The sequence below is a fragment of the Antechinus flavipes genome, chromosome 1 (assembly GCF_016432865.1).
Source record: "Antechinus flavipes isolate AdamAnt ecotype Samford, QLD, Australia chromosome 1, AdamAnt_v2, whole genome shotgun sequence".
Taxonomy (NCBI): domain Eukaryota; kingdom Metazoa; phylum Chordata; class Mammalia; order Dasyuromorphia; family Dasyuridae; genus Antechinus; species Antechinus flavipes.
Genome location: NC_067398.1, coordinates 271,805,420 through 271,877,508, shown reverse-complemented (window position 1 = coordinate 271,877,508; position 72,089 = coordinate 271,805,420). Strand labels below are relative to the sequence as shown.

Sequence of the window (72,089 nt, the reverse complement as noted above, 5' to 3'; positions counted from 1 at the left end):
CAGAAGAAAGGAAATGTTCCATGAGGTGGAAGAAAGACATAGTCTGGCAGGTTAGACTGACCAGAGTAGCTAGACTAAGGAGAATGGTGCCATTAGAGGAAAGGCATTATAAGGGAAATGGAGAACCTCACAGTGGGCTTAGTCGAGAAGAGAATTTAGCAAAGATCATCATAAGCCATTCTTTTATAGGGGAAATGTAGCCTTGGGGATTGCAAAGGTGCAAAATGAAGAGAGAGAAAGCCAGGTGGCAGACCAAGTCTCAGACCTGCCTAAAGATATACCAATCAAGATAGTTTGGATATCAAAGAAGAATTAAGGATTGGCTTTTGTAATCAAGGGTAGTAGCCAGAGATTTGTTCTTTGACTCTAGCTCTCCTTATTTATCTTACCACTTGTAGAATGTCCTTGGGGGCAGGGACTGGCTATGTAATGAGGGATGGAATAATTTCTGTAACATCCAATTAATGAGAATCACGGGAGGAACTTGTCCTTCAGGATAGAAAATAAAATACTGCCTTTGGAATTTCAAAGGTGTGTCTACTACTAATTTAGGCACCCATTCTTGCAAGAATGTAAAAAAAATCTTTTCTGAATTCATCAGTGAGTCAGTGGAGTTCTTGGTAAGATATTTTGTTTCTTACAGTTCCCATTAAGGTGATGCTACCTAGACAATCTTGGAAACCTAAGTTCCCAGGATGAATGTTTTAACGTTTCTTGCAAAAGGGAGTAAGCTGGTTTCAGAATTCACATCGAGGAGACTGCTAGCCACTCTACTTTGTGTCATAGTCTTTTGCCACTTCATGTTATTAGTGTTGGCTGTGGGGAGATCCTTAGAGAAAGAACAGGTTCAGTAGTAACAGAAAGAGGGGAAGATTTCTTTCCTGGAACCTACCTGTCTTTTCTCCAGTTCCCATGGAGCAGAGGTGAACTCTTTGAGGAATGGGTTATTCCCCAAAACAAAAACAACTAAATTTGTCCTAGGGCTAAGATTTCTAATTACAATTCTGGACCTACGTTATATCTCTCAGAGCTCATGATACATAAGCATCTTATTCACATCCCTTATAGAGATGCCATGTTTATGTTGTCCTAACATAACTAAACATTCTTTGGTGGGGGAGAGAGGGGGAAGATAACCTGAGGAGAGGAAGGGCAAAGTCCAGAGGACTCCTATTCAAATCTGAAACCCCCACCCCTAAAAAATTGAGGTCCTTGTGGGTTTCAACTTTCTACTTTGTTTCATTTCTCCAATTTAATTTTCACAATTGTAAAAATCAAATAAATGCCCATCCATTTCTTTCTCTTTTTAAATTTTTTTTCTAGTTATAAATGTACTTTGATTTTTTTAAATACACATTTCTTTATGAATCATTGTTGAGCTTGGGAAGGGATCCCAAAAGGTTGGGGGGGGTCACAGACCCGGTGCTGCAAAGTGTCTCAAAAGAATTTGCAGGCTTGAACCCATACCTAAGTCAAGGGACAAAGTTTATTGTAATTATAATGCCAATTGAAGTGGTTTAAATTCCAAGAAAATTTAGCAAGGAGAAAGGAGACATCTTAAATATTTATTTATTTGTTCATGTCATTGATATGCTAATTTTATGGCCTAGAACCAAGGGGTGATCTCAAGAATTTGGTTATCATTGACCAATAGATAGTAATGTTTGTAGGACTATTCTAAGGCCAGAAGACTTGAAATCATTGACAGATTGTTAGGAAGAAATATTATTACATTCCTAGGCCAAAGAACTTTTATCGTCATTGACAGAACAATAGCATTCTTAGATCAGAGGGCCTCAGGATCATAGCTTCCAAAGCCAGAAGATTTAGAATCACTGAAGATTGATAGAATAGAAGCTCCCTAAGGTCAGGGGACCTTAAAATTATTGCTGACTCCCCCTAGAAGCTATATTACATCATTTCCCCATTTAAGCAGTTTGCACCCCAAATTCTTTTGGGACAAAGGGACAGAGATCTCATTTTCTGGAGCTGCTTTATGCTGATAAGGGATATAGAGCTGTTCCTGCCTAGTGGGATCCAGACTAAAGAGGGAGAGGCACATGGGTTAAAGATAGTGGAAGCAGCATTCAGAGGGCTGCTGAGTGTCAGAATTAGTTACCCGATGATATTCAGGGTGAAAAAATAGAAAGTTCATAGCTTGGAATATGGAGGAAACAAATCTACCAAGAGAAATGTTAGTTCTCAGAAGGTTATGAAGAAGTTTCAAGGAAGTTGGTGTAGAAGCATCATGAGTGAGTTTGCCAGAATAATTTTAAAATACATATACCATAATTATTATGTGAGTAAGAGATCCTTTCCAGCAAGAAAATAGGGGACAGTCAGACTTAAGTTATTCCCCTACAGAGGTAGCTAGTACAAATGGAGTGGCATCCATTTTGGATGGGTGGGGATGGTGACATTTGGGAATGGGGCCTTGGCAAATAAGGCATCAAGTCGAATATGTGGACTGTCTTGAGAATGCTGAGGGCACACCCAACAATCCTGAATGATAACAAAAAAGGAAGAAAGCTAGAGTGAGGGAGAGGACAGACAATTTCACCCTTCTTTATACAGTATTTCCAGGAATCCTGCGGAAGAGTAGTTTCAGGTCCTTTATGAGTTCACAGGAATTTTCAGTAATGTCTGAAGAAGTAATAGGAGTAGCATTTTTAAATCCAGAAACATAAGTCTAGCTGGGAAACTCTCAAATTTGACTGAAGTTGGTGTAGTTAGAATGATCTTATGTTATCCTTCCTAATGGAAAATTCTTTACCCAATTCTCTGGAGCTTCCAGGCTTAGTTTATTAAGGATGCACGTGAAGATATTATTCATTTCCTTCACCTTTCTAATAGACTGAGGCTGCCAGACAGGGTGGATGGAGATGATAAGTCATATTAATACTTCTGCTATCTTTAGAATTATTTAAGAAATGAAGTATGGGCCATTGTCACTCTGCAACTGGGTGGGCCAAAGCGAGATATGATTTCTTTTAGCCAACACTTTGATACCTCCTGAGCTTTCTCAGTTTTGCAAGGGAAGGCTTCTATCCAATTAGTAAAGTTGTCAACAGAAACCAAAAGCAGTTTGAAGCCCCTAAGAGGGGAAATATGTGTAAAATCTATTTGCCTTTCCTCCTCAAATATGTACCCTTCCTCCAGATAGGCTTCAGGAGAGGGGGGATTCAGCAGCCCTTTCAGAATTTACTTGGGCACAAACTGGGCAGATCTGACAGATCAGTTTAATTGTTTCTCCTAGCTCATGAACAATGAAAATAGGTTTCACAAGGGACTGGAGAACATTTTTCCCCAAGTGGGTCGCTTGGTATAGGCCAAAAAGAAGTTTCCACTGACTTGCCTCTGGGATTAAAAGCTGGCCTAAAGATATTTGAAACCACCCAGAGGGACAAAGGATGTATTCCCTTTCTTCTACAAGGGCTTGTTTTTGCTGTGTGAAGGGAGCTGAAGAATTAAAGGTGCTATGGTCAGGGGCAATTGAGCAGCAGCACAGGCAGCTGGATCTGAAAGCCTGTTCCCCTTGGCCTGAAGTGAATCTCCCTTCTGGTGTCCTTTACAAAACATAACAGAAACCTCTCTAGGTTCATGGACAACTTGCAATAATTATAGAATTTCCCTTGCATATTTAATAAGATAATTTTTTGCTGTCAAAAGACCCCCTTCTTTCCATATAGCCCCATGAGCATTCAAAATATGAAAAGCATATCTGGAGTCTGTATAGGTGTTCACTCTCATTCGCTTCCCCAGTTCCAAAGCTCTACTAAGGGTAATGGGTTCAGCTTTCTGGGCAGAAGTCCCAGGGGATGTGTGGCTTAGCCTCCAAAGGGCTATTGAGGGCACTATAGAATAACCTGCCTTCATTTCTCCATTTTCAAAAAACTGGACCCATCTGTAAACCATTCACCCACCATCTGGGTTGTCAAGAGGGATGTCCCTCAAGTCAGATGGACTGGAGTAGATAGAATCAAGCTTTCTCACATTTATGAATCACCTAAGTGTTTTCAGGAAGTAGAGTAGCAGGTTTAAATACACTTAAAGTCAAGTGGAAGGTATCTAGAAAAAGAGCCTGATATCTTGTAAGCTTCCCTCCAGCAAGCCACTGATGACCTTTGGCTTCCATAAAGCTCTAAACACAATGGGGAGTTAGACCCTCCAATAGTTGGCTTAGGGTGAGTTTGGAGGTATCCTCAATTAAAAAGATTGTAGCAGCCATTGCTCTAAGGCAGGAGGACCACCCTAAGGACACTGAATCAAGTGTCTTTGAGAAGTAAGCAAGGGTTCTAGGATTGAGTCCAAGAGCCTGAGTCAAGACCCCTAGGGACTGGCCTCGCTTTCCATCAATGTATCCCACTTTCAGCAGAGGCTAAGATTGTCTTCCCAACTCTTACCCAGATAAGACGTCCACCTAGACATTTCAGGAAGGCATTCCTCTGAGTAATTTATGCCATTCTCTCAAATGGTGGATTACTGACTTAATGATCAAGCGATCAAATTCAAAACTCACAAGAATATCAGTTACAGTGCCAGATATTTTATCTCTAATAGCAAATTCTACTAATTGCAGCTTAGCGCTAGATACTTTATTTTAAAGTTTACTAGGACTTAATCACATGAGATTTCTGTTTAACATGTTTTATATGTTTATAACTTATCCTGGTGCAAAGGATCAAACAAACAAGCTTATAGACTCTTAGTAAACTGATTTCTTATTTAGAAATTAATTATACATCCTAAATAGGTTCATTTCTCAGGACTGATGACCTTGCTTATCCTGATGGTTTCAAGAAAACTGGCAAGCTTGCAAATTAAGGGACGTTGACAGAGACCCCAGAGTAGGGGCTGAATTCAAATCTGGCCTCTGACATTTAATAGTGGTGTGATCCTGGGCAAGTCACTTAATTCTATTGGCCTCAGTTTTCTCATCTGTAAAATGAATTGGAGAAGTCAATAGCATGTCACTCTAATATCTCTATTAAGAAAACCTCAAATATAGTCACAGAATCATACATGACTGAAAATGACTAAACAACAAAAAAGCATCTATTCTGCAGCAAACTGGGGACACAAATACAAAAGTGAGATAGGACCTGCCAGAAAGGAGATACAATTTGTAAGCATATAAGCTAGGCAGCACAGTGGATAGACTACTATCTCTGGAGTCAGGAAGACCTGAGTTCAAATACTTAGCTAACCCTACAAGTTACTTAACCCTGTTTGCCTTGGTTTTCTCTTCTGTAAAATGAGCTGGAGAAGATAAAGGCAAACCATTCCAATATCTTTCCCAAGAAAATTCCAAAAGGAGTCAAAAAGAGTTGGACACAACTAAACAGCAATAACAATAAGAGTTGAATATCAGACTAGATCTTGTTTTAAGGCCTGAGTTCAATATACCAGTCTCAGATACTTGCTAGCTATCTGATCCCAGGCAGGTCACTTAACCTTTGTTTTGCTCAGTCTATTCATCTGAAAAATGGGAGTAAAAGCAGCATCTATCTTATTGAGTTGTTGTGATGCTACATGTGTATGATCTGACTTGAAAAAACAAAACTATCTAGAAAAAAATAAAAAATAGTAATTATGTTATACAAATGAGGTGTAGAGGAAGAACTTTCACAGAGCCAGAGAGGAGAACTGATAGCCTGAAAATCTATTCACATCAGGAATGTGTTAAAAAGGAAACAATACACATACATACATATATATACACATACATACTAGATGGGTATAGCATTCTCCAAAATCTATGAAGAAATAAAGGGGGACACTAGCTCTGAAGTCAGTAGGACCGTAGTTCAAATCCAGCTTTAGACACTTAACACATACTAGCTGTGTGACCATGGGCAAGTCAACCCCAATTGACTCACCAAAAAAAGAAAGAAATAGAAGAGAGGGAATAGTGAGACAGAGAGTTCAGAGAGAGAAAGTGTATAGATTAATGGGAAAGCAATAAAGTGAAAGGGAAAGGGGAGGGGGAGAAGGTAAAGGAGAGATCCCTGAGTAGAGATAGTTAAGGAAAAGCAAAGCAAGTCAAGGAGTAGAATTAAAGTAGAAAAGTTAACAGGGATAGGACAGAAGAGATATACACAAACACTACAACAAGGATCAGGCTTAGAACTTATTAAAAATAAAAAGGAAGGTTAGTAATCATTGATCTCAGACAAAATGAAACTTAAAGATTCAATGAAAAAAGAAATATACATTATGTCGGCCACACTAATATTGTTTTAAATGCATGTTTACATATGAATATATGCATGTATGTGTATAGGTATAGATATAGGTATATGTGTGTATATAAACATGTTTATATACATACATATATATCCATGCTTAATTGTAACCTGCTTGGGGGATGTGAGGGGAATAAAAGGGGAAAAATGAATAAAGTAAAAAGTACACAGCAGAGAACAGAAGAATATAAGGAAGTGAAGAAAAGATGGACAATCACCAATATAATCTTTTCTATTACTATATATGTTTTCTTGAAATGGAAATTTATTTTTTATTTTTTGAATTTTCCCTGATATTCTGCTGGGCACATGACAATGTTTTATTTTCCTTATTTTCCTTTTCTGTCTTTCTTTTTCTATTTGTAAATTTTAGTTTAATAAAAATCTTATAAACTTATAAAAAAGAGAAAGGTCTCATATTCCACAAAAAAAAATAATAGTTTTAAATTACTTTACTATAATTCTACCAAAGTTTTGAATGGAATAGTTCCATTACTATGGAAAAGTTTGAGAACCACTGTCTAAAGTGAACACAGACATCTATCTCTACACTCTTGATGCCCTAAGTGAGCCTAACCATATGGATCTCCCCACTCTTGTGGCCCACTGCTAGATTTCTGTAAGTTTATCTTCTGCACAAGTACTATGTGTATTAGGGAGAAAGTATGAAACAATTTTATAGAGGCACTGTTATATTTTGATTATTCCTTCCATTTGCCTTCTACTTAGCAAATGTCATATAAATACTATTCTTGGGTTTTAGTTCTTTTTTTAAGAGTTAATGAGTTCCATCAATTAAGAAATGACTAAATAAGCTGTGGTATATGATGGTAATGGAATATTATCATGCTATAAGAAATGACAAGCAGAATAATTTCAGAAAGACTTGGAAGGCCTTATGTGAATTGATGCAAAGTGAAGTGAATAGAACTAGGAGAATATTGTCCACAGTAACAGCGATATTGTTTGATGAAGAACTGTGAATGATTTAGCTATTCTCAGCAACATGATACAAAACAATCCTAAAGGACTAATGATGAAACATACTATTCACCTCCAGAGAATAAATTGATATTATTTGAATACAGACTGAAGCATGCTATTTTTCATGTTCATCTTTTATTTGAGTCTTTTTATGCAATATTACTAATGTTTTCCATGATTCCACATGCATAACCTATATCTAATTGCTAACTATCTTAGGAAGGAGAGAGGAAACAAAGGAAAGAACAGAATTTGGAACTCAAAGCTTTTTTTAAAGTTAAAAAGTTGTTTTACTGTAGGGGAAAGGTCATGGCTGCTGTTGGGGCAGGACAAGAGTTGAGAGGTTGAAAAAAAAAGAGTGAGAGGTTGGAGTGGAGGCAGACAAAAAAAGACAAAGGAAGAGTAGGAACCAATAAATCTTTGAAAAACCTGAGAGCTTGAGCATGTGCCTGGTGTCCACAGACCATCTGTTGGACACAGTAAAGGTAAGGCTGAAAACTCAGCTAAAGAGCCACCCAGGACAACCTTTCTTCTACTAGAGGAATTTTGTTTCAGACAGACATTTGTTAAAGAAGTATTTGAAAACTATTTCAAGGAATGGTCATTCTAATTCCTAGGTTTGTTGTGTGCTTCTTGGGTTTTGATTTGGGGTGATGGGGAGGAACTACATCAGAAGAACCTAAATAATGCCTTGAATTATCCCTAGCTGTTTCCAACTGGGATTTCATATGGTGAATTCACAATAAATGATAATCACTGGAGAAAGAATCAAGTGTCTATTACAGGTTTAAGCTTCTTCAGGAGAAACAAAATACATCAGTGCTTTGGGGGGAAAAAAATTGCATCAGGAAGCTGAAAATAAAAGAAGGTATCACATCCTTATAGAAAGGTTTTACATCTGTAATGATCCATGCCTTCCAGCAAAGGTGGCTTGTTTCCTTGGCTTTGCAGCTATTATTTATTTCACTCCTTGGCTTTGACCTTAATTAGGTCTCACCAAATTTTTGAAACTCAGAAATCTAAAGCCTTCCAGACAATAGAGGAGTACAATAACTAGGAAAGGGACAGGACTGAACACAACTTAGCAAGAGGCTGGGTGGGGTAGGGTTTGTTAGGATGAAAAAATCAGAGCACTCAATGGACTTTGTATAACTTTTATCTTAAAAAACATTCTTTTGTTGGTACAGTGTATACCATTTGAAATGAATTCTTTTCTTAAGGAAATTTCATAAGACTTTGGAGATAAAAGTCAGTAGCTACTTTTGGACCTATACCATCGCTATCCAAATCTTATAAGTCTGTCATGGAAGACATTTTCTTCGGTTCCATAGAGGCCATGAGTCTTACTAACAGTACCAGAAACATATTTTTAATCGCAACAAACTGAAGTGGACAAATAGCTCTTCTGTCCACCTCGGGCCAGCAGAAGAAAATTTGCTCAGCTAGATTGGGGGATTTCTTCTGCATTCCAAAAGGCCAGCTCAACAATACCCTTGAGGATATCTGTTCCGGGAGGGTGGTACCGAGAGGGTGGTACCCGAAACCATCTATCTATGTTAATGCCCTGGTGGGATTTCTCCTCTTATCCTGTAAAACCCCCTATCTTCCTGTTGTAAAATGTGAATCACAGATTAAAATGTAACAAACTGAACAGAAATGCTTATAAGGCTGTCTTTAGTTCTGTAAGGTACGGAATTCAATCAGAATTCCGTCCCAAGCTCAGTACCAAATAAATACTAAATCTTCCTCATTGCGGCTGTCTTGAATTTTATTGCCTGGGCTATTTCATTTGGAGGTCCCCCAAGATAAGCCTTTGGCTCAGTCTGACGGTCAATCCCTCTCCCTGGAGGGCGAAGGGGATTACGGATTCTAGGGAGTGGTCACCGAGAGATCTTCCTCGGCCCCTGGTGTCCAGTAATCTCTCTTCTGCGAACCAGGAGAGTGAGACCCAAATTTCGAATTCGGTCCAAAATTGGCATAAAGCATTCTAAAAGCCAGTTCTGGTTGTTCTGTGGGGCCCCTGCAGCTGCAGCTGATCCTGCAAGCCGCCTGTCCATTGAGTACTCCTGATTCGGTGCAGGTGGGGCCCAGCTGGATGCAGTGTTTACGGTACCCCCTGCTGGCTCTTCACGGGACGCCATCGTAAGAGTCCTGACCTGGTTCTGGAAGACTAGTCTGTATGTTCTGTATGTTCTGTATGTGATTTGTCTGGTGTTCTGTGTGTTCTGTATGATTTGTCTGTCTAAAGGCTTTGTTAGTTTCAACATTTGGGAGAGTAACTGTGTAGTCTGTGTGATGTGTGTTCTATGTTCTGTGTGATTTGTTTGTTTATTATGTTGTTGGTTGGAAAAAAATTTTTAAGAACAATGTTGCAACTGTGCTTAGTAAATTGGAGCTCCAAGTGTGTCTGTGTTAAAAGTTAGCAATCTTGTAAGAGATAAGAATTCAGTCTCTGTGTTGCAGACTTAGAAAATATCCAGAAGTTTGCAAAATCTTTCTCTCTCCCTCCTGTCTCTGGCTGACTGCAGCAGCCTGTGGGAAAAAGGGAGAAAAGGGAGAGAAAGGAAGAAAAAAAAAGGAAATGAATAAAAAAAAATAGATTGAAAGGGATTTGAAAGTTCGGAAAGTTTATATATATATAGAAGAGCAGTGTGCTAACATTTTAAAGGAAAGAAGTTTGAATGGAATATCTAGGCATTCTCTGTGAAAGCAGAGAAAAGCACTAAATGGGTTTGGAAGTTCACAGAAACTCCTTTGGATTCTGGAATGGGAAAAGGGAATTCAAAGTGAAACAAACTTCTCTCTGGGGATGGAGGTCTTGGAAACAGCCCCTAGTCTGTTTGCTGATTTAAGAGTTTTGTTAAGTTTTAAGAACAATGATTAAGGAAAATTTGCTTGTGATTTTAAATTTTTTTTAAGGAAAAGCCTACTAGAGTAAAGAGCAATAAAATTCAAGCTTAGCCTGGCCTGGGCAATAAAAAGCTCTGGAGATAAGATGCTAATAGCTGTTAGAAGAAATGTGTGGAAAAGAAAGAAAAGAAAAAAGAAAATAAAACAACTTTTAAAAACAGCTGTAATTCGTTTGATTCAGTTTGTTACCTTCTGAAATATGAGTTATTTGTTAACACAAGTTATACTTTAAATCCAGCTCTGCTGGACATGTGTGGGTTTTGTGGAGGTTTGGGTTATTCACTATGGTGTGAATCTTACAGGTTTTTGAAGGAATGCAGGTGATTTGTAGGGGCAATTAGAGGTTTGCATGGTTTTAGGAAGGTGAAAGACTTTTGGGAGTAGGTAAAGAGGTGGGGGAGGGAGCCACCCACTCTCACTGTCTTCTGTTACTATACTAAAGGAGCATCTGGGTAGGAAAGTTCTTTAAGGAGATTGTTCAAGTATATGGCTAGAGAGAAGGAGAAAGTTGGAAAGGGGTGGATTTGGGAAGTAACCTGATGTTAGGAAACTGATGGGCTAAATCTTGAAAAGGATCCCCATGTGGAAATTTGAGTGGGGAACCTGAGGGAAGTTTTTTTTTCCCCCTAAGGGGCAGGAGTGGGGGAAGGGTGGCCACGTGGAATCCTCTCCTCCCCTCCCCTCTCCTCTCTAAGTATGTTCCTGCCGCTTTTTTTCTTAACTGATTGCGGCAGTGCAGCAAACTGTGGTTTTTAAGGACATGCTTACTTTTAGGTTAAATTGATTGAATACTTGTTCTTTTTTTTGATAGATAAAAGTTTTCTTGGTTGAGGAATATGGTCATAAATGTGATCCATACTTTGGTCCGAGTATTTCTAAAAGTTTAATTGCTATGTTAAAAAAACCTTCTTGAATTCTTCTATGTGGAATTGAGTCTTTTGTATAAGTTTAAATTGATTGTATTGGGTCATCCTGAGGATATTGAAAGGGCCTCTGAACATAATAGTTCTTTTCTTTGTCCTTTTGAAAATGTTTTTGTTATGGACAATATGCAATTTGGGATATTTTTTTATGCATTGGGTATTTTAAAAGCAAAATGATTTGTATGTATAATGTTCACTTATGTAACATCTACCTAGATATGATAATTGGTCTAAGTTGTGAACTTACTGAGACGAAATTTCTTTCTGTTATTACTGTAAAATTATGATAAATCTTTAAGATTTATCAGAAATTTGATTAATGACATCTGTTATTGGAGATAAAAGTTTTTGGGCTTAGAGTTAATTAGTTAATGCTATTTGGGAGTTTTAAACTCCACCCTCTGACAGTTACTGGGACAATTGATAAGCAGTTAGAATTCAACTGCTTATGTTATTATGTTCTTGCATTTTTCCTTCTGTAACTGATCTCTCTGATCAGAGCAATGGTCAATAGAAGCTGTTAATGCAATTCAGTTATGTCATGCCTTGCTATTTTCAGTCTGGTCATATGTAATCATTGTATCCTAAATGCTTGGGCAACTAAGTATTTCGCCTGGTCATCCATATATTACTGGATATTTGTGTTTTGTAACTTTAAGATTTCTACATGATAAGTGGACAATTAACAGAGGTCTGTAACACTGCAGGTGTTTGCTTGGCCTGTAAAGCAAACTCGTCTTGTCACATAGGAAACTGCTGGCCAATTTATTTTGGCCTCCTCATATTTTGCAACAGTTTGGTGAACTGTGTCTTTCTATCTGAGACTGATCTAATCTTTAGGTGTTAGATTTGTGTTTTTGTTCTAGATTTTGGTCAAATTACAGATACTGGTTTGCTTTTGGGACCTGGATCAGCTTTGATCAGCTTTGATTGTCAGCATGACACACCCACTCTGCATGGAATGAGAGCCTCCTATCACTTCATAGTCTGAAGCAGCAGTTTTAAAATGAGACCATGGACTGGACCCTGTATCTAGTGTACTTTGGACTGATATGAGGGACTTTGGGAATGGTTGATGACTGACTGTTAAACTTTGCCTGGATCATCTATTACTGTGTGTTTAAGATTTGGGATGGGATTTGTTAAAATTGTGTAATTGTTGCTGTTATGTTTGAGGGATTTTAAGAAATGCTACTGTATTAGTCTGTTATATATAGGGATTTTGATTCACTCTTGGGATTTATATGAGGAATGGTCATTTGATAATTCCTTTCCGTGAGAAAAAAAGGGGAAAAAGAGATAGAACATTGGGGAAACTGGTGTGGTGTGTGTGTGTGTGTGTGTGTGTGTGTGTGTGTGTGTATTTGTTCAAAATACCTATTAGTATTTGTAGATACTTTCTCAGGGTAGACAGAAGCCTTCTGAAAGGCTCTCACAGCCGAAATGAAACAGCTCTCACAGTGGTTAGGAAGATACTAAATGAGTTAATGCCCTGCTTTGGTCTTCCAATAGCCATAGGGTCTGATAACAAGCCTGCTTTTGTTGCCAAAATATCAGAAGGCATCAGCAAGGCCCTGGGCATTGATTGGAAACTCCACTGCGCATACAGACCGTAGAGCTCTGGGCAAGTGGAAAGGATGAATAGAACACTTAAGGAGTTCCTTTCAAAGCTTGTCTTGGAGACCCAGAACTCCTGGGTCTCGCTCCTGCCATTAGCATTACTGAGGAGTAGATGCAGCCTAACAAATTAGAGTTAACTCCCTTTGAAATTCTGTTCGGGAGACCACCTCCAATTCTGCCCTTGGTCAGGGAAGACTTGATGGCTGAAATTTCTAACTCTTCCCTTATCAAGTTTTTACAGGCCTTACAGAAAACTCAGAAAGACCATCTCACACCTTGTCCGTGAGGTCCTTCCCGTCCCTCTCACTGACCCCGTGCATCGGTATACTGTGATCCTCACCACGCCCACTGCTGTAAGAGTTGAATCAATCCCTGCCTGGATTCATCACAGCAGAGTGAAACCAGTTGTCACCACTGAATGGAAAGCAGAGATCCATAAAGATCCCCTGAAACACTGATTCATTCCTCTAGTCCTTGATTTCCCCTAAAAGACACTGGGTGGGAAAATCCTGGAAAGTTCAATCCTTGTATTTACTTTGTTACTGTTTGAGATTACCCTAATCTGTTTGCATAAGCTCCTATAAAGGCCCCTTCCCCCTTTCGCAGTTTCTCCTACTGTATTGTCATGGGGTTTTTTCTTAGTCCTCCTCCTCCCTATGCAGGAAGGAAGTGGAAGCAGTCCCAAGCTTTCACCCTTTGGTAGCGGTCTTCAATTCAGCCACTACCTCATAGTTCAGTGTAAAGATCCCCTCTCCAAGCCCGTGGAACCTCTGACTGCTTTACTAGTCCCACCTAGACCACCAGTCCTGGCTGATCCTATCCTGCCACCATCATCCCTGGCACCGCAGGACCTTGTCATGACCCAAAGTTCCCCTATTCTTCCTGACCCGTTAGTGCCAATTGACAGCCCCTCTGAATCTTCTGTTTCTGCCGAGATTGCTGGCTCTGCTTTAACTCTGAACTCCCTTATTTTGTTAAAATTGCCCTGCTAGACTCAGTTTTGGGAATTATTATTTTTATTTATTTATTTATTTTTTTAGAAAAGTTTTAGAACTCAGACACCTGTCCTGGGACTGGCAGTCTCTCTGATCTATTTTTCTTCAGTCCTGTAACCCCAGTTCATTAAATATTTCAGCATTTCAAAGGACCTTGAAGTTTGGCATGAGGCACCTAAAAGTTCGGGGTTTGCCTGCCATGATGTGCATAATCTGCTCAGAAATCTGTATTCTAGTAGCAGCCCTGCCTATTTCTCTGGGTGGGGACTGGTGGAGCTACTACAGCCTCACCCTTCTCCCCTGGAGAGATCTGCCCCTCTGAATGGGCTTGAGCCTTTGGCCCTGCTGCTCTGTAAGCAGACTGAGTTAAGTGCACAAATGACCACAGATCAAACTGTCCATCTCAAACTGGATTCTCTGGCTGAGGTGGTGCTCCAGAACTGTAGAGGACCTGACATGCTTGCAACAAGGGAGCCTTTGTACAGCTGTTAACTCTGGGGTTATCAGGGAGAGACTTGCTCTTGCCATATGAGTCCTTACATTTTTCTAGTTTTATTTTGGCCCATTTGCTTTACATAAAGTGGGTCAAAGACCTCCTGGGTACCTAGAGGAAGGTGCTAAGATTAAAAGGTTTGAATATTTAGGAGAGAGAGTGCTAGGCCACATTTCTCCTTAACTGTCCTGACTCAGTTTCCCTGTATGAGTTTCTTTTTGTCTCAGTTTCCTTAACTGTTCTGTCTCAATCTCTTTAATTGTAAATCCCCCCTCTGACCCAGTAAGACTGAGGACTATTTCTTCGAACGTTATAAATTAGCAAGATAAACAAGAGAGTAGACCTCCTGACTCTTTTGTGTCCTCAAGAATTTACAATATCCCTCTAAAATGTTCCAAGATATCTCATTGATATCTTTATTCAGACATCCTGCCTCTGGGTTCTTAAAATTTGTGGCCTCCCCCATCTTGATAGAGATTTTCCCTCACTTCTTACCCCTTCTTTTGTTTAGAGAAAAGGTATTTAAGAAGTTGGGGTTCCTCCATTCATTGCTGGACTCCTCCAGCCCTGGGACCAACATGGATTCCTTAGTCCCAGTATATCTTTATCTCTGTCTGACTGGATAATTTGAGACAAGAGTCCTGTCCAGTCAATCAGACTCTGCCGTTGATAGAATGTTGGGAGCTCTCTGGTCTCTGTCTTGCCTCAGTCTCTCCGGCATTACATTTGCCTTGTTAGCTCTTAGATCGGTGCAGACATTAGGACCCTGGAGGGTCTCCTTACTCATCTAGGAAGGTCAGTGGGCTCCCTGGCAGAAGTTGTGTTACAGACCCGTCGTGGGTTAGATCCATTGTTCATGAAGCAAGGGGTCTGTGCATGGCACTGCATTGGCCTCAGATGGGTCACAATTATGAACGTGAAAAGGGGAAGAGTGAAATGGACAAATAGCCCTTCTGTCCACCTCGGGCCAGCAGAAGAAAGTTTGCTCAGCTAGATTTGGGGATTGCTTCTGCATTCCAAAAGGCCAGCTCAACAATACCCTTAAGGATATCTGTTCCGGGAGGGTGGTACCGAGAGGGTGGTACCCAAAACCATCTATCTATGTTAATGCCCTGGTGGGATTTCTCCTCTTATCCTGTAAAACCCCCTATCTTCCTGTTGTAAAATGCGAATCATAGATTAAAATGTAACAAACTGAACAGAAATGCTTATAAGGCTGTCTTTAGTTCTGTAAGGTACGGAATTCGATTAGAATTCCACCCGAGCTCGGTACCAAATAAATTCTAAATCTTCCTCATTACGGCTGTCTTGAATTTTATTGCCTGGGCTATTTCACAAACCTTTAGTTGCAAAATTGTTCAAGTGCCAGTCAATAAACACTTAATTCTCAGGATATCTTTTAACCTTTGCTTATACAGGTTGAAATGTGACAATTTACTGTCTCCATTTCTGCTATCTTTGGTATGGATGCATAAGAATATATCATTAATCACAAAGTGGACTAAAATAGCATAATCCTAGTAGAATTGTATGGATGAATAACTTGTTCCCCATCCAAATCCTACCCTATGAATAGGACAATTTTGAATTGAGTTAATTAAATTGAGTCAGGGAATAAGCATGGTTAAATCAGGTGATTGGGGGAATCTGTTCCGCTTATACTTTTTGTGCTGAAAGGATCTTCTTTTATCAGAAAAAATCAATACCATTTTTACCTCTGTGGGGAAAAAAAAAAAAGAGTTAACAATGTCATTGTGACTAGTCTGTAAAGTCAGCAAATCAGGTTTCAGGAGCTACAGTCATGAATAGATGTGGTTTTCAGATGTTGAGAGGGTGTTGTAGCCACGTGGCCACCCATGACTTCCTCTCCCCCTCTCCCCAACCTAGGAAAATCCAGAGTGAATCCAAATTGGTGTGCATGAACCAATCCATAGAGAGAGAGAGAGTGAAAGAGAGAGAGAGAGAGAGAGAGAGAGAGAGAGAGAGAGAGAGAGAGAGAGATAACGAGAATTTTGGGTTCCATGTTGGCATGGAACCCAAAGCCCTCTCTCTTTTTTTACTTTTACAATCATATTAGGCTACAGTAGTGTAGTATAGTAACATACTATAGTAGAATAGAACCCAAAGCTCTCTCTCTTTTTTAACTTTTACAATCATGTTAGACTACAGTAGTGTTTACTATGTAGTGTTATAAAGGGGCTTGAGAAGTAAGAGTTCTGATATACTCTGCACTTACCAGATTATATCTGAAGTACATGCATACCACATTTAATGAAAGATACTGATAAATGAGACAATGTCTAGAGCATTCAGAATGATGACAGAACAAAAGATCATGCCATATAACAATGAATTTCAGGAATTTGGGATCCTTAGCCAGAAAAAGAGAAGACATTTCAGGAAGGGTAGACAAATTAATTGTCTTCAATTACTTGATGGGCTATTTCAGGTGAAAGAAATTATATTTTTTTCTATTTGGGTCCAGGTGATATAACTAGAAACAATAGGTAAAAGTTACAAAGAGACACATTTAGGTTTGATGTGATGAAAAAACTTGCTAATAATTAGAGATAAAGGTAGAACTGGGTGAAACACCTATCTTTGACACTTCTTGTTACCCCCAAACAACTTTCTAAGATGATTAGTTATAAAACAGTTGGCCATTGTTTTGATAAAGGGACTTTCCTTCATTTTGGACCCAAAATTAAATACAAAACAGAAATTAAATTATATCATCCTCTCCCTAGCACCTTGTACAAGAATAACCACAACAACTTTACAGGACATAGTAACCTAAGCTACAATATTTGTAAAAATTCCCATTTGGTTTTTTTTTTTTTAAATGACATTTTGTATAAGAGATTCTTGTTCAGATATGGGTGGAATTATGAATTCCCTTCCAATGATATTAACATGATGTTAGAGGGATAATATGAGTTCATATCTTATTGAAAAAAAATTCATCAACATAGGAACTAAGGTTTTCTAATCTACTTTAACTTTGTTAACAAATAATTAATCTTATGAAACTGTATAGAACTCAAAAGAAGGATTCGGGAAAGAATTATCAACCTTTACCTGGGCACACAACTGTAACTTGTTGTACCTTTAAAAAAAAATGACTTCTCATCTAGATTTGTTCTCCCCAAGCAAAGGTGATACTATGGAACTAAACTCCAAATTGGTCTCTACCTAGACAGATGTATGTATTAAAATATAAAAAATGATAAATTTGTACAATATCAAAGAGAAATATTATAACTAAGCCATGGAACAAAAAGTACTGAAGTAAGCATTTCAGCGTAACAGTATTCTAGTGAGTAGATTAGAATTCTCAGTTAGATCTTGAACTCTGATCTGATAAATGTATAGCCTGGTTTGCTGCCACAATACTCTTTTCTGTGCCATTTTAGTACATTAGATTTTTGACTGAGAAAGGGAGTATAACTGCCAGCAATACCACTTCCTTCATTCCAGCAAGAAATTTCTCTATCACAATTTTTTCCACCTCCTTGAACTTTCCTGTAGGGTGATGGAAATGGAAATGGAAATTAGGACAAGGTCCAGAAGAAGCCCCACCCTCTTCATAACTGAGTATAAATACATAGTGCTGTGGTGTAGTCTGCAGAATTGTTCTTGCTGATTCTTTCTCTGGATTGCTTAATCTGTGAAGTGGTAAGTAAACATTTAAAAAATTATTTTAGAGATTTATACTAGAGACACAGCCTCTTGTTCCTGGTCCAGAGATAGGATTTCTAGATTCTTTGTATAGATCTCTAATTTGACATATTGAAATAATTGAGATCCAGAACTCTAGATATTGGAGTATTAGACAACCTCCAAAACTAAGTCTCAGTCTTGGTTTTTCTGCATAAGAGAATTGTGATAAAGACTGTAGTTTAGGTTGCTAGTCCCTGTAACATTGTTGTAATTAATTAAATGCTAGAGGATTGTGTTATTTAATTTCTGACTGTATATTTTGTATTTAATTGGCATAGGCATCCTAGAGGAATGTCATTCAAATTGCCAACTGTTCTACAGCTAGTTGTCTTAAAAAGATGTCTGAGGACAATGAGAAGTTAGAGGATTTAGCCAAAGGTACAGAGCTAGCATGTGTCAGAGGCAGGAGTTTAACCCAGCTCTTACAGTCTTTGAGGACAATTCCAATACTGATGATACTCTGAGCTTCTCTTATTATTTAATGTTTACATCTTAAGTCACTGACTTAGCAGAAAAACAGATGAAATGAATGGTGAGGCTATTATCAAGTAGTTTGTAATTCTCTTGAGGGTATAAGTTAGCCTTTTACATCTGTCAGGGGCATGAAAAGTTAAAGACAGAAGAGATTGCATGTATTAACCACATTGCCATGATTGCCAAGAATCTTTGAAGGAAAAGAACACTAATTTGGCTAAAATAGAAACCAGGACTTTTTCAATACTATTGAAAGTCCTCCTTCATGTGTGAGTTTCTTTGAAATATAAATGAACTGTGAGAATTCCTTTATTTAATTGATTTGCTACTTTTTGGTTTGGTTTCTGAACTAATATGATTTTTATTAAAACAAACAGAAAATCACTGATTGCACTTGGAGAAACAAATAAGAAGAAGCACATTGCAGTGACATGCACAATGAAAAGTTTTAGTAATAGTAATAATTCAATTTTGGTGTTCTGAAAAGCTCTTTTTTGGTCACTTCCTTGAAATCAATTATTTGTTAGTTTTCTTTCGTAATGCCTTGTGCTAAAGCACAACCTCTCTATGACTCAGTAGGTGAAATTTTAGCTATACAATAAGGATATACATCAAAAACTAGTCCAGAAGTATGAAGATAAATAACTTGTGGTAATACAACATGTGGCAACACTATTACCCAAGTTACCCTGTTCTTCTACACACACATACACACACACACACATCCAGATACAGTATATTATACAGAACTCGCTGTTAATACTTTTTATTAGCCCTCACTTCATACTGATATAAACTATATGGAGAAGCATACTAGTTATCAGCTTAACTTCCTACTAATTAATATTCCTAATAGCTAATATTGACATAATGCTTTAAAATTTACAAAAATACTTTATAAAATACTATTTAATTTTATCTTCAAAATAATCTTGAAAGGAAGGTGCTATAGTTATTAGTGGATTCTGGTGAGACATATATTGGTTACATGACTTGTCTGTGGTCACATAGCTAGTAAATGTCTGAGGCATTATTTCAACTCAGTGTTTCCTGATTCCCAATCTATCACTTCCACTAGGTTGCAGCTATGTATAGAGCCCTACTTTTCTGTTAAAAATTACAAACCAATATACTGACCAATGAAGTTAGGCTAAATGATTTGCCTACAGTCACAGAAGTAATAAACAGCAAAGTCTAGATTTGATTCCAAATCTGATTCCAGATTCAGAGCTCATCTCACTATATGGTGCTGTGGTATCTGCAGGTAATAGAATTTAATTGTGTCCTACAAAATTTACCAATATAAAAAATATGAAGAAATGCAGAGAAATTTATGAGAAATCATTCAGAGAGAAAAAAGATAGAGTCAAAACACCTAACTGATTACACTTACCTCTAAAATGATAGAAGAAAAATATCAGGAAAATACACAAGGGAATTACTATTTCAGAGGGAGAAAAATGAAAATGAAAAGGGTACATTTGTTATTATCTTGTTAATATATGTCGTGGGGTTTTTTTAACTTAACATTGAAGTTTATGGTTTCAAGTAAAATAATTTTCTACTCTCATTTCTCTTGGATATTCTTTTTACATTTTTTAAAAATGGAAATAAACCAAGAATCTAAAAGAAATAAGCTTGAATTTTTTCCTGTTTTAAATGGGAGAAATACTATGAACCAAGAAAATAAAAAACGTAAGATTTTTTTTTTTTTACCCTTAGAATTTATGGAAGAGAAATAATAATAATAATAAAAAAAGTTAAATGGTTATGAATTGAAGGTTTACAGTGCCATCTTGTGGTTAATTGATATTAACATGATTTTTTTTTTCCACAGAAGTCAGGGTTTCTTCTTAAAGGGAGAGAGTTATGGTATGCCAAGATTAATTTGACCACATTAATTTGATTGAGCATAAGGAAGCAAAAAAAAAAAAAATTAGCAGTATCTTCATGCTCACAAAGCAATATCGTCAGGCAATGTTCAAAAAATTAAGTTTTGGAAAAATAAAGTTACCCAACATAATGTATTCAATCAGTGATAGAGCTGAGCTTTTCTTTCTTTCTTTTTTTGAAGCAGTTTGTGTTAAGTGACTTGCCCAAGATCACCCAGGTAGTCCAAGGTCAGATTTGAACTCAGGACCTCCTGACTCCAGGGCCAGTACTCTATCTGCTATGCCACCTCACTGCCTCAAAACTGGCATTCTAACATAGATCCTCTGACTCCAAACCTACAATTCTCTGGGCCATGCCACAGTTGCTTCTTCATTGCTGCAAAATAATAGCAAACATAGTAACATCTGTTCATTACATCCTAGATAAGAAGTGTCCATTATATCCTAGAAAAGTAACAAAAGATTTATGCAAAATAAATACACAGTGATGAGGAAAGTAACAAGTTGGGAAGTCAGGAAAGGAATCTTAAAGATAATGTCAGTCTAGTTAAGTCTTGAAGAGAGACAGGAGTTTCAAGAGGCAGAATCAAAGCATAAGGTCACTACAGGCATGGGAGAAGATGGAATCATATGTGTAAGAATCAGCAAGTAAGTCAGTTAGCTGGAATATGGGCCATTTAAGGTAAAAAGGACCAAACCAAAGGGCCAGTCATATTAAAAAGTGGAATTCTAGAGTGTGAAAAGTGAACAAGACCTTTAAAATTACAATTTTCCCCTCTCATTTTAGAGAGGAAGCAACTAGAGCCCAGGGAAATAGAACAATTTCCCCCACATTTCAATGGTTAGTAAATGGCAAAGTAAGAACTCAAATCCAAATCCTCTGAAGCTAAATCCAGAGTGGGATTTCCTCACTTTTGATAAAGGGTAAGTAACTATGGGAAGTTAATTGCTAGATTATATTTGATGATATGTTTCTATCTCCATTCCAGAAGCTTCAAGATGGTTTATGCTAAGTGCTGGACATTGAAGAAGCACTTTGAAGGTCCACCAACCAGAAGTGACTTTGAGCTAAAAGAGGTTGAGTTACCAGCCTTAAAAAATGGAGGTAAGTCATGTTTAATTTCTGGAAAGTTTAGCCAATTAGCACTTATTAAGAATCTACTATGTTTCAGGGACAGTCTTAAGTATACAAGAAAGGCACAAAACAAACCCTTCTCGCAAGAAGCTCTAACAGTCTAAGGAGGAGACAACATGCAAACAACTATGTAAAAACAAGATATATAGAGAATAAACTGGAAATAATCCCAGAGAGAAAGCACTAAGATTGAGGAGGATAAGAAAAGGCTTCTTGTAAACGAGGGACTTTATCTGAAACTTGGAGGATGCCAAAGAAGCCAGAAGTCAGGAGACAGAGATGAGAAGGGAGAGAATTCCAAGTATAGTGTAAATGCTCAGATTCAGGACATGGAATTATATTATTCACAGAACAAGGAAGCCAAAGTCTTTGCCTCATAGTGTAAGACAATTGGAAAAGTAGAAAGGGAGCAAATTATGAAGTGCTCTACAAGCCAGAGGGTTTTCTATGTTTGATATTGGAATTAATAGGTAGCCATTGGCATTTTTTAAAGGAGGAAAGATGTGATATGATCAGAATGGCACTTTTCTAAGACGATCAATAAGGCACCAGAGAGTATGTCATTATTTTGTTTTTCTTCATGATGGCAGCCTGCTCCTTTATTAAGAAGTTTACTACCTAATTGGGAAAGGTGAGAAGAAAAATAGGTGAGAAGGGCAACATGAAACAACAAACATTTTGCAATAAAAAGACTTAGGTTTTAAGTTCTAGTTCTAACAACTTATTAGCCCTATGATCTTGGTCAAGTCACCTAATACCTCTATGTTTTTGTTTCTTCATCTATAAAACTAAGATATTAATATCATGCTATAGTGGAAAGAATGTTGGACTTAAAATCAATTTAGTTCAATTAAATCAACTTTATTTAGGTGCCTCTTCCGTAAAAAACAAAACAGAAGAAAAAACTTTGTGGACACTAGGAAAAAAAGATACAAATAATAATCAATATTCTTTTCCTCAAGGAATATATTTTGAGTTGGAGTCCTCACTCTGGCCCTTTTAAGTGACTGGGACCAATCACTGAATCCCTCTTACCTCTTTTTTTTCTCATTTGTAAAAATATTTATAGGCCAGTGTATAAAGTTGTACCCTTAAAAAGTGGTAGCAGACGACTGACATGGTTAATTTTTTATCAAAAACAATTTTGTAACTATGTGGAAATTGGATTAGAGAAGGGAAAAAATGAAAATAGGAGAGTGGTATATATACATATATGTTTGTGTGTATATATACATACATATAGAGACATATATACATATATACACATAGACAGGTAACTGAACTGTAATAATGGTTTTGTGAATGAAGAAAAGGGGATAAATTTTCAAAATGTTTAGAAAATTTACAAAACTTTACATTTGGTTGATTGGGGGGGAGTGGAAAGAGAAGAGAAAAAGAAAGGAAAGTGAAAAGTGAAAGAAATAAAGCTGAAGTTTTAAAATTGGAAGGATGATGATATCCTCAGGACTAATTGAAGATCAGTGACTTGGGAATCAGGGGGCTTGTATTTCATATCCTACAGCTGAACTTACTACTCAAGTGATTTTGGGCAAGTCATTTGTTTTAATCTCACTAGACCTCAGTTTACTCATTTTTAAAATATGGGGATTGGGCTAGTTGACCTCTTTAAATCTGTCCCTCTCAGCTCCAAATCTATAAATCACTCTATAAATGGGAGTTAGTATTGTCATTACCTACTTGATAGAATTCACATGAATAATAAGGGAAATAATATGTATGAAAGTGTTTTGTCACAGTAAAGTACTGTAAAATGATAAGTATTGTTATTCAGAAATTTTGGGAAACCCCTGCTTAAAAAAATTTCCATTGCATATGGCATATCATATGCATATTATGGCATATCCTTCATGGTGAAAAGCAATGATACAATCAAGTATTTGTGATTATGTATAGCTCCAGGTATACATTATTTCTGCTCTTTTCTTCCTGATTCTTCATCCGGACTTTAGATGGCTTTTTTTTTTCCTTTTCCTTTTTTGCTTCTCCTTTATGATCGCTCCAGATTACTATTATAATAACTGTCTAGATCAGTTCACTTTTTTCCAAGGCAAGAGCCTAATTTGTGATAGGAAAATTCTTAATACCATTTCTACCAGGAAAGATACATGGGTTTGGCTGGAGAAGGTTACTAGATAAGTCAAGAGGGAATTTGGCATCACAAATCTTGAATTCTGAAATGTTCTTGAGTTCTGAATTGTTAGTTACAGTTCTCTGAAATGTAACTATCTTCACATATAATTGGAAAAATAAAATATTATTGAATTTTTAAAAAGACTATATCCCAATATAAATCTAAACAAGAATCTTCTTTACAACACTGCCAATAAGTTGTTTCTTGAAAACTTCCTATGAAGGAAAAAACACTATTTTCCCAAATAGCCCCCCAATGCAGTTATTTTTTCTTTTCAGTTTTTATTAACATCTTCTGTTTCTTACATTGTCATAATTATCTTAAGTAATCCTTACCCTCCCAGAAAACCATGTAACAAATACTTTTTGAAGAGGAAAATCAGCATTAATACGTTGAAAAAATTACACATAGAACATGTAACATTGTAGACCTCTCACTTCCACAAAAGTGTGGGATTGGGATGTCCCTTCATATCTCTGCATTTGAGTCCTGTTTGAGCTTTGTAATTTTGTTATATCTACTTTGATTTTTTTGCTGCATAGTATTTCTTTCCATTTACATTGTTGTAGTTCTGTGTATATTGTTTTCTTGGCTCTTCTTACTTCACTCTGTATCAGTTCACATAGATCTTTCCATGCTAAAATGTATTGACACACATCATTTTATAGTACAATAATACTTCACATACTATCACAATTTAACTATTCCCCAGTTGATGGGAATTAATTTCCTCCCCTCCCCCCCAATTCTTGGCTAACAAAAAAAGTGCTGCTATATATATATATATATATATATATATATATATATATTTTTTTTTTTTTTTTTTGCAGAGGCAATTGGTGGTTAGAAGTGTTTGGAAGTGTTAAGTGTCTGAGATCAAATTTGAACTCAGTTCCTTCTGATTTCAGGGCTGGTGCTCTATCCACTACACCAACTACCTGTCTCTTGTTATAAATATTTTGTAGCACATGGCGATTGTCTTCTTATCAATGACTTCCTTTGAGTATTAACCCAGTAATGGTTGAAATAATATAAACAATTTCATCACTTTATTTGCATAATTTCAAGTTGCTTTTGAGAATAGTTGTACTTTTTCATAGCTCTATCAAAAATATATTAGTATGCCTGTTATTCCATAATCCTCCAAGATTTATTATTGTCATTTTTGATAATTTTTGCCTGTTATTAGGGTGTGAAATTAAGCTTCCAAATTATTTTGATTTGTATTTCTCTTATTAGTGATATAGAATGTTCTTTCATGTGGTTGTGACACTTTGCAATTCTTTTTTTGAGAATTATTTATGTTTTTTGATCATTTATTTATTGAGGAATGGCTATCAGTCACATTTATATAAATCATTTATATCTCATGAATACCAGATCCTTATTAAAGAAATTTGATACAAAGTTTTTTTTTTCCCATTAGACCATTTTCATTCTTATCTTATACACATTAATTTTTTTGTGTGTGTATAAGTTTTTCAGTTTCATGTAATCAAAGTTATCTATTTTACCTTTTTGTAAAATTGTTTTTATCTGTTTTGGTTAAGATTCCTATCTATGTTTCATTTTTCACCTGTGAACCTCATTAGAAAGGTAACAACCCTCTAATGGTAGGCTACTGCAATAATCAATGAGCATGTGTATTTAATCATCTAAGTCAGGAGTTTATGGCTGTGTTTGTGAACTTTAAAAACAAAAACAAAAACTGTTTTTATAAATGTATTTCAATAGAGTTAATTTCTTTGTAATTTTGTGTGTTTTATTTCATGCATTTAAAAAAATATTCTGAGAAAATGTTCATGAGTTTTACCAGATAACAAAAGAGGGCCAGGATATGCAAATAGATTAAGAATACCTGTTGTTAAGCATACTGTTTAAAAAGTAATTTTGTTTTTTAGTTAATAAGTTCTGAAATTTTGTTTTGCAGAGGTCTTGCTTGAAGCTTTGTTCCTCAGCCTTGACCCCTACATGAGGTATTATTCTTTTTTAAGTATAAGATTCTTTAAAATGACTGTGGGCATAAAAAGGTTCCCATAATAGTCTGTTTGCTTTTTCCATTATAACCTGTGGCTCAGAGTGCTCAAAGCTCTAGTTTCATATGGATTAGGTTTGTCCTTGGGGATTCTCTCAAAAATGTCATTTTCCTCAGCATAAGATATCCCATTCAAATATTAACTATTTAGGATAATATTTTAATATAATTTGTGTCCAGCTGATGGACACAAATTGTTGTTATTGTTCAGTCACGTCTGATTCTTCCTGACCCCATTTGGGGTTTTACTGCTTGAAATAGTTTGCTGTTTCCTTCTCATGTCACAGTTGAGGAAACTGAGGCAAACAGGGTTAAGTGACCTGCCCAGGATCACATATCTAGTAAGTATCTGAGATTTGAACTCTGATATTACTGACTCTAGTCCTAGTTCTCTATTCATGATGATACCTACTTGCCCCAGATGATGTGTAGGCTTCCACAAATATGGGTAACTATGTCCCTAGTTTCTTAACAAGCACTCAACACAAAAAAGATACATATATGCATACATATTTGTTGGGATACAGGAGCCACCTAAAGGTGGTTGCTGAGGTCTAACTCAGACCTGTAGAATGGATCTCTTCAAGTTAGAGGCAATTGCTGTTCTCTGACCTCTCCACTGAGAGGCAGTTGAGTTGTCTGACCTCTCTCCTCTTCCCTCTGCCTCCGATTCATTTCATTCCCAGTCCACAAGCAACACCTGTGTCAGTAAAGGCTGCTTTGCAACTCCTTTAAATGTTATGATTCACAGCTGTGGAGGCTCTTGGAGAATTGATCTGCCCATTTACTTAGGCATAGTCCTTAACACATATTTTATACATACATACATACATACATACATATATACATACACACACATATATATACAAATTGGTGAAGTATGATATAATATGACATAACATGATATGATAAAAAGCAGCCTTTATTTAACTCCATAGAACTGTTTGGTTTCAAGACTCTCAAAAATTACTGTTTTTTTTTATTTATATGGGATATATATTGCCATATTAGAAATTAAAAATCTTATTATTATTATGAAAATAGTTTTAACCTCAGAGACACCCAGAGGTCACTAAACCATACTTTGAGAATAACTGCCATAGAGAATGAAGTATATGAAAAAAAAAAATGCATTCACAAGAGCCTATAATCAAACACGGGAATCATAAACTATCCACAATAGTTCATAAATAATCAGCACAATTCTCTTCCTTCTTTTGTGAATGCCACTTCCTACACAGTCCCTCCTACAACTTTTAGTGCCACCCTATTGTTTGGACTCTTCCCAGGAAGATAGACACACACACTAGAGCTACTGAAGTGTATGAATCACTTACAGTAATAACAAGGAACAAAATACAGATCTCCTCCCCTCCCCTGTTCTCCCCTCTGCTGCCATATCATGGCTTTCTGAAAAGAGTGAGGGAAGGAGACGAGGCAACCTCCAAAAGTAGCTCTGCCTAAGAAATCTCCTTTTACTGGAAGGCCTCCTAGCAAATCAAAATTCCCCAACCCCTCATCATTCCCATCATAGGGGTTCAGAAACATGGTCCATATTCTCCCTTCTCAGACCCAGAATGCAAGCACAAGCTATCTTATGTTAGGCATTTGTGCAAGAATTCTTGATATTCTACCATCACCCAAACTGCTTCCATCTTTGGGGATAGAAAAAAAATTAGCTCCATTTTCCAGTCTTTGAACTATATTCTGAAGATAAAACAAGAGTCAGAAGGTATCAGGAAGCCTTTTCAAGCTTTGCCATCAGGAACATGCAGCTTGCAATGAGTTTCTGCTGAAAAACAAATTTAGTGATCCCTAGTAAGGAAAGAAGAGGGAGAAATCCTCTTCTACCTATCCACCTAAGGTGGTACTAAGAAAGAAAGGTACAAGTGATAGATACATACATACACACACACATATATACATATATACTTACATGAATAAATAAATGGATCAGTGAATAAATAAATACATATAATTTCTATAATGTTTTAAAGTTGGCAAAGCCCTTTACAAATATTATCATATTTGATTCTCACAGCAACTCTGAGAGGCAGATGCTATTAGAATCCCTGTTATACAGTTGAAGAAAATGAGGTTAAATGATTTGCCCAAGATCTCACAACTAACAAATATGTGAGGGGAATACTGTGCACCTAACTACTTCAAAGAAAGATCTGTGGAACATTCTCTACAGGTTAGCATAGAACAACAATCATTATGAAAATAATCTATTCATCTTTCCAAGAATCTCATCCTTGGTAACAGTCCCAGTCACTATTTAAAAGCACCAAGGGTTGATCTTAACCAGATAATCATTCTGAGGCAAAGTTCCAAAGATTCAACCAATAGTTGTCTTCATCCTTCCTACAAGGACAATGGGCATATCCTCAGTTCATAAAGAAAGATACTTTCAAGTCTCAGACAAGGTTTACCATTCTGCAAGTCCATGTTTTGCCCAGCTGAATCTCTACCAAAAACCTCTTACTGAGAAGAGGAAAAGAGAAGAAAAGTGGGAAAATTCAAATCATTCTAATAAAAGATTTTAGTATCAGGAAGAATTAGAAGAAAGGAGACACTGACAATTTATCTTAGATTGTGAAAGACTTTTCATGTAATCTAAAATTAACTGTAGTAATACTTTATTAGAAACATTTATGTTCTCAAATCCCTTGGACTAAAGATTACTTTAGGAATCTATTCCCCTGCTACTAGAGCAAAAACAAACAATACAACCTCACTATTTTAGAGATGAAGAAAAGGAAGCTAGGTATTATAAGAGATAAGACATTGAGCCTGGAGCCTGGAAAACTTCAGTTCAAATATGGCTTCAGACACTTAGTAGCTGGGTGACTCTGGACAAGTCAGTTAATCCAGTTTGTTTCAGTTTCCTCACCTTTGTAATGATCTGGAAAAGAAATGGCAAGCCACTCTAGTATTTATACTAAGAACACCCAAAAGAGATCACAAAGGGACAGAAAGAACTGAACAACAATAACATAGATAGGGAAACTAAAACAAAGATGAAAGGACTTGCTCAGAGTCATATAATTAAGAAAGAATTCAAATTTGAATTCAGCTCACAATGTTATAGAGGATGGGAATGCCATATTTGAAAACTGTAACTAAACATTATTTGAATGTAGAGAATATGAAGGTAATTAAATGTAAAAAGTCTAGATAAGTTGGAAGGGCCCAGATTATAAAGAGCTTTAAATGACAATTAATGTCATTTATGACAAATAATGACAAATAAAAGAGAATATATTATATCCTGTGAGTAATAGCAAGTCAGTGGAGCTCCTTGAACAGAAGGGTGATCTTTACAAAACAAAAGTATTAATATATAAAATATATTCATATATATATATATATACATTTATATGTGTGTATGTATATTATTCACATGTTATATATACATAAATATATATGTATACACATATAGACATTTAGATATGTTGTGTTTTATAAATATGTCCATGCTATGCATTTATTTTATGTTTGTGCATGCATAGATATGCATATGTTTGATATGTGTATATATAGATATACATATCTATCTATCTATCTATCTATCTATACACACACACACACATACACACACACATATATATATACACACACAGGTAGAGAAACTCAATCTCAGAGGGAGAGAGAAAGGTCTCAGGAGATGGTGTTTCTCTATCTCACCCAAGCTAAAATGTCATCTACAACCTAGCCTCACTAATATTTGGAATACCTAGTTAGCTTAAGTCCTGCTGCAACTCAGAACTCCTGATCTCCCACACTTCTCCAGCCTCTGTTTCCCCCCTGTAATAGCAAATATAGTAGCATACCATTGCATTCAACTATAGGCTACAGATTGAAGAGTATTGTTAGAAACTCATTTATGAGTGTAAATGATACATAACTCACTGTTTACTTGGGAGTGGAGATATTTAACAAACCATTTCTTTATCATAGGCACAACAAACACATTTATGTCATTTCACCATCATATTGATATTACCTGAATAGTTTTCCATTTCAAAGTGACAGGTATAGATTTCTTCTTTCCAGATTTTCTGAAATAATTACAAATTCATTATAAATGAACTTATCATTATTATTTTAAACCCAAGATAAAATAGTCTAGTGTATCCAGGATACATTAAAAAATGTATCACATGCAGAGAGCCATCTGGGGAGAACTATGGGGACTGAATGTGGATCACAACAGGGTGTTTTCACCTTTTTGTTGTTGTTCGCTTGCCTTTAATTTCTTTCTCATTTTTTCCCTTTTTGATCTGGCTTTTCTTGTGCAGCATGATAGATGTGGAAGTATGTATGGAGGAATTGCTGTTTAATACATCTTGGATTGCTTGTTTTCTGAAAGAGGAGAGGGAGAGAAATTTGCAGGGGTGAATGTTGAGGACTGTTTGCACATATTTTGAAAATAGGGGGCTATTTTTTTTTAATGTATCACTATTGATGTTCTTATTTTTCAGAGTTGCTGTGAAGAAAAGTTTGAAGGAAGGTGATAAAATGATGGGAAGCCAAGTTGCCAGGTATTTGACCACATTTGGTTTATCTAGCTCTTTAAAAAAAAAAAAGTGGGGGCTCTTTTGTCTCACCTCAGCTCTGTGTCTCTAAACTTAGAGTCTTACTGAAACATTCTCCACACACACCCCCCATAGAAACACAAGTGCCTTTACTTGCTGAGTTCCCTCTCTTGTCAATTATTCGAAATACATGAAAAATTCTCTAACTTCTCTCATAAATCAAGAAAGGTGGAATTTCCCCCTTTCCTTTCTCGGTTTAATTTACCATTATTCTTGTGTTTGTTGACATACCTACTGAATTCTTATAATTAGTATAAAAATTATCTATGTTTGAATTTATTTATTAATGATTTTTTCCAATTTGTATATGTGTTCTATTCACACATACATGTGCATACATATATAACAAAGAGAACTATATAGATTATTTATATCTATATCTACATGTTCACACATGTATGTACATGTACACACACATGTACATACTCTATCCCGTTTGGTTTAAATGATAAACTATTAGATTAATTGGAGTAGGGCATATTGTTTGGCTCTTTAGAATCAAAATCAATAAGTATTTTAAAGCATCTTCTATGTACAAGGCATTGTGCTAAAATGCTGTAGATACAAGACAAAGTGAAATAGTTTCAAAAAGCTTATATCCTAATGAGAGAATCTATATGTATATAAGCATATAAAGAATGTGTAAAATTAATAAAAGGCAGTTCTGAGATAATTAATAATAATAACAGTGCTTTAAGGGTTACAAAGTACTTTGCAGGGCCAGCTGGGTGGTACTGTTTTTAGAGTACTGGCCCTGGGGTCAGGAGGACCTGAATTTAAATATAACCTCAGACATTTATTAGTTCTGTGACCCTGGGCAAGTCACATAAGCCTGATTGCCTCCCTAAGACAAAGGCTTTACAAATATTATTTCATTTGATTCGCATAGCAATCCTTGGGGGGGAGTAGTGAGTTGCCATTATCTTCATTTTACAATTGGGAAACTGAGTCAACAAAGATTAAGAGACTTTCCTATAGTCAGACAATAACTAAAGCAGGATATTAACTCAGATCTTCCTATATATAGGTCCATTACTTTCTTCACTGCATTATTTATCTGGTAGAAATAGGTGGGGAGATCAGAAAAGACTTCATATAGAAGGTGGCTTCAACTAAGTCTTGAAGTTTCCTTTAAGAAAGTTATAAAGCATCCTTTAGGAATTCTAAGATGTAGAGATAAGAAAAGAGTTCATCCTAGGCTGGTAGATAATCAGTCCAAAGATCTAAATAAAGAGCATTATGTGAAAGGAACAGTGCCTATAGGATAGTAGGACTGAAATTTGGAGCACATGGAAGATATTAAAGTATTAAAAAAAAAAAAAAAACACTAAAGGACCCAGTTTGTGAAGAATCAATGTGAAAAATAAATGTTGAAAATTATCTTTACATATAACTGGAAAAATAAAATAGTATAAGAAAAGGAAAATAAAATTATACTTTGCATTAAAAAAAAAAAGAAAGAAAAAGAGAGGAGAATTTTGTGTTTCACTATTTTGAGTTCTTTTTCTTTCAGAGTTGTGGAAAGTAAGAATTCAGCCTTTCCAGTAGGTAGCATTGTGGTGGCTAATTCAGGATGGACAACCCACTCCATTTCTAATGGAAAAGACCTAGAGACATTGCCTGCTGGGTGGCCAGACACATTACCTATGTCTTTGGCTCTGGGGACCATTGGCATGACAGGGTAAGTCATATATATTTATTTTATTTAACACAGTAAAATTGCACTCTCCTACAGTTTTAATCTGGGAAAATATGTTTCTTAAATATGTAAAACTTATATGAAGAATAAGAATTTTGCACCTAACAAAGCAAAAAGAAAGCCTAGAAAAAATCGGCCTTAGGCTTATGTTACCCAGAAATGGCAAAGGGACTTAGGAGAGTAGGAGAGAATGGGGTGAAGGGATAATAGTATCATGGTCCTAAGGATCCTCTGACCTCTAGCATGGGCACAACTGAGAGAATAAGAAAGGGCGTGGAAGACATAAATAAGGGTTTACCTGTTAACTGTCTTAGTGGCAATCATAATTAATCGAGATTTTGTGGGTGTTGTGCCTCAGACAGGTTACAGTACATCACAGCACCAAACACTTTCCCAAGGACATATTCAATATAAAGCAACACAAATATAGACACAAAGAGAAGGCCACATAGGTAGCCAGGGTGTCCAGAATCATATGGCTGTGTCAAGGAAAGCTCTCAGTTGGCTCTTGTTGCTCTCCCTCCTTCTAATACAATTAGCTCTGTAGCCATTGTATAAGGATCAGTTTAGAAACAGCAATCCAGAGGTCTACACTTATCCTGATTACAGGCTTCCTATAGGCAGCTATGAGTGTGGGGAGAGGGGAGGGAGCAGAAAGGGAATTACATTGGAGTTGTTTTTCAAGTTTATGTCTTTCTACTTTTCATGGCTCAATTGCATAGCCTTCCTAAGTGGCTGCTTCATCTAATTTCTACTTTACAAAACAATTAGTGGTATTACATCTCATAAAATTCTCACAAACTATCTTGGGTGATACCATAGTACCAAGACAACAATCATTTCCTTCTTCCCCCTAAAATGTTCCCTTCCCTTGACCTATAAAACATTTTCACCAAGATCCCTGGGAACTTTCCCTACTCTTACACCCACACACTCTGCTGGGTATCTCCACCATCATCAAAAAAAAAAAAATATATATATATATATATATAATTCATTGGTTTGTGTTTTGAAGGTGACCCAACTGGTTGAAATTAGTTATCTTTCTATATAACATTAATAAAAGTTACAAGGTAAAATGCAATTACATGATGCAATTATTTCCATAACTAAGATGTTATAAATAGAAAGTTGAATTCTAAGCAGTCAAATCAGGCTATAAATTCATAAATACAGAAATCTGAAACCATAAGAGGGGAAAATAGGGAGTGAGCTGGGTAAAGAAGGCTTGCTTAAATGTGATCACAATAATAGATGTGAGGAGGAAACTGGGAACTTCAAATTATCAGGATCTCTGAGGTTTGTAATTCAAAGATAAGAAACATGTATGAATTCATGTGAAAGTAAATTATCAGATGAAGTAAATAATAATAATAACTCTTTAATAGCCCTTTAATTTGCAAAGTGCTTTACATATATTCTCTCATTTGATCATCACAATAATCCTATGAGAAAGTTGCTATTATTATCCCCATCTTGCAGAAAAAAACTGAGATTTAGAGTGGTTAAATGACTTCCTCAGAATCATACAGCCACGTATTTGTCTAAAGCAGGATTTAAACGCACATCTCCAAGTCTATTGATCTATGTGATGTACTACCTGACTGCAAAAAGAATCTAGTGAAGTTCTAGAAAAGTAATGAGAAAACAAGCTACTTCTTTTCTCTCAAAGAATCTCTTAAACTTCATTTTAGATCTAGTTAGAAATTATGGAATGACAGTATCTCAGTGTTGGAAAGAACTTCAGAGTTACAAGTAAGATATCTAGCATTGTTTAAAGCTCTCTGATGAGGCAACATCATAGTTGCAATCGAAGTCAATTCATTACTACTGGACAGCTCTGGTTATTTAGCAAGTCAATCAAATCTTAACTTGCCTCTTTGAAATTTCCATCTTTTAGTCTTAATTGGAAAGAAGGGATAATGAAAGGAGAGTAGAACAAGTCTAATCCCCTGGAAAAGGAGTTAGGGTTATTATTAGTAGTATATATTATTAGGACAATTGATTAGGACTTTGAGCTTTTAGGTGATCATACAAATCCCCTTATTCAAGAGCCTGGGAGACCTTGCAAGGGATTGCAATTTTGAACTTGTATAAGTCAGGAAAAAACCTGTTAAAATCTAAAGATTTTTTTTTCTTTTCCTTTTTCTTTATATTCTAGAAGTAAATAAGTAGAACATTGAACTTGAAAGTTCTTTGTTATGAAGAAGATTCCAACTGTTTATGTAAAGAATTTAAATTTTAATAATATTCAAAAACTCTAGTGAAAAACAGAAACTGAAATTAAGATCCCAGGATGATCTCTGGGAATCCATCAAAGCATGTTGCAGTTGGTATTTAAGATATTAATGACATTATTGAGAAATACTGAGATTTGTGTGTGTATGCTTTTATTTTTTTTAATCACTATATATTTTTAAATTACTAAGTGATTTAATAACAACTTCTAGACTATAGTCCTCTAAGATTTAAATGCATACTTGTTTCTTTTTTTTTTTTTAATAGCTTTTTATTTACAAGTTATATGCATGGGTAATTTTACAGCATTGACAATTGCCAAACCTTTTGTTCCAGTTTTTCCCCTTGTTCCCCCTTTCCCTCCCCCCATGGTAGTTGACCGATACATGTTAAATATGTTAAAGTATAAATTAAATCCAATATAAGTATATATGTCTTAACAATTATTTTGCTGTACAGAAAGAATCAGACTTTGAAATAGTGTACTATTAGCCTGTGAAGGAAATCAAAAATGCAGGCGGACAAAAATATAGGGATTGGGAATTCTATGTAATGGTTCATAGTCATCTCCCAGAGTTTTTTCGCTGGGTATAGCTCGTTCAGTTCATTATTGCTCTATTGGAACTAATTTGGTTCATCTCATTGTTGAAGAGGGCCACGTCCATCAGAATTGATCATCATATATTATTATTGTTGAAGTATATAATGATTTCCTGGTCCTGTTCATTTCACTCAGCATCAGTTCATGTAAATATCTCCAGGCCTTTCTGAAGTCATCCTGCTGATCATTTCTTGCCAAACACATACTTGTTTCTTAAAGAAAAAAAAACCACCCATCATCCTAGGACTCATAAAGGACTTCATTAGAGGAATGCATTAGACTGCATTAAAAGACTGGTAGCTTGAGGGAATAATAAATGAAGATTGCTTTTCCTCTATCTACTTCCCTTTTTTCTTCACCTTCTCTTCTTCTCATCCCCACCCTTTAATGAACTCAAGTAAAGAGCTGCTATTGCTTTATTTGATTAGTGAAGTCCACAGTTTGCAGCTGACAAGATGTATGCTTGCCTCTCCTTAGCTTAACAGCCTACTTTGGCCTCCTACACATCTGTGATCTGAAGGAGGGAGAAACTGTGATTGTCAATGCGGCATCCGGAGCAGTGGGTTCAGTAGTGGGACAGATTGCTAAAATCAAAGTAAGTGATGGTACCAATTACTTTATATAACAGGACCTCATTTACCTCATCTATAAAATAAAAGGATTGGATACAATTATCTGTATGATCCCTTCCAGTTTAGAAATTCAATGATTATGAAGCTATTATTCCATCACTCACTTCAAGTAGAAGAGGTCTTTAAGCATGTCAAAATAGGGTTTGGAGAAACAGATCTGAATCCTTTCAAAATAAATTGTATGTTGGTATTTGAGAAATCAACACACAGGTTCAAATCAGAAACTGTGTTTCTCTAATTCAAAAACCCTTAGCCTTTGTGTGTGTGTGTGTGTGTGTGTGTGTGTGTGTGTGTGTGTGTACGATGAGTGCCTTTGCAGTCTCATGAAGCCTGATTGGATGGCAAGTCTATGATACTTAAAATTCCTAAAGCCTCTTTCTTCCAAAGAAAAGGAGTTACTATTTAATGACATGAAGTTCTTCTGTGACTAGACAGGATTCAGTTATAACCCATCTTTGAGTCTTTTAAAAATCACTGTTATTTTTTCTTTTTTTTTTTTTTAGGGCTGCAAAGTGGTTGGCTCTGCTGGTTCAGATGAAAAGGTTGCAATCCTTAAAAAATTTGGTTTTGATGTTGCCTTTAATTACAAGACAGTAGAATCTTTAGAAGAAACACTGAAGAAAGCTTCTCCAGATGGCTATGATTGCTATTTTGACAATGTAAGTCCAAATTGTTTTCACCAAAGAGACTCTTACCCCATAATAACAAAGCATTGTGCCTGAGCAGACACATCCTGGATCCTCATATGTGGAAAAAAAGAAAATCATAGAAGATTTGTATGAGGGTTTTACAAAGTCTCATTAGGCTTGTTTCCATGTGTGGGATAAAGGAATGAAAATTTCTCCTATAATTAATCGAGATAGAGGATTAGGCTACTTATAGAAATTCAAATCCATTCTCAGGGACCTAGTGGCTTTGATTCGTCTTTTTTTTTTTTTTAATAACTTTTTATTGATAGAACGCATGCCAGGGTAATTTTTTACAGCATTATCCCTTGCATTCACTTCTGTTCCGATTTTCCCCCTCCCTCCCTCCACCCCTTCCCCCCGATGGCAAGCAGTCCTTTACATGTTGAATGGGTTGCAGTATATCCTAGATACAATATATGTGTGCAGAACCGAACAGTTTTCTTGTTGCACAGGGAGAATTGAATTCAGAAGGTATAAATAACCCGGGAAGAAAAACAAAAATGCAAGCAGTTTATATTCATTTCCCAGTGTTCTTTCTCTGGGTGTAGCTGCTTCTGTCCATCTTTGATCAATTAAGGCTCTCTTTATTGAAGAGATCCACTTCCAGGCTTTGATTTGTCTTGAAGTAAAAAAGCATTTTATAAACAAACTTGATATTGGAGGGGAGGTTGAGGGGAATTCTGCAGTTATTTCAGAAAAACACAGAAGATAGACAACTCCTGATGTACCTGAAGAGTTCTAGTCCTGCTATGAGTAAGAAACCTCAAGCCTCAGCCCTGCTTCATTCCCTATCATGGAAGGTCTCTGTTTCCACTATGGAAGCCTCTCAGCCCTAACACATGTAAGATTCATTTAAAGGATCACAGAATCACTTACAAAACTAAACATAAATGAACTCTTCAAGAAATAGATTTACTTCTGAGGGTTTAGATATAGTTATTTCAATGAATGTAATGTATCTTTATAATTATATTCCGAGAATCACAGAATCTCAAAGTTGAAAGAAACCTCAGAGGCCTTCTAGTCTAGTCTAGGTCATCTAGCCTTAAGAAGGAATTTGCTTTACAATATCCCTGATCATCCAGTCTCCATTTAGCTTCAGGCTTGGTGCGCTGTTCACTATGCCATCTAGCTACCCCTGTAACTGCCCTTGAAATATCTAAATATTTACTCTTACTCTTAAAATAGGTAAGTCAAACATTCCTAGGTATGTCAACAGGTGCTCAGATATAATCTGACCAAGACACAGTGTAAAATGCTATCAGCTCTCTCATTCTGGACGTGATACATAACTATCAATGCAGCCTAAGATGGAATTGGCTTTTTGTTTTTTTGTTTTTGCTTCCATGCCATGCTATTGATGACTATTGAGCTTGAATTACTAAAATTTGCAGATTTTTTATCCTCAAAAATACATTTATCAGGGAGTAACTCGATAGCACAGTAGATAGAGCACCAGCTCTGGAGTCAGGGTTCCTGAGTTCAAATCCAGCTTCAGATACTTAATACTTCCTAATTGTATGACCCTGGCCAAGTTACTTAACATTTAATACCTCACCAGTATATAGTTACACCCACACACTTATCCTTATTAGATTTCATGTCATTAGATTTGTATCTCATTCTAACCTATCAAGAACTTCTGAGATCCTGATTCCTTCTGTAAATGTGTTAGCTATGCTTCTTACTTTGAGTTATCAAAGCAGGAATCATTCTTTAAGCACCTGTTATATGTTAAACATTATGCTAAACATTGGGATTATAAAGAGAGAGGAAAAAAATTCTTGCCTTCAAGGGACTTACAATCAATAGGGAAGACAATATTCAAATTCGAATAATTTCTGGTGGAAGGCTTTAGTTTTAAAGTAACCTGGGAAAGTCTTCTTACAAAAGGCAAGATTGTAACTGAGATTGGAAGGAAGCCAAGAGAAAAACAAAGGAATATTTCACCCTAAAATTATGCATGCAGCATATATTTTCATCCATTTTTCTGACAAATATATGACCAGCACAAAATCATGGACTTCCCCGAGGTCTGTAGAGACTTTTCTCTCTGGATGTCTCATTAACAACTACTCTTTAAATACAATCATTCAACTAGATCCAAGTCTATCTAGTGCTATTTAATCTAACAGTTATCCCTTCATTGTGTCCACAGGATATTATAAGAAAAATTATCAAATGTTTACTGAAATACAGTTAACCATGTTTTTGCTAATCTATCAATTCAGTCTGCTTCTCTTCTACTCTTCTACAAACCATTCCCTTAACAATGTACAACAATGCATGATAGAATTTTGCTAGGAATCAAATTTAAAGTCACTAACCTATAGTTCAGGGAAGCAAGACTATTCCCTTTTAAAAATAAGAACATCTGTTTACCTCCATTCTATGGCTTATTTGAAGAGAAAAAAATGTTTCTAGAAGAAACATCCAGCAAGGAAGCCAGAAAAAAATTAATACTGAAGTGATGGAGATAAATCAGTATTAAGAGAAAAGTGATGATCAAGCAAATTAAAACAGAGAAACTACATTATTCTATGCAATCTAAGGTTTAATTCTTCAAGGGTGAGTGCTACTCTCAGGTTCTAAAGATTCATTGTATTTCCTAATTATGTGTGACCTTCAAAAGATAGAGGTTACATGATAGAGAGCTGGACTTTGAGCCAGGAAACCTTGAGTTAAAATCCCATTTTTGACACATATTGGCTGTCACTCAACCTCTAATTCTTTTTACTCTTCTCTAAAATTTTAAGTTGGAAAGAAGGTACCAATCTGTCTTAGTAGAGGAAGTTACCTTATCTAGGAGTTCCCTAGGCTGGAGTAAATGATCTTTAAAATCTCTTCCAGAAGAAACCAAATTATCACTCTTTGCTGATGATATGATGGTATACTTAGAGAACCCCAGAGAGTCTACTAAAAAGTTATTAGAAACAATCCACACCTTTAGCAAAGTTGCAGGATACAAAATAAACCCACATAAGTCATCAGCATTCTTATATATTACTAACAAAACTCAACAGTTAGACTTACAAAGAGAAATTCCATTTAAAGTAACTACTGATTGTATAAAATATTTAGGAATCTATCTGCCAAGGGAAAATCAGAAACTTTATGAGCAAAACTACAAAACACTTTCCACACAAATTAAGTCTGATCTAATCAACTGGAAAAATATTAAATGTTCTTGGATAAGCCGAGCGAATATAATCAAGATGACAATACTACCTAAACTAATCTATTTATTTAGTGCTATACCAATCAGACTCCCAAAAAACTATTTTGATGACCTAGAAAAAATAACAACAAAGTTCATATAGAAAAACAAAAGGTCAAGAATTTCAAGGGAATTAATGAAAAAAAATCAAATGAAGGTGGCCTAGCTGTAGCAGATCTAAAATTATATTATATAGCAGCAGTTACTAAAACCATCTGGTATTGGCTAAGAAATAGACTAGTTGATCAATGGAATAGGTCGGATTCAAAGGACAAAACAGCCAATAACTTTAATAATCTAGTGTTTGACAAACCCAAAGACCCCAGTTTTGGGGATAAGAATGCATTATTTGACAAAAATTGTTGGGAAAATTGGAAATTAGTATGGCAGAAACTAGGCATTGACCCACACTTAACACCATACACCAAGATAAGGTCAAAAATGGGTTTATAACCTAGGCATAAAGAATGAGATTATAAATAAATTGGAAGAGCATAGAATAGTTTACCTCTCAGACCTGTGGAAGAGGGAGGAATTTATGACCAAAGAAGAACTAGAGATCACTATTGACCACAAAATAGAAAATTTTGATTATATCAAATTGAAAAGTTTTTGTACAAACAAAACTAATGCAGACAAGATTAGAAGGGAAACAATAAACTGGGAAAACATTTTTACAGTCAAAGGTTCTGATAAAGGCCTCATTTCCAAAATATATAGAGAACTGACTCTAGTTTATAAGAAATCAAGCCATTTTCCAATTGATAAATGGTCAAAGGATATGAACAGACAATTCTCAGATGAAGAAATTAAAGCTATTTATAGCCATATGAAAATATGCTCCAAATCATTATTAATCAGAGAAATGCAAATTAAGACAACTCTGAGATACTACTTCACACCTGTCAGATTGGCTAGAATGACAGGGAAAGATAATGCGGAATGTTGGAGGGGATGTGAGAAAACAGGGACACTGATACATTATTGATGGAATTGTGAACACATCCAGCCATTCTGGGGAGCAATTTGGAACTATACTCAAAAAGTTATCAAACTGTGCATACCCTTTGATCCAGCAGTGTTTCTACTGGGCTTATATCCCCAAAGAGAAAATAAAGAAGGAAAAGGGACCTGTATGTGCCAAAATGTTTGTGGCAGCCCTGTTTGTAGTGGCTGGAAGCTGGAAAATGAATGTATGCCCATCAATTGGAGAATGGTTGAGTAAATTGTAGTATATGAATGTTATGGAATATTATTGTTCTGTAAGAAATGACCAGAGGGATGAATACAGAGAGAACTGGCAAGACTTACATAAACTGATGCTAAGTGAAATGAGCAGAACCAGGAGATCATTATATACCTCAACAATGATACTGTTTGAGGATGTATTCTGATGGAAGTGGATCTCTTCGATAAAGAGATCTAATTCAGTTTCAATTGATCAAGGATGGACAGAAGCAGCTACACCCAAAGAAAGAACACTGGGAAATGAATATAAACTGCTTGCATTTTTGTTTTTCTTCCTGGGTTATTTATACCTTCTGAATCCAATTCTCCCCGTGCAATAAGAGAACTGTTTGGTTCTGCACACATATATTGTATCTAGGATATACTGTAACCTATTTAACATGTAAAGGACTGCTTGCCATCTGGGGGAGAGGATATAGGGAGGGAGGGTAAAAATTGGAACAGAAGTGAGTGCAAGGGATAATGCTGTAAAAAATTACCCTGGCATGGGTTCTGTCAATAAAAAGTTATTTAAAAAAAAATCTCTTCCAACTCTAAATTGTTTTAGCCCATGAAGGTCAGAATATATTAAGCATATAAGTTAAGAGGTAATAAATCACTTAGCAAAATAATTCACCAAAAATTCCTTTAAATCCAGGCAGTACTGTGACATTTTCACAACTATAGACTTTAATTCAAAAAAATTAATTTCACTTAAAGAAATCTAATTTAGGGGAAGCTAGATGGCACAATGGATAGACCACCAGTCCTGGAATCAAGAGGACCTGAGTTCAAATACAGTCTCACATACTTAGTAGGCATGTAAATCTGGGCAAGTCACTTAACCTGATTGCCTCCAAAGAAAAGAAAAAAGAAAATATGATTTATATATATTCTTTTGGAAAAACATCTACAAAGTGAATCAAATCATTCATATAAAATTGACAGTTATGTGTGCATGTAGCACCCACTCTGGAATACTCCTCCAATTTAAGCTTATGTCCTAAGATATAGACTACAGATAGCAATTGCTACTCCTATATTTTAAAGTACTTTCTGGACTTGAACTTCTGCCACTATAGCTTATGAATTTCTACTACTATATTTCCCATTGTGCCATTTACATAATTAGTTCTTAACAAAAGCATTTAATAAAGTGGCATAGCAAAAACTTTAGATACATAACATTTCCCCAGTAAGCCTATGTCACATTCTGACAGAAGTACACATACATTTGTGGGAAGAGTAGGCATAACTTTGAGTATGCTAAAAGTGAGGAACATGTGTCTGAGCCAAATCACAACTCTAGAACTTCAGGTTTCTCTGCGTCCTTTCTATCCCACTGGAGTCATTATCTTACAATGAATCTTTGAACATAATAGTCTGGTCATGGAGTTTTAGATCTACCCACAGATTGCATGCTTAAAATGTTCTCATAGTTAAATAGCTAGAAAAGAAAAGGGAGGCAAACTACTATCCTATTCTTCTGTTATTCAACTTGGGAATCTCAGTGACCATAAGACAGGAGTTATACAGATACTTGTAAATATTAACCTTTATTCTCTGATTTTGTCTTTGATGGTTTAGGTAGGTGGAGCATTTACAAATGCAGTTATCCCTCAGATGAAGAAATTTGGAAGAATTGCTATTTGTGGAGCCATTTCCACATATAATAGTGAAAAACCTGAACAAGGTAAGGTAATCATGTACAGTCACAGATGTGGATTGAATAAGTAAAACTGTAAGAATATGATAATATTCTTATAATTTTACTTATTTATAATTGTTTTACAGAGAATAATACCATTTTAAAATAAGCTTCTATATATAAGCAGGTAGCTATATCGAACCACTTCCTTTATCTCAGTTCTTATATAACAGCCAAAAAAGACAATCTAATCTTTCTCCTTTTCCTGAGACCAAAAACAAACTAGGAGATTAGAAAGCATCTAACTATTCCTCTAAACATAACAAAATGTCCCCAAACTGTGAATCCAACATGTCTATGTAAACAGTTTTATTGCCAGGTCAGTTTAATTGATATTAGCATTTTCCCAAAACTCTATTCTATCTGATTATTCCATTCACCTCTTCATTTCTGATTGTGGTAGACAACAATGTCTCTGGCTTCCTCCTTTCTCTTTCTCTATCCCCATTTCTAATTTCTTTTCTGTAATGGATTGGGATGAAAAACTGGAATAAATAACGCCTCATACTCCTCTTTGACGTTTCTCTTACCTTTGAAAGGCCTGTCAACACAGTACCTTTTAATTTAATGGTTACTTTTAGGTACAACTCTGGCCACTTGACATTTGAAAGAAAATGTCTTACACTAAATATTGTGCCCTTTTTCCTACTTACAGAATAGCAATGCTTCCTGTCCAAAATATGGGATGACTTGCTAACACTCTTCAAAGATATCAAAAAGCATTATTTACCCAATCAGTAGTAATCAATTGTTTTTCATGTCTATAAAACATACAATGAAATGGTACCAAATGAAGTAGAAGCAAACTAGGTAGAAGGAAGAATTCTCTAAAAAAAAAAAAAAATTAGGGAGCAAGACTATAAATAAAGATAGGAAGTTACATAGACTTAAACTTTTTCCACTTTTAAGCCCTTTTAACCCAAGAAATTTCTACATGACCCCAGATACATAGGTATATAAAACAAGTACACAAATCAAATATTTACAGATAATAAATCATAATTTTACAACCCCCACATTCAATAATGAGACCCCATATGAAGTCGTGAATTACTGTTAAGAAGTGGTGACTTAGAACACAATATACTAGGAGTAGAGGGAAAAGGATACTAGAAGACACAAGGACACTTCTCAACATACTTTTTATAAATGCACATGTTTTTCAAAGTCAGAAAATTCTGCTTTCCTGGTTCTTTTATTAAGAAAGTGCTCAAAGATACAACAGGGGAGAGCAAGAAGCTTTTTTCAGAGCTCTGAGCCCTAAGGGAATTCACCAGGGCTCATCTACCAGAGAGAAATACTAGAGTCCCCTGCTGCTGCCACCTTCCCAGAGGGATGAAATTGACTTTTCCTAAGTGGCACTGAGACCTGCTTCCAAATTAGTCATTCTGTGGTAATATAGCATTGTTGGAGACTAGTAATTAATGACTATAGAGGAGGTGGAGGGATGACAAATCAGGAGTTTGGGTGCGTGGGACTCCTCAGTCGTTGAACTAAAGAACAGAATACTGAAGCTGGGAGTCAGTGTGTAGAATAATACAGAGTGGAAAGAAAGGAGACAAATGGAACCAGTTCTATACTCACTGAAGTCATGTGGTATAGAGACTGAGCCTAGTGAAAAGTGAATTCCCCAGTGTGATGTGTGGGAAGAGGGAGAGAATGTTTGAGTTCCAACTTTTCAGGGGATCTGCCATCAAAAAAAAAAAAAAAAAAAAAAAAGATTCAGAAACTGAAGGATAGGGGAATAAAAAAAAAGACTGAAGTTACCTAAGATTCCAGAAGAAAATTCTGTTTAAAAAATTGAGTGCATGCAGATATCAACAGGTTAGTTATTAATTATAGAAAGGAAGACGACATCTAAACAAAGTCAGAAATCTCTGAGTAATTATAAAACAGAAAAATGAAGCAACATGTGATGATGAGGCAGCAAAAACTTTGGATTCCAAGAAAGTGTGGAATCCTAGCAGGATGTTTCTGAATGGTACAAGAAGCACAATGTTTGGCCTATACAGGAGAAATAATTGACAGAATTGAAAAAATTGAATCTATCTTAGCAAATCTCTTCAAAAAAGAGATAAAGCCTTAATTCTATGAAGAACACAGAGTAAAAAGTAAATAAAACTGTATAAGGACAATGAATGAAAGAATAAAAATTTGGAATAGAGAGAAAAGAGAATTAATAAAGATAAAGGAAATCCTTTTTGGAAAAAGACAGAATATTTCAAAACAAACAAAATAAGTTAGAGGAAAGAAAAGAAAAGGAAGGTTTTAATCAAGTAATGGAGAAAGAAAAATAATTAAATTATGTAAAAAGAATGAAAAAGGAATTAATACATAAACTCCAAAAAGTATGGGAAAGGATGACAAATACAGGAGGTAGGGAGAATGGAAGAATAGTTACTTGTAGCATTCCTTTTTCTATGGTTATTGAATTCTGGATTTTCTTCTTCCCTCCTCCTACCCATTGAGAAAGCAAAGCAATATGATACCCATTATATTTGTGAAATCAATACTCAAAACATTTTTGAATTAGTCATATTGGGGGAGAAAAGGCAAAAAAAATTAAAATGAAAAACAGTATTCTTCAGTCTGCACTCAGTTCATCTATTTTTTCATCATGAGTCCTTTAGAGTTGCCTTGAGTCATTGTACTACTCAGAGTAGTTAGATCTTTCATGGTAGACCATTATTACTATATTGTTTCTGTGCATAGTATTCTGCTTGTTCTGCTCACTTCACTTTTTATAAGTTTGCTTATGTCTTCCCAGGTTTTTCTGAGACCATCCTGCTCATCATTTCTTGTATTGTACCACAACTGGTTCAACCATTCCACAACTAACAGAATTTCTAATTCTTTGCCACCACAAAAAGAGCTGCTATAGATATTTTTGTATAGATGAATTCTTTTTTCTTTTTTGTTTGATGTCTTTGGGATACAGACCTAATGATGGTATTGCTGGGTCAAAGAATATGTACAGAGTATGCTCTTTGGGCATGGTTATAAGTTGTTCTCCAGATGAAAGGACTTATTCACTATACCACCAGTGCACTAGTACCTCTTTATTTCCACATCCTCTCTGGCATTTGTCAGTTTCCTTTTCTGTTACACTGGCCAATCTGATGAATGTGGAATGATACCTTAGAGCTATTTTGGTTTGCATTTTTCTAATTGTTAGTGATTTGGAATATTATGGATGTATATTGATTTCTTCTGCCTGTGCATGTCCTTTGACCATTTATCAACTAGGGAATGAAGGGAGGAATTTAACTGTAAAGAGAAGAAAACGCATAGAAATAGGGCTTCCTTCAAAATAGATTAAGCAATAATAACTCAAGCGACTATCTTTATGCATTTTTTTAAAAATATGAGCTCAGAAAAAGAAAACCATATTAGTGACAAAAATAAAAATATAAACTTAACTCATAACTTTACATGTTGAATGAATGAAATAATCCAATAAAACAAAAGAGTTAGAAATTGAATTAGAAGACAAAACCAAAATTTGTTGCTTATCAATTTTAAGTTTTTTCTTTCCTCAATGGTATTTTATTTTTCTAAATATAGGTATAGTTAGTTTACCTGTTTACACTACTCATTTTTATATAATTTTGTGTTCTAAACTTTTTCTCCTTCTCTCTTTTATGTCCTCTCTCAAGACAGCAAGTAATCTGATAGAGGTTGTACATGTATAATACTTTTTTTATTATTGAGGAAATATAGCATAAGGGTAGACAGCTAATACAGGAGTCAGGAAAACTTGGGTTCAAGTCTTGCCTTGGACTGATACTATTTAAGGGCCTCAGTTATATTATTTTGCTTTTCTTGGACAACAAATTACAGAACACTTGCCTGTGTTGGTAGAGAAATTTCTTATTGGTAAATTGTTACACTGCTGAAACCATAAGTCAGGGCTAGTATCCCAATTTTTTTAATTAGCATTATGTTACTCACTGATTTGCTTCATGGGTTGCCACAAAGGTAGATGAGGAGAGGTCAGCATTTCAGCCAATAATTCTATATCTTGGGATGCTACATCTTCTGAAGAATCAAAAGATATACAATATTTAAGCATAATTCCATACTTGTCATATTGTGCAAGAAAATAAATCCAAAAAGGGTGTAAACAAAAACATGAGAAAGAAAAAGCAAACAAAAGAAGAAACAAGTGAAAATAGTATATTTTGGTCCACATTTAGTCTCCATAGTTCTCTCTCTGGCTGCAGATGGCATTTTCTGTAGAGAGCCACAGACAGTGGGAGAACTCTCAGTGAGGTATAAGACCCTTCAGCCCAGAGGGAACCTGATGACAATGTCTGGTTTGGTTCTCATCTCCTCTTGGGGCATCTCAGCCTTCCTGAGAAGTCAGAGGCAGAGTGGAATGGGACAACCTGTGTTCTACTTGAAACTGAGATACTTGCAGTAAAAGAGATATTTACATAATAATAGCAGGGTACTTATAGTTAGCACATGCCCAGTGTGCTGTAGTGATGTAATTATACTAGAGTTAGCAAATGCCCAATGTGCTGTAATGATGCAATCATACTAGAGTTAACACATGCTCAGTGTGCTGTGGTCATAATTAAAACATGCTCAGTGTGCTGTAATGATGTAATTGTACTAAGGTATTTAGGGCCAAGAGAACTTAAAATAAAGGGACCCCATGTTTGATCATCCACATGGCTCCCTGCCTCATCACTCCTCCACTAAGACCAAGGACTCGGGCTGGTCCTGAGATCCTCCAGACAGCTAATCTGGATGGTATATTTTGGCACCCCAACTTGGGGGCTCTAGAAGACACACTACAATTTTCCATCCCAGAATTGTCTTAGATCACTGCATTTCTGAGAAGAGCTAAATCTATCATAGTTGATCATGGTTGATCAAAGGTTCTCCTCACTACACTCAGCATCAATTCACATAAGTCTTTCCAGGCTTTTCTAAAATCAGCCTGCTCATCATTTCTTATAGAACAATAATATTCCATTATATTCATATACCATAACTTATTTAGTCATTTCCCAATTGATGGGCATCCTCTAAATTTCCAATTCTTTGTCATTACAAAAAAGACTGCTACAAACATTTTTGCATAAATAGGTTCTTTCCCCTCTTTTATGATCTGTTTTGAATACAGACCCAATAGTGACAATGCAGTTATACTATTTTCAATGCACAGTTTTATGTCTTTTGGGTTTAGTTCCAAATTGCTCTCCAGAATGGCTGGATCATTTCACAACTCCACCAGCAATATATCAGTGACCCAGGTTTCCCACATCCCCTCCAATATTTGTCATTATCTTTTCCTCTCATCTTAGCCAATCTGAGAAGTGTGAAGTGGTACCTCAGACAACTCTGAGGTATGTCTTAATTTGCATTTCTCTAATCAATAATGTTTTAGAGAATTTTTTCATATGAATATAAATGGCTTTAATCTCTTCATCTGAAATTGTCTGTTCATATGCTTTGACCATTTATCAATTAGGGAATGATTTGTATTCTTGTAAATATGACTCAGTTCTCTATTTTAAAAATGAAGCCTTTATCAGAAACACTGGCTATAAAAATTATTTCCCAGATTTCTGCTTCCCTTCTTTTTTTCTCTGCTTCCCTTTTAATCTTAAGATCTGTTTGTGCAAAAACTTCAATGTAATCAAAATTATCCATTTTGCATTTTATTTTGTTCTCTAGTCCTTCTTTGGGTATAAATTCCTCCCTTCTCCAAAGATCTGACAGGTCAACTATCCTTGCTCTCCTCATTAGTTTACGGTATTGCCATTTATATCTAAATCATGTAAGATTTTGGTCTATTCCTAGTTTTTGTTATACTATTTTCCAATTTTTCCAGCAATTTTTGTCAAATAATGAATTCTTATCCCAGAAGCTAGAATCTTTGGGTTTATCAAATAGTAGATTACTTTAGTAGTTGATTATTGTGTCTTGTGTACCTAATCTATTCCACTGATCCCGTACTCTATTTCTTTCTTTCTTCTTTTTTTTGAAGTAATTTGGGTTAAGTGACTTGCCCAGGGTCACACAGTTAGGGAGTGTTAAGTGTCTGAGACCAGATTTGAACTCAAGTCCTCCTGACTTCAGGGCTGGTGCTCTATCCATTGCACTACTATCTGCCCTACTACTCTATTTCTTAATCAATTCCAAATGGTTTTGTAACTCCCACTTTATTTAGATATGGTACAAGTAGGCTACCTCCCTTTACATTTTTTTTTTCATTAATTCCTTTGATGTTCTTGACCTTTTGTTCTTCCAGATGAATTTTGTAATTATTTTTTCTAGCTCTATAAAGTAATTTCTTGGCAGTTTGATTGGTATGGCACTGAATAAGTAGATTAATTTAGATAGAATTGTCATTTTATTATATTAGCTCAGCCTACTCATAAACATTTGCTATTCTTCCAGTGGTTTAGATATTAGTTTATTTGTGTGAAAAGTGTTGTGTAATTGTGTTCATATAGCTCCTAGGTTTGTCTTCCAAATATTTTATATTGTCTACAAGTATTTTAAATGGTATTTCTCTTTTTATCTGTTGCTGCGGGACTTTGTTAGTAACATATAGAAATGTCGATGGTTTATGTGGCTTTATTTTATATTCTTCAACTTGGCTAAAATAAATTGTTTTAAGTAGTTTTTTAGTTGATTCTCTAGGAAATATATTATAATATAATATGCAAAGAGTGATATTTTGTTTCCTCATTGCCTACTCTTAATTCCTTCAATTTTTTATTCTTCTCTTTTTGCTAAAATCAACATTTCTAATACAATACTGGATAATAGTGGTAATAATAGGAATGCTTCAAGCTTATCCCCATTACATATAATGCTTGCTCCTTTTATTGCTACATTCTCTAGTGTTTTTTGTTAGGAATGAGTGTTGTATTTTATCAAATACTTTTTCTGTATCTGTTGAGATAATCATATGATTTTTGTTAGTTGATATGGCCAATTATGCTGATAGTTTTCCTTATGTTAAACCAGTCCTGAATTCCTGGTATAAGTATCATCTTCTAGTGATGTTTCTGTAATCTCATTGTGAATATTTTATTTAAGATTTTTGCATCAATATTTATTAAAGAAATTGGCTTATAATTTTCTTTGTTTTAATTAATTATTAATTAATTGATAATTTAATAAATAAATAGATTAATTAATTAAATAAATGAAAAGATTAATTAATCTTCCTGGTTTGGAAATCAGTACTATATCTCTGTCATAAAAGGAATTTTGCTGGACTCCACCTATTTTTCCAAATAGTTTATATAACATTCAAATTAATTATTCTTTAACTGTTTGGTAGAATTTACTTGTAAATCCAACTATTTTACTTGTATTTGTAATTTACTTGTAAATCCTGAAATTTTTTCTCAGGAACTTCATTGATTGTTTGATCAATTTCTTTATCTAAAAGGGAGCTATTGAAATATTTTATTTCCTTTTCTGTTAGTTTGGGCAATTTATATTTTTGTAAATATCCGTCCATTTCACTGAGATTGTCAAATTTATTATAATATAATTGGGCAAGATAGCTCCTAATTATTGCTTTAATTTCCTCTTTACTGATGATAAGTTCATCCTTTTCATTTTTGATAGTGGTAATTTGGTTTTCTTTTTTTCCTTTTTCTAATCAAATTAACCACAGGTTTGTCAATTTTAGGTTTGGGGGAGGGGGGATTGTTTTTTTTTTTTGTTTGTTTATTTGTTTTTTGTAAAACCAAGAGGATTTTTAAATTTTTATTGGTTTTTTTTTTCCTTTAAAAAATAGTCTTCTCACAAAGGGGGAGAGGTACCAGAAGAAATTGGGCAATGTAACAAAAAATTATATCAATAAAAGATTTTAAAAGAGGAAAAATGCCAAGCCCAATCCTCTGTATTACAATAGAGAAGGCATTTGATGGGCCCATAGAGGACACATTTTTCAAATTTGGAAAATAATACATAGTCCTGGCTATGATGACAAGGGCAGAGAATAGGCCTATGATTTCATAAGTAGAGGGAACTTTCAGGTGAAGACCTCCCTTTCTCTGCAACTTATAGTCAAAGAGTTTCCTGGAATCTAAGAGCTTAAGCACTGCCAAAGTCACATATCCAGTCTGTGTAAGAGGTAGAACTTGAACCCAAATTTTCCTGGCTAGGTCAGTTCTCTGTTCACTACTCCAAGTTGCCCTAAACTATGATAGGAGAAGAGGCCAAAGACCGTAGATAGTAAGTAACTCAGATGGGTTGTTCAATTTCTCCTTCCAAAGTTGATTCAGGCCCTTTATAATCTAGTTCTATGTTTCCAAGATTATTTAGTACTATTTTCCTTTGCAATTTTATACTCCAAACCAACTGGACTATTAAATTGTCCTTTAACTCAACATCTCCTATCTCCACACAAGTCTACAATGTACTCCTTTATCATCTCTGCCATTCAGAGAAAGAACTGATAAATAGAAGTGTGTACAGAATGATTTTACATATTTATGTGTGTGTGTGTGTGTGTGTGTGTGTGTGTGTGTATACACACACATATATATGTAGATACACATATACACACATAATTTGTGTCTCTAGGGCAGGGATGAGGAAGGAGGGGAAAAAAAGAAATTTACATTATAATCTTATATATATTTAAAAGGAATTACAAGTAATATATAATAAATTTGCAGTCATTTTTATTATACTGTGTTATGGAAATGTTTGTTTTATTCCATAAATTAAAATTCAAAAGCCTTTTTTTTCCAAAGCTGAAACCAGGTACCATTACCTTTGTAAAGCCATCCCTGATTCCCCATCCCTTTCTCTTTCTATTTTCCTGGTACTATAATTACTTATTCCCCACCCCACCCCAAATAGAATGTAAGCCTCTTGAAGTCAAGGACTGCTTCCATTTTGTCATCATATGGAAGGAAGGAAGGAAGGAAGGAAGGAAGGAAGGAAGGAAGGAAGGAAGGAAGGAAGGAAGGAAGGAAGGAAGGAAGGAAGGGAGGGAGGAAGGAAGGAAGGAAGGAAGGAAGGAAGGAAGGAAGGAAGGAAGGAAGGAAGGAAGGAAGGGAGGGAGGAAGGAAGGAAGGGAGGAAAGGGAGAAACTGAGGATGACTTTGAGGTTGTGAACTTCAATGATTAAAAGGATGTGGTAACTGACAGAAATAAGCAAGCTTGGAAGAGGAGATAGATATGGGAGGCAGAAATAATGAGTTCTGTTTTGGACATTTCCCAAGGTGCTTACTAAATGTATATTGATTTCTATTGGATTATAATAATAACCCAGAGAACCACTTGCCTGAGTTGCTTTAGAAGAATGATTGGACATTTTCAAGAAGTCCCTTTTAGTATTCTGGTTTTATGCTGCAGTATCCAAGCCAGCTACTGACAACCCAAATAAGAAACAAAAACATTGCTACATCAAGAAAAAGGCATATCCATCTCAACTTTTATTTGGGCCCTTTGTGCAACAATTTTCCTAGAAGTAACTAGAAGGTGATGTTGATTTTAAAAAAATTTTAATATACTTTAATCAGTGTCTTTTGTCTTTACAACATAGTAATTTCTGAGTAAGGTAAAGCACACTAGGCCTGGAGTTAAGAAGACCTGCATTTAAATTCATACTCAGATGTTGACTAACTGTAACTCTGGACAAGCTGTTTAATCCCTGTTTGCCTGTTTCCTCAACTGTAAAACTGAAATAATAATAGTACCAATCTCACATGGTTGTTGTGAGGATCAAATGAGATAATATTTGTCAAATACTTGGCATATAGTAAGCATTATATAATGTTTCTTCCTTTTCCCTACCCAATCCAGATTATACCACCCATTAGACCAAAGAAAAACTATTAAAAAACACCCCTCCCAAAAGAACAATTGAATTTGACAATGCATAAAACACTTTGCTCTACTAGTTCTCGGCCTCTTTTTTTGAAGAGAGAAGTATATTCTCTAAGATTATCCCTAGTTTTTTCACTAAAGAATTTGGATTACATTATTGATCTTTTTATTTATATTGCTTCAGTTATTATTATAATATTTTGATTCTACTTATTTCATTCTGTGCCAGTTCATAGAAAGCTTTCCATCTTTCTCTGAATTTCTCATCCACATAATACTGTTCTACAGTCATATACCATATTATTTTTTTTAACCATTCCCCAGTGGGTAGATACTCAACTGGGTTTCCAAAAAGTACTATTATGAATATTCAGGGATTCTTTGGACTTTTTTTTTCTGTCTTTGATTTCCTGGATTTAGATGTCCAGTTTATGAAATTACTGGGTCAAATCATATGGACAATTTAGAATGAAACTGATACTTGCTGAAAAATGTTAAGCTTTGTTTTTCCTTACTTTTTCTTTTCCCGTATACTTATAAAGCCTCAGTATTAATTATGTCATATGTTCTTCCTTACAGGAATCTATATTCAACATCCCTTTATTTATAGTGAGCTACGCATGGAAGGATTTATTGTCAGTCGCTGGCAAGGAGATGTCCGCCAAAAAGGCCTAAAAGACTTGATGAAATGGGTCTTAGAGGTAAGAGAGTACAATTGAGATTTCTTTCTTCTAGAATTCTACACTGGAATTTTCTATCACAATTCCTTCCATACACAAATTTCTTTTATATATAGTCTAAGAATGTCATGAATTTGGGATCTTTAAGCTATGGCAATGATGTATCTTGGGCGGACTGTAACAACAATTCATGGTCTCCTAAGTTCTTTGAAAATAGAAATATAAATCTTTTATCTTAAAAAGTAAAACTTCCAATTTACCTCAAAATGTCTTATGATGATATGAAGATAAAATGTCAATGGAGTGCAAGTTCTGCCAAGTTCTACAATGCTAGAAAGACTGTAAGTCTCATCCAAGCTAAATTCAGTATCTGCTCTGCAAAGAATAGCATAAATAAACTGAGAAATCATTACATAAAAGCTGGTTACCAGATGATTGAATATTTGGTAATGCCAAACCACAAAGCAAAGAAAATTGCAAAATAAGGTGCAGTCCTGGGTATTCCCTTTCAACTTTTTCAATGATTCTGAAGTAAACGAAAAGGAAAAGAAGTAGAAATTTCTAAGAATTGCATAGCTTTTATACTATAAATATTAATGTAACTGTTGATGCTATATTGTGAAATCCTTGTCCAGTGACCAAATGCACATAGCACAGTAGAAAATAAATCATCATATGAATATTAATGTTCTTATTAAAAATGAAACCAGGAGACAAATGAAAGTAGTAGTTAAAGACGGCTCATAGATCCTTCTTGGAAAGACAAAAGAACTAGTAAAGTATGTATTCAAAGGTTGCAAGAAACATTTTATGGGGGACAGCTATGTGGTACATTGGCTAGATCACCAGCCCTAAAGTCAGGAGGACCTGAGTTCACATCTGGTTTCAGACACTTAACACATCCTCGCTGTGTGACCCTGGGCAAGTCATTTAAGCCCAATTGCCTCAGCCAAAAAAGAAAAGAAAGAAAGAAAGAAACATTTTATGGGATGGTATGACCACCATATAGAAGTGCACAAGTTGAGCATATTTCTAAAAGATCAACATGAAGATAATTGTGGCTTGTGTTCCTGTTTCTGGTACAAAAGATGGGAAAGGAGAGAATGTAAACAACTTGACAAAAACATTCAAATTAAATCAACATGTACTTTAATACTTCATTATATTAAAGCAGAGGAGGGTACTAGAGAAGATAATAAAATATAAGTTGAAAAATATAGCTCAAGGATATTCATTGAAAGAGATCAAAGGCCTACTGATGAATTATACCATATGTCATGAACCCTCACTTAATGAAGAAAGTTGTAAGGAAATGAACATTGTGAATATAGAATAATATCAAAAAAGAAGCAAAATTTATTGTATCTTGACTGAAGCAGGAAAATTTCCACATTGTGCAGAATCAGATCATTGACTTATTAAAGCAAAGTCAAAAATCAATACTAAATTGGAATAAGAGAAGAGGATACATATTTGAGATAAATTGCAAAGGTGAAATTAGCAGGTCTTGGCAACATATTGTGTATGGGGGTAAGACTGAAGAGAAGAAGATGATACTTAAGAGTGCAAACTTAAGAGAAGAGGAGGTGATGTACCCTCAATAGTAATAGGAAATCTTGGAGGGGATGGGTTAGATGGAAAGATGAGTTCCATTTTGTACATAGTGAGTTTAAGGTGTCCACTGGACAGCCAGTTTGAGGTGTCTAAAAGGCAATTAGAGATATAAGACTGGAGGTCAGCAGAAAAGTTGGGGTAAATTTGAGAATCATAAATCTAGATAATTAAATCCACTGGAATTGATTAGATCAGCAAGTGAAGAAGCAGAGAAAAAAGAGAAGAGAGCCATATAGGACACCTGCATTTAGAAGGTGTGTTCTGGCATATTTTATAGCTTTGTATGCTCCATGATGCCTTGCACAGTGGGATTTTAAGAAATATTCACTCTTTGTGATCTCATTTGGGGTTTTCTTAGCAAAAATACTGGAGTGGTTTGCTTTTTCCTTTTCTAGCTCATTTTACAGATGAGGAAAATTGTAAGCGACTTACTCAGGGTCACACAACTAGTAAGGATCTGAGGCTGGATTTGAACTCAGGTCTTCCTGCCTCCAGACCCAACATTCTATCCACTGTGTACTTAATTGCTCTTATTCTTATCTCCTGGGATAAAACTGTAATTAGAAGTTGGTTTATTTCTTTTTATTTTTTGTTTATTTATTCTTCCCACAGGGCAAAATCCAGTACCAAGAATACATCACAGAAGGTTTTGAAAATATGCCAATGGCATTCATAGGAATGCTAAAAGGAGAGAATTTGGGGAAAACATTAGTGAAACCATAAGGGATCCAAGAATACATCACACTGGAAATCTGAAGAGCATTTTAGTGTGTTTACTTCGTTTACTAAAACTTTATGGAAAAGCATGCCTGTTATCTTAAAATACTAAAAATCACCAATATAATTAATTCTGTGTTTAGTCAATTTAATAAAATAAATGAAAAAAAATTGTTATATAAAAATAACAAGTGAAAATTCTTTAGTCAGTGAACAATCACCAAGATATAAGAATTATAATAACACCTTATATTTAACAGCATTTTGTAATTTCCAAAAGTCCTTTGTTCACTCACCTGTGAGGCAGACAGTGCAAGTTTACTTCTCCCCATTTAAAGGTAAGAAAACTGAGGCTTATAAAAAGTTTTACATGAGAACAACCAAGGCTTAACTTGGGGATATTAGGGATTACCCTGATAAAAAAAGACTTCCATAAAAACATATCTAAAAAAAACCAAACAAATAAAACCATTATCACACATTTTTCACAAGGGGCAAAGGCATTGATACACCCACAGTGTGACAGTGGATGGAGTATCAGCAAGGAGTCAGGAAAACACATATTCAAGTCCAGCTTAAGCTGGATTTACTACCTGTATTCTTGGACAAGTCATCTAACTTCTATATACCTCAGTTTCCTCATCTGTAAGGGGATTATAGTAGTACCTACTTCTCAGGGTTGTTGTGAAGATTAAATTATATAATTGTCAAGTGCTAACCATAGTGCCTGGCACACAATAAGCACATAATGTTAATTATTGTTATTTATTATTAATAAGGGGTCAGAGCACATGATCAGTTCCAGAAGTGCCTACAATCCATTACATGCTTCCCTATACAATATCATAGCAGGGACCATAAAAATTATATCTAATTTAACTTCTTCATTTGGCCAATAAGTAAACTGAGGCTTAGGGAATTTAAATGACTTGTGTAAAGTCATACAGGTAATTATCATGAAAGGTTAAATTTCAACTCAGACCTCTGAATGCAAAGCCCATGAATTCCTATCTCTAGTCAATCATTGAACATTCATTAAGTAACTTTTATGTGTTAGATACTATTAGGCACTAGCTATACAAAGACAAAAATCAAAAAGGTTTTGCTCTCAAAGATGGAGATAACATACACATGTATATACAAAATAAATAGTAATAAAAAGGAGGTGAAGGGCAGTGAAGGAATACCAGTAATTATAGAGGGAAAAGTCCTCATGAAAGAAAATCTGAGCTGATTTTAGGAAAAAACTAGGGATTTTAAAACAAAGACATAATGAGGGAGTACATTCCAGGGATGGGGAGATTGATCTATTTAATGGCATAGATACAAAAAATGAAAGGTCAGGTATAAAAATCAGCACAGCTAGTCTGGCTAGACCATGAAGGGGAATGATGGGGCCAGGTCAAAAATGTATTTAAATGTCAAACAGAGTAGTTTGTATGTAATCCTATATGTCATTGGGAACTATGCCTGTAATTTCAAAATATCATATTGACAGCAATTCTAATTTGCCTTTGATCTTAATTTGCTAAAAGAATAAGACCAATATTTAGCCGATATCTGACTTCAATTGAGCTATTATAGGAATAACCTGAAGAAAGATTTTAGAAGTACAGAACAGTTATGCCTGAGTTAGGTTAGACCACCTAAAAAGGTGGTCTCAAGCTTGTCAAGATCACTTGGGATTAGGCACTAATGGCATGATTTTCCCAGACACTATTGCCAGAAACCCTTCTGAACCAGTCAATCAAGCACTTATGACATGCCAGTTATGTGCCAAGCACTATGCTAAGTGCCAGGGTAATAAAGGCAAAAAACAATCCCATCTCTTCTCTCAAGGAAATCACATTCTAACAAAGAAGACATCATGTAAATAATATACAGACATGATATATATACAGGATAAATTGGAGACGATCTCATAGGGAAGGCATTAAGGTTAAAGAGGTCTAAAAAAGACTTCTTGTGTAAAATAGAACTTTAGATGACACTTAAAAGGAAGTCAGGGAAGTGAAGGAGTAAAAATGAAGAGGGAGAGATTTCCAAGCATGAGGGACAGCCAGTGAAAATGCTTAGAGGTAAAAGGTGGAGTGTAAAACATGTAAGGAATAAAAAGAAGTCATGTCACTGGATCACAGAGTATAATTCTATGACCAATTGAATATTCTAATCAACTGACACTTGGCCTAAGAATAACAAATTCCTTCTCCTTGCTCCTTTCATCTCTATAGTTCTGAGGTTGACAACCCAGGCAGAAAGTCTTTTCCCCATACAACATCTTGCTGAATTCTTATTTCTATTTACTTAGGCCCTCCACTGCCCATTTTCTCTGATTTTTTTACTTCAACATATTTTGGAATTCTGACTCTTATTTTACACACTCCTTCATATTCTCCTCTTCCAGTCTTTACATTTTTTGCTACTCCCTAAAAACATGTATATACAAATTGTCTTGCTCCCAAAGATGCTTCATCCCAGGCCATCTTCTCCAGAGCTGATCAATGAAACTAAAATCAGCATACTTGATCTTCCTCAATTAACATATGAAAACACTCTCTCCACCCTTATCACTCAACAATTTCTGTTCACTGAAAGTTCTCCATTCTTCTATATCACCCCATCTAAATAAATGTTAAAGTTACTCTCTTTACTTTTATATCCAGTTTACTGCCTTCCTCTTCACCCCCTTTGCTACATGTTCTTAGTAACTAATCAATCAATAAGTATTTATTAAGGACCAATTCATTTGGTTTCTCAATTACTGTGACTCCACTTTCTACTTAATGGAGCATGGGAATAGTCCAGGAGTGTGCCAGACAAAGGCAACTTGAACAGGAAGAGCTGACAGTTAAATTTTCAATGTTAGCATTTATATCTTGGAAATATTACAAATCAAGCTGACTTATATTTTTTGTTTTTGTTAATTATTTAGACATAAGAAAATCATAGAAAAAATGTTAATTGATTAACAGAAATGTGTAATGCATACTTTTTTCCTCCAGACAGCTAGTGTTGTTCCCCAGTTTCTCCAATTGTCCTATTTAGTTATTCTGCCTTAGGTTATAATCTTTCCCTCTTAATGTTTGAGATAAAGGTTTTATTTCTTTAGGTTATAGACGTTCCTTCTTAATGTTTGACAAGATAAAGGTTTATCCATTTTAGATGTCATTAGAATATCAGTAACCTCCCCCACCATTAGGTTATCCCCATCTAGGTGCCTCCCCCACTATGTCATTGTTCTTGTTATACTATAAAAAAGCTTGCTGTCCCTATACTGGGGCTAGACTCTTTGAGATGATAGTCTCCTCTAGACCTGGAATCAACCAAAGATCCATTGGTCCCAATATTTCTCTCCATTTAATAAACTATTGAATTGGTCTCTAATCTCTTGTCTTACTCATTTTCTTCAGCATTACATTTTGGAGGCTCCCTAGCGAGATAATTAGAAAATGAGCAGGATTAGAGATAAGAGACTATCGGGTCTCTGCCTTGGGCAGGGTGGCTGCGGATCTGAATTCTTGGCCTGTAGAGGCTGGGCTCCCCTGGATTTTTTTCCAGAGCCTCCGGGAAAGAGAGCAGTTTCCAGCCACAACAGCCTGATGGTAGACAACCCCATTTTGGCCACAGGAGAGTAAGTTTGTCTGGGTACCTTTTGGGGTATCATCTGGTTATGTCTTAAGACTTGTTTTGTTTGGTGTGCTAGCATCTGGATTCCCAGAATTATGGGCATAGATTCTGGGAGTAGGGTCTTCTGGACACGGGACCCTACCTGAGTGTCTCCTAAGACACATCTGATATGCCAGTTAGCACAACTCTGGGCATTCCAGAGTATAACCCTGGGTGTCTTTTAAAGACACCACTGGCTTATCCTTGTGTGTGAATAACCAGACACGGTTGTCACTATTGGAGTGTCCTTTTTTGGGATACCATTTGCTTAGTTGGTTAGTGTCTAATTGAATGTGGTTGTCACTATTGGGGTATCCTTTTAGGGTACCATTTGGCTTGTTTCTTGATAAAAATCTTTCCTGGAGCAGATGCTTTGCTTGAGGAAATTTCCTCTGTCCAAATCCTTTTCCAGAGAGAAAGGCCCTTCCTTTGCTTCTCAATGCATTTCTACGAGAGGTCCTCCCCGACCCTTGCTTTAGCCTTTCTTCCCACTTCTTCCATCGAATAGGGAGTGTATACATTTGAAAACGGGACTCAGTTTCCCTGATTTGGTCATCCTGTGTTAGAGTAATGCCCCTCCCATCACAGCCTTTTAACTATAGAAGCCTCAGAATTACGCTTTTGCATGCTCAGGGGGCTGTTTTCAAAGACAGGGGATTTTAAAACGCCATTTGGCTTGGCTTTAATGTTAGTGTCCTACTGAATATTGTAATTGTGCAGTCTAAGTAGAATCAGTGTTCTGTATGTCTTGTATGTTATTAGACAGTCTAGTTGTGCTCTCTGTTCTGTGTGATTTTTGTTTGTGTCAAATTGTTTGTAATTTGTTTGTCTGTTTTGTTAATTTAAGCAAAAGCAAAAAACTGATCTAATTAAAAGAGATAAGGAAGGGCAGTATATCTTGCTAAAGGGTACATAGATAATGAAGCAATATCAATACTAAACATATATGTACCAAGTGGTATAGTATCTAAATTCCTAAAGGAGAAGTTGAGAGCTGCAAGAAGAAACAGACAGCAAAACTATAATAGTGGGAGATCTCAACCTTGCACTCTCAGAACTAGATATATCAAATCACAAAATAAATAAGAAAGATGTTAAAGAGGTAAATAGAACACTAGAAAAGTTAGGTATGATAGCTCTTTGGAGAAAACTGAATGGAGACAGAAAGGAGTACACTTTCTTCTCAGCAGTTCATGGAAGCTATTCAAAAACTGACCATATATTAAGACATAAAGACATCAAATTCAAATGCAGAAAGGTAGAAATAGTAAATGTATTCTTCTCAGATCACGATGCAATAAAAATTACATTCAATAAAAAGCCAGGGGAAAATAGACCAAAAAGTAATTGGAAACTAAGTAATCTCATCCTAAAGAATGAGTGGGTGAAACAGCAAATCATAGACATGATTAATAATTTCGCCCAAGAGAATGACAATAATGAAACTTCGTACCAAAATACGTGGGATGTAGCCAAGGTATATTAAGGGAAAATTTTATATCTTTAGAGGATTACTTGCACAAAATAGAGAGATAATCAATGAATTAGGCTTACAACTAAAAAAGCTAGAAAAAGAGTAAATTAAAAACCCCCAATCAAACACTAAACTTGAAATTCTAAAAATAAAAGGAGAGATCAATAAAATTGAAAGTAAAAAAAAAAAAAACTATCGAATTAATAAATAAAATTAAGATTTGGTTTTATGAAAAAAACAACAAAATAGATAAACCCTTGGTAAATTTGATTTAAAAAGGAAAGAGGAAAATTAAATTGTTAGTCTTAAAAATGAAAAGGGAGAAATTTCTACTAATGAGGAGGAAATTAGAGCAATAATTAGGAGTTACTTAGCTCAACTTTATGCCAATAAATTTGACAATTTAAATGAAATGGAGGAATACCTTAAAAAATATAGGTTGCCTAGATTAATAGAGGAAGAAGTAAATTGGTTAAATAGTCCCATTTTAGAAAAAGAAATAGAACAAGCTATTAATCGACTCCTTTAAAAAAATCCCCAGGACCAGATGGATTTATATGTGAATTCTACCAAATATTTAAAGAACAATTAACTCCAATGCTATATAAAGTATTTGAAAAAATAGGGAATGAAGGAGTCCTACCAAATTCCTTTTATGACACAGACATGAACCTAAACCAGGTAGGGTGAAAACAGAGAAAGAAAATTATAGACCAACCTCCCTAATGAATATAAATGCAAAAATTTTAAATAAAATCTTAGCAAAAAAATTACGGAAAATCATCTCCAGGATAATACACCATGAACAAGTAGGATTTATACCAGGAATGTAGGGCTGGTTCAATATTAGGTAAACTATTAGCATAATTGACTGTATCAATAACCAAATTAACAAAAACCAAATTATTATCTCAATAGATACATAAAAAGCATTTGATAAAATCCAAATCCCATTCCTATTAAAAAACACTAGGGAGTATAGGAATAAATGGATTTTTACTTAAAATAGTCAGTAGCATCTATTTAAAACCATCAGTAAGCATCATTTGTAATGGTGATAAGCTGGAACCATTCCCAGTAAAATCAGGAGTAAAACAAGGTTGCCCATTATCACCATTACTATTCAATATTGTATTAGAAATGCTAGCTTTGGCAATAAGAGATGAAAAAGAAATTAAAGGAAATAGAGTAGATAATGAGGAAACCAAATTATCACTCTTTGCAGATGACATGATGGTATACTTAGAAAACTCCAAAGATTTTACTAAAAAGCTATTAGAAATAATCCACAAATTTAGCAAAGTTGCAGGACACAAAATAAATCTACATAAATGATCAGCATTTTTATACATCACTAACAAAATCCAACAAGAGATACAAAGAGAAATTCCATTTAAAATAACTGTCGATAGTATAAAATATTTGGGAATCTATCTGCCAAGGGAAAGTCAGGAACTATATGAGCAAAGCTACAAAACACTTTCCACCCAAATGAAGTCAGATTTAAACAATTGAAAAAATATTAAGTGTTCCTGGATAGGTTGAGCGAATATAATAAAGATGACAACACTATCTAAACTAATTTATTTATTTAGTGCTATATCAATCAGACTCCCAAGAAACTATTTTAATGATCTAGAAAAAATAACAACAAAATTCATCTGGAAGAACAAAAGGTCAAGAATTTCAAGGGAACTAATGAAAAAAAAATCAAATGAAGGTGGCCTAGCTGTACCTGATCTAAAAGCAGCGATCACCAAAACCATTTGGTATTGGCTAAGAAATAGACTAGTTCATCAGTGGAATAGTGTTATGGGCCAGAACTCTGAAACAAGGATTCTTACAAGGTATTAGAACTAAGTAGTTTAATCTAGTTTAGCATGGTGATTAATAGTTCTTTCAGTATTGATCCATTTAATCTTACAACAAATAATGGTTTCCTGGTGATATGATGATTGGTTTTTACTCAGTGTAGAGCATATAAACTAGGAGCCTCAGCTAAATTCATTCAGAGGCAGAGAAGACAAAGGACTGGAGTGGGAGCTCAAGCTCTCAGATTCATTCAATCTTTGGTCAGGTTCCTAGTGGCAGGCTTTACTTCTTCATTTTCTCCACTGAAACAAAGACTCTGAAAGGCCTCTAAGAAAGCTTCCCAGCCCCAGGCAAAGAGATAATACAGACCTAACTTATTTCCCTAGGTCAGATCTGTCTAAGATTTCTTTCAAATGTATTATGCAATAGATCTTATCTTAAAACAACAAAGAATATTTTCTGCAGAAGTCAAACTCTTATATCTCTTGTCCCCAAATTCCAGTATAGACTCATTAGTAATGACCCTACAATAGCCTAAACTATTCAGAAAAAAAAATCTATTTGAAATTTAATCATATTGGTGGTGAGAGAATTTTCTGCTGCAATAAAGGAAATAAGTATGTTTTGCCAGGCACTGTCTTATACCTCATTTGAACAACAACCCTGGGAGATAGCTATTACTATGATCCTCATTTCACAATTGAGGAAATCAAGATAGACAGAAGTTAAGTGACTTAGCTAGGGTCACAAAGTTACTAAGTTATCTGAGACTGGATTTGAATTCAGATCTAACTCCAGGCCCAATGTTCTATCCATTGCACTGTGTCTGCCCAGTGAAGAGGACATTCTCTTGTTCTATCTGTAATTTACACAATTCTGAAAAACCTGCGAGGATATAACAAGAACAAAAATATATCTCTATAATCCATGTACAATTAGACTTCTTTTTTTTTTTTTAAATAATTTTTTATTGATAGAACGCATGCCAGGGTAATTTTTTACAGCATTATCCCTTGCATTCATTTCTGTTCCGATTTTTCCCCTCCCTTCCTCCACCCCTTCCCCCAGATGGCAAGAGTCCTTTACATGTTGAATGGGTTGCAGTATATCCTAGATACAATATATGTGTGCAGAACCAAACAGTTTTCTTGTTGAACAGGGAGAATTGAATTCAGAAGGTATAAATAACCCGGGAGGAAAAACATAAATGCAAGCAGTTTATATTCATTTCCAGTGTTCTTTCTCTGGGTGTAGCTGCTTCTGTCCATCTTTGATCAATTAAGGCTCTCTTTATCAAAGAGGTCCACTTCCATCAGAATATATCCTCAAACATTATCATTGTTGAGGTATATAATGATCTCCTGGTTCTGCTCATTTCACTCAGCATCAGTTCATGTAAGTCTCGCCAGTCCTCTCTGTATTCATCCTGCTGGTTGTTCTTACAGAACAATAATATTCCATAACGTTCATATACCACAATTTACTCAACCATTCTCCAATTGATGGGCATCCTTTCATTTTCCAGCTTCTAGCCACTACAAATAGGGCTGCCACAAACATTTTGGCACATACAGGTCCCTTTCCTTTCTTTAGTATCTCTTTGGGGTATAAGCCCAGTAGAAACACTGCTGGATCAAAGGGTATGCACAGCTTGATAACTTTTTGAGCATAGTTCCAAACTGCTCTCCAGAATGGCTGGATGTGTTCACAATTCCACCAACAATGTATCAGTGTCCCTGTTTTCCCACATCCCCTCCAACATTCCCCATTATCTTTCCCTGTCATTCTAGCCAATCTGACAGGTGTGTAGTGGTATCTCAGAGTTGTCTTAATTTGCATTTCTCTGATTAATAATGATTTGGAGCATATTTTCATATGTCTATAAATAGTTTCAATTTCTTCGTCTGAGAATTGTCTGTTCATATCCTTTGACCATTTATCAATTGGAGAATGGTTTGATTTCTTATAGATTAGGGTCAGTTCTCTATATATTTTGGAAATGAGGCCTTTATCAGAACCTTTGATTGTAAAAATGTTTTCCCAGTTTATTGTTTCCCTTTTAATCTTGTTTGCATTTGTTTTGTTTGTACAAAAACTTTTCAGTTTGATATAATCAAAATTTTCTATGTTGTGGTCAATAGTGATCTCTAGTTCTTCTTTGGTCATAAATTCCTCCCTCTTCCACAGGTCTGACAGGTAAACTATCCTATGCTCTTCCAATTTATTTATCATCTCATTTTTTATGCCTAGATCATGAACCAATTTTGACCTTATCTTGGTGTACGGTGTTAAGTGTGGGTCAGTGCCTAGTTTCTGCCATACTGATTTCCAATTTTCCCAGCAATTTTTGTCAAATAATGCATTCTTATCCCCAAAACTGGGGTCTTTGGGTTTGTCAAACACTATATTATTAAAGTTATTGGCTGTTTTGTCCTTTGAACCTGACTTATTCCATTGATCAACTAGTCTATTTCTTAGCCAATACCAGATGGTTTTAGTAACTGCTGCTTTATAATATAATTTTAGATCTGGTACAGCTAGGCCACCTTCATTTGATTTTTTTTTCATTAATTCCCTTGAAATTCTTGACCTTTTGTTTTTCCATATGAATTTTGTTGTTATTTTTTCTAATTCATCAAAGTAGTTTTTTGGGAGTCTGATAGGTATAGCACTAAATAAGTAGATTAATTTAGGTAGTATTGTCATCTTTATTATATTTGCTCGCCCAATCCAAGAGCATTTAATACTTTTCCAGTTGGTTAGATCAAACTTAATTTGTGTGGAAAGTGTTTTGTAGTTTTGCTCATAAAGTTTCTGATTTTCCCTTGGCAGATAGATTCCTAAATATTTTATACAAACAGTAGTTACTTTAAATGGAATTTCTTTTTGTATCTCTAACTGTTGGGTTTTGTTAGTGATATATAAGAATGCTGATGACTTATGTGGGTTTATTTTATATCCTGCAACTTTGCTGAAGGTGTAGATTGTTTCTAATAACTTTTTGGTAGAATCTCTGGGGTTTTCTAAGTATACCATCATATCATCAGCAAAGAGTGATAATTTGGTTTCCTCATTTCCTATTCTTATTCCTTTAATCTCTTTCTCAACTCTTATTGCCAAAGCTAGCATTTCTAATACAATATTAAATAGTAACGGTGATAGTGGGCAACCTTGTTTTACTCCTGATATTATTGGGAATGGTTGCAGTTTGTCCCCGTTACATATAATGCTTAAAGTCCATTTATTCCTATACTCTCAAGAGTTTTTAATAGGAATGGATGTTGGATTTTATCAAATGCTTTTTCTGCATCTATTGAGATGATCATATGGTTTTTGTTAATTTGATTATTAATATGGCCAATTATATTGATAGTTTTCCTAATATTGAACCAGCCTTGCATTCCTGATATAAATCCTACTTGATCATGATGTATTATCCTGGGGATGATTTTCTGTAGTCTTTTTGCTAATATCTTATTTAAGATCAATATTCATTAGGGAGATTGGTCTATAATTTTCTTTCTCTGTTTTCAACCTACCTGGTTTAGGTATCAGTACCATGTCTGTGTCATAAAAGGAGTTTGGTAGGACTCCTTCATTCCCTATTTTTTCAAATAGTTTATAAAGCATTGGGGCTAATTGTTCTTTGAATGTCTGGTAGAATTCACATGTAAATCCATCTGGTCCCGGGGATTTTTTTTAGGGAGTTGATTAATAGCTTGTTCTATTTCTTTTTCTGAAATGGGACTATTTAAGCAATTTACTTCCTCCTCTGATAATCTGGGAAGCCTATATTTTTGGAAATAGTCATCCATTTCACTTAGATTATCAAATTTATTGGCATAAAGTTGGGCAAAGTAACCCCTTATTATTTCTTTAATTTCCTCTTCATCAGTGGTAAGTTCTCCTTTTTCATTTTTAAGACTGCCAATTTGATTTCCCTCTCTCCTTTTTCTAATCAGATTTACCAAAGGTTTATCAATTTTATTGGTTTTTTCATAAAACCAACTCTTAGTTTTCTTTATTAGTTCAATAGTTTTTTTTACTTTCTATATTATTAATTTCTCCTTTTAATTTTAGAATTTCAAGTTTAGTAATTGATTGGGGGTTTTTAATTTGGTCTTTTTCTAACTTTTTAAGTTCCAGGCCCAATTCATTGATCTTCTCTTTTTCTATTTTATTCAAGTAAGCCTCTAAGGATATAAAATTTCCCCTTATTACTGCTTTGGCTGCATCCCATAAATTTTGATATGATGTCTCATTGTTGTCATTATCTTGAGTGAAATTATTAATTGTGTCTATAATTTGCTGTTTCACCCAATCATTCTTTAAGATGAGATTATTTAGTTTCCAATTACTTTTTGGTCTATTTACACCTAACTTTTTGTTAAATGTAGTTTTTATTGCGTTGTGATCTGAAAAAAAAGCATTTACTATTTCTGCCTTCCTGCATTTAATTTTGAGGTCTTTGTGTCCTAATATATGGTCAATTTTTGTGTAGGTTCCATGAACTGCTGAGAAGAAAGTATACTCCTTTCTGTCACCATTCAGTTTTCTCCAGAGAAAACCTAATTTTCATCAATACCTAATTTTTCTAATATTCTATTTACCTCTTTAATTTCTTTCTTATTTGTTTTGTGATTTGATTTATCTAAATCTGAGAGTGCAAGATTGAGATCTCCCACTATTATAGTTTTGCTGTCTATTTCTTCTCGCAACTCTCTTAGCTTCTCTTTAAGGAAGTTAGATGCAATACCACTTGGTGCATATATGTTTAATATATATATATTGTTTCATTCTCTATAGTACCCTTAAGCAAGATATAGTTTCCTTCCTTATCTCTTTTTAATTAGATCAATCTTTGCTTTTGCTTGATCTGAGATAAGGATGGCTACCCCTGCTTTTTTGACTTCACCTGAGCACAATAGATTCTGCTCCAGCCTTTTACCTTTAGTCTATATGTATCTCCCTGTTTTAAATGTGTTTCCTAACAGATTGTAGGGTTCTGACTTTTGATCCAGTCTGCTATCCGCCTCCTCTTTATGGGAGAGTTCATCCCATTCACATTTGCGGTTAAAATAACCAATTCTGCATTTCCTGCCATCCTAATATCCCCAGATTATACTTTTCTTTTTCTTGCCCTCCTTCCCTTCTTCCCTATTGGTCCCACTAACGTCGCACAGCTCTCCCTCTTTAGTATCCCTCCCTCCTCCCTTGGAATCCCTTCCCCTTTCTTGTACCCTTCCCTTATTACTCTTTTTCCTTCTTCCTTTTCCTCTCCCACTTTTTAATGAAGTGAGAGAAGAATCTGTGTAAGACAAATATGTCAATTGTTTCCTCTTTGAGCCAACTCTGATGAGAGTAGGATTCACACAATGTTCCTCCCCCTCTCTAAGTTCCCTCATATATGATAGGTTTCCTCTGCCTCATTGTCGCATGTAGTTTCCCTCTTTTTATCTCCCTTCTTCCCTTTTTCTGGCACTATCCCCTTTCCATTTCTACTTCCCTTTTTTATGTTATATCGGTAAAATCAAATTATACATATGATTTTTATGTATATTCACAACAGAAATACAGTTCTCAAGAGTTCCTTTTACCTTTTTCTACTTCTCTTGATTCCTGTTGTTGAAGATCAAATTTTTTGTTTAAGTCTGGTTTTTTCCTTAGAAACAGATGGAATTCCTCTATTTCATTAAATATCCATCTTCTTCCGTGGAAAAAAATACTCAGCTTAGCTGGACAGTTTATTCTTAGCTGCATTCCAAGTTCTTTTGCCTTTCGGAATATCTGATTCCAGGCCCTTCGATCCTTTAATGTTGAGGCAGCCAGATCTTGCGTGACCCTTATTGTGGCATCTCGGTATTTGAACTGTTTTTTCCTGGCTGCTTGTAAAATTTTTTCTTTAGTCTGGAAATTCTGAAGTTTGGCCACAATATTCCTTGGAGTCTTTATTTTAGGGTCTTTTTCAGAAGGTGTTCGATGAATTCTTTCAACGCCTATTTTCCCTTCCGGTTCTATTACTTCTGGGCAGTTCTCTTTGATGATTTCCTGTAAAATAGTATCTAGGCTCTTTTTTTCATCATAATTTTCGTGCAGTCCGATGATCCTCAGGTTATCTCTCCTAGATCTATTTTCCAGATCTGTTGTTTTTCCCAGTAAATATTTGACATTTTTTCCAATCTTTCATTTTTTTGGTTTTGCTTGACTGATTCTTGATGTCTCAATGAATCAGTCATTTCTATTTGTTCAGTTCTAATTTTTAGTGAGTTATTTTCTTCATTAGCTTTTTTTACTTCTTTTTATATATGTCCAATTGAGTTGTTTTGCTCTGTGGAATTTTTTTCCATTTCACTAATTTTTTTTTTTTTTTTTTTTAGTGAGTCATTTTCTTTTTCCAATTCTCAAACTCTGTTTTTTACCTTTTCCAATTCACATTTCAGGAAGTTGTTTTCTTTTTCCACTTTATCAAATTTTTCTTTTAATGAGTTATGTGCCTTTTCTGTACTCTTTTGCATAGCTTCTCTTTCCTTTCCCCATTTTTCTTCTAGCTCTCTTTTAAGGTTTTGAATAGTCTCTTCTAAGAGAGCCTTTTGTATTGGAGACCAACAATCGTCTGGAGACTGTCTACTATTAGTCTCTTCAGGGTTGAAAAGCTGTTCTCTTTCTGGGTAGAAACTATCAATCGTTCTTTTGATTTTTTTACTCATTTTGTTAAAGCCTGTAAGGTCTTCCTTCAGAGCCAGGAGGTTACCAGCTTCCTCTGCAGAGCAGTGAAAGGTATATGGACGGGGTAGCTGTCCTGCCAGCCGGCTACAAAAAGCAGCGAGGTACTGGAGTGCTCTGGGAAAGAGTTCCCCACCAGAAAGTAACTCAGGCCTGCAGGACCGGGCTGGAAAAGTGCCTTTCAAAGAACCTCAGCTGTGTGAGAAAATGACTGCCCTGGGGCTAGACACTTAGCAGTGAGAGTTTCACTTCCCAAGCCAAACCCTGCCCTGGGGCTGTGGGTATTAGCAGCTGAGCAATGAATGGATTTGCAGGGATGAGAAGTGTCTGCCAGGGAAGCGCAGTCAGCTGGGGAGGTTCTATTGCCCCAGGCCGAGCCCCCCACACTGCCGATTAGAGGCTGCCCAGGCTGCACCCCACTGTCGTGCAGATTAGTAACTGCCCTGCAAAAGCCCCGAACTGCCGGATGTGGCCACAGGGCTGCGGTAAAGTCTGCCTGAGTCACTTCCGGGTTTGAGGGGTTACAGCCAGATCTCGTTAGGTTCTGGCATTTTTTAGAGGGCCCTCTGTTTTAGGCTTTAACTTCTCTGCCAGTTTACTGCTTTGTAATCAAGGTAGAGCAGTTAGCCTATAGCAGAGTGGTCCCTATAACTTCTCTAGCCACAGAGATCACTCCCGCCCCTGGTCTGCTCAGGACGCTAGCCTCTCGCTGGCTGTACTAGTCTGTTCCTGGCCCCTCAGGACAAACCTTTCCTGGCGAGCTTCTGGATCTGCTGGTAAATTGTAGTGCTTCTTATCTTCATGAATTTAAGCAGTGAAGAGTTATTTTTGAGGCTGGATTAAATATTTGGTTATGAGGGTAATGAGAGGAGCTTAGAGAGTCGTGTGTGCCTGCTCCGCCATCTTGGCTCCGCCCCAGAAGTCTCCCCAATTAGACTTCTTACAATTTCTCCAAAGAATGTAAGTATTCTTTGGTTATCGTTTGTATGCTTTCTGGAGGCCTTTTCTGTCTGAAAAACTATGGCGGTAACAGTGGCCAAGTTTCTTTTGATTAAGGGAGCATTATTTAACAGCTCTTCAAGGTTCTATAAACTTTCCACCATCCCTATTCTCAGAATTCAAGAGAAGTAGAAAGAACTAATGGACTGAAATTTTAACTGACCAAATTATGGAAAAAACTTTTTTCCCAGTAGGATGTACTCCTAATTATATTCTAATCTATATCTTAATCAAACTGTTTATCTCCCAAGGAAATAGTTACAAACAGGTTAAGGATGATCTACTCTTGGTTCTTACCAGTTTATTTACTCTGCTCCAGTATATTCTACAATAATTATTTTGTAAGAAGCTTTCCAACTTTTGCTCAATCCTCAATTGCCTGTACTCAGGCCCCAACCGGTGTAATGTTCTGGTTGGCTTTCTTGAGGGCCTTCAGATTAGCCTTGGTCTCAGCAGAATAATCACCATAAGAATAGTCAGGGATAAAGTCCAAAATCTTTATTGTCTGGGGCTAAGCTAGCTTTCTAGGGGACCTTCAGATGGGCCTTGGTTTTCTTAGTGGAGGAATGCAGGAGGCAGGAGAGCTACAAGAAGCTGCTCAAGTCTTCTTTTCTGTGTTGAGTTTGTTCCCAATTTATATACTCTATTACAATTAAATCAATCCATCATACTGAGTATAAACCTATCATTCTATTACTAGGAAACCATTATTTGTTATAAAATTAAATCAATCATACTGAACTAAAGAACTCTTAATCACCATACTAAACTAGATATTTTTCTTATCAATTCCACTGAGGTAACATCTTTCTCCAGAGTTTTAGCCCATTATACTACTCTACTGTTTGAAACCAGGATGTTAGTATTAGAAGAAACAATTGCACAAAGGAAACTAGATGGAAAGGGCTCTAACAGGTACTTTTAATGCTTCCACTATTGTCAAACTTACAGATATTGATAACTAGGTCCACATTTCCCAGAGCCAACAAGATAAGTAAACCATTTCTCTAGAGTTCTCTCATTGGACGATTCAGTTGCAAATCATCAGAAAAAAGCTTCCCCTGAAGCAGACAACTCCAAAAAGTAGTCAGAATTCTTCACTGACAGAAGATAGGCCATGATATGGATACCTTGCTCTATTTACTGTGTTGTACTTTACAGGGTTTCTACAGATTGTACATTGAGTCAATTCAATCAAATCAAGATAATGTCCTCTTTGTACTCATGGGATACTTCAGTTCTATTCAAGTCTGCATTAAGAGATACAAAATATTCAGAACAAGTAATAGTTCCATTACATTGTGTCTATTGGTCTATTAATATTTAGATGACAGTTTTACAAAAAGATATAAGGAAACTTTCTAGTAGAGAATGAATAAGAGGGTAAGAAGACTGGAAAATGTCCAGAGAAGGACTGATTAGAAGAAATAGGTACATATAATCAGAGGAAATTGAGACATGGAAGGAACATAACTGTCTTTCTAACATCTGACAGGTTATCATATAGGTTATCAGACAGGGATCTGAGTTATTTTCCTTGGCCCTATCTGGCAGAATTGAGAGAAACAGGTGAACACTGCAAAAAAACAGATTTAAATTTGGAGGACATAAAAATTCTTAATGGTTCTGAAGTCAGGAGGGCCTGAGTTCAAATCTGACCTCAAATACTTAACACTTCCTAGCTGTGTGATGCTAGGCAAGTCATTTAACCCCAATTGCCTCAGAAAAAAAAAAAAAAATCTTAATGACAAGAGTTAACAAAAAGTAGAATAAATTACCTTGGAAGACATTGTGTTCTCATTAGAGATCTGCATGAAGATGGAAAACCCACTTGTAAGGGATGCTGTAAAAAGAATCCCTGGCTAGGTAAATAAAATGGAATAACCTTTAAAGTAATGGTTAGCTCTTTGGTTCTATAATTCGATTATGAATCTTGTTTTACTTGGCCCAAGAACATAGTTTAAATTGTAGAATATAATAGCAAGAAATCTGAAAAAAAAATCATAGGTCATTGTATTTACAAAGTTTCCCTTTATTACAATTTCTTTTATACTGATTAAAATGTGCTCTCAGATTGAAACTTTTCTGACCATCAATACTTTCAATAATGTTTCTTTCCGATATGAATTCTCTGATGTTGAGTAACATGTGCTCTCTGGGTAAATGCTTTGCCACACTCATTACATTTATAGGGTTTTTCTCCAGAATGAATTCTGTGATGTCGAGTCAGGTTTGCCTGCTTGGTAAAGGCTTTATTACACTCATTACATTTATATGGTTTCTCTCCAGAGTGAATTTTCTGATGCTGATTTAAATTGGCCCGCTTAGTAAAGGCTTTTCCACATTCATTACATTTATAGGGCTTTTCTCCAGAATGAATTCTTTGATGAAGATT

General features: G+C 35.5%; 2 protein-coding genes and 1 long non-coding RNA gene across 3 annotated transcripts in view; 1 reads left to right on the top strand and 2 right to left on the bottom strand.

Annotated features, from left to right (window-relative positions):
* The first annotated feature begins 17,792 nt into the window (after nt 1-17,792).
* Nucleotides 17,793-55,151, top strand: PTGR1 (prostaglandin reductase 1). Its single transcript, XM_051973465.1, has 10 exons — nt 17,793-17,845; nt 21,246-21,361; nt 25,474-25,519; nt 30,066-30,125; nt 31,693-31,860; nt 35,195-35,312; nt 35,853-36,008; nt 42,070-42,175; nt 52,589-52,710; nt 54,916-55,151. The coding sequence occupies exons 2-10, from the start codon at nt 21,256-21,258 to the stop codon at nt 55,024-55,026; spliced, it is 993 nt and encodes a 330-aa protein (XP_051829425.1). The 5' UTR covers nt 17,793-17,845; nt 21,246-21,255; the 3' UTR covers nt 55,027-55,151.
* Nucleotides 29,588-30,057, bottom strand: LOC127545995 (uncharacterized). The gene is made up of 2 exons (XR_007949869.1): nt 29,809-30,057; nt 29,588-29,642 (listed from the first exon to the last, which is right to left on the bottom strand). It is a non-coding gene; the product is annotated as an uncharacterized LOC127545995 (long non-coding RNA).
* Nucleotides 55,152-71,705: 16,554 nt separating the features above from the next.
* The window catches only part of LOC127545293 (zinc finger protein 383-like), a 19,322-nt gene continuing 18,938 nt past the window's right edge, over nt 71,706-72,089 (bottom strand). Inside the window, exon 8 of the mRNA XM_051972469.1 lies at nt 71,706-72,089. This exon is cut by the window's right edge and continues 953 nt beyond it. Coding sequence (XP_051828429.1) covers nt 71,796-72,089 — 294 coding nt within the window. The 3' untranslated portion in view covers nt 71,706-71,795.

Coding starts and splice junctions, on each gene's coding strand:
- PTGR1 (XM_051973465.1), top strand. CDS start 21,256: ATGGTTTATGCTAAGTGCTGGACATTGAAGAAGCACTTTGAAGGTCCA. Junction 21,362..25,473: donor ACCAGCCTTAAAAAATGGAG/GTAAGTCATGTT, acceptor TTTGTTTTGCAG/AGGTCTTGCTTGAAGCTTTG. Junction 30,126..31,692: donor ATGGGAAGCCAAGTTGCCAG/GTATTTGACCAC, acceptor TTTTTCTTTCAG/AGTTGTGGAAAGTAAGAATT.